At 34.0% G+C, this 53,259-nt stretch overlaps 4 protein-coding genes and 2 pseudogenes across 5 annotated transcripts; 1 reads left to right on the plus strand and 5 right to left on the minus strand.

The window, feature by feature from the left end:
* Positions 1-138: 138 nt before the first annotated feature.
* On the minus strand, positions 139-2,276 carry LOC130496630 (xyloglucan glycosyltransferase 4-like; annotated as a pseudogene).
* A 2,736-nt stretch (positions 2,277-5,012) lies between these two features.
* LOC130496056 (WAT1-related protein At3g28100-like) lies at positions 5,013-7,918 on the minus strand (annotated as a pseudogene).
* A 400-nt stretch (positions 7,919-8,318) lies between these two features.
* LOC130495949 (WAT1-related protein At3g28050) lies at positions 8,319-10,931 on the minus strand. The gene is made up of 7 exons (XM_056987622.1): positions 10,579-10,931; positions 10,398-10,463; positions 9,738-9,851; positions 9,376-9,604; positions 9,116-9,277; positions 8,870-9,021; positions 8,319-8,637 (listed from the first exon to the last, which is right to left on the minus strand). The coding sequence occupies exons 1-7, from the start codon at positions 10,767-10,769 to the stop codon at positions 8,448-8,450; spliced, it is 1,104 nt and encodes a 367-aa protein (XP_056843602.1). The 5' UTR covers positions 10,770-10,931; the 3' UTR covers positions 8,319-8,447.
* An 8,057-nt stretch (positions 10,932-18,988) lies between these two features.
* Positions 18,989-21,346, plus strand: LOC108810561 (bidirectional sugar transporter SWEET4). Of its 2 annotated transcripts, XM_018582664.2 has the most exons (6): positions 18,989-19,147; positions 19,256-19,292; positions 19,396-19,612; positions 20,479-20,640; positions 20,764-20,883; positions 20,970-21,346. In XM_018582664.2, the coding sequence occupies exons 1-6, from the start codon at positions 19,105-19,107 to the stop codon at positions 21,135-21,137; spliced, it is 747 nt and encodes a 248-aa protein (XP_018438166.1). In that variant the 5' UTR covers positions 18,989-19,104; the 3' UTR covers positions 21,138-21,346. The 2 variants fall into 2 exon arrangements, with proteins under 2 accessions (XP_018438166.1, XP_018438167.1); XM_018582665.2 differs by lacking the exon at positions 19,256-19,292 and having other exon boundaries at positions 18,990-19,147.
* Positions 21,347-36,712: 15,366 nt separating this feature from the next.
* On the minus strand, positions 36,713-40,331 carry LOC108809707 (RNA exonuclease 4-like). Its single transcript, XM_056988142.1, has 6 exons — positions 40,209-40,331; positions 39,835-39,986; positions 39,602-39,732; positions 39,059-39,486; positions 37,994-38,074; positions 36,713-37,189 (listed from the first exon to the last, which is right to left on the minus strand). Exons 1-6 carry the CDS (start codon positions 40,247-40,249, stop codon positions 36,949-36,951), a joined length of 1,074 nt encoding a protein of 357 aa, XP_056844122.1. The 5' UTR covers positions 40,250-40,331; the 3' UTR covers positions 36,713-36,948.
* A 7,283-nt stretch (positions 40,332-47,614) lies between these two features.
* On the minus strand, positions 47,615-49,666 carry LOC108807945 (GDSL esterase/lipase At3g27950). Its single transcript, XM_018580166.2, has 5 exons — positions 49,360-49,666; positions 48,739-48,939; positions 48,493-48,665; positions 48,118-48,382; positions 47,615-48,007 (listed from the first exon to the last, which is right to left on the minus strand). Exons 1-5 carry the CDS (start codon positions 49,610-49,612, stop codon positions 47,745-47,747), a joined length of 1,155 nt encoding a protein of 384 aa, XP_018435668.1. The 5' UTR covers positions 49,613-49,666; the 3' UTR covers positions 47,615-47,744.
* Between the last annotated feature and the right edge of the window lie 3,593 nt (positions 49,667-53,259).

Here is a 53,259-nt window from a genome sequence, read left to right on the forward strand (position 1 = left end):
GTTATGGAAAATTGTTATTCACAAAAATCAATGCATTTTTAATGTGATTCTTAATATATGTGAAAAGACTAGAATATTGTATCTTTGAAAAACAGAGGGAGTATTTGTCTTCAACTGAAAATTAATTGTAAATTGCATTGATTTTATAAATAATTTTATTTATCTCAAATATATAATTAATAACAACTTACGTATATTTCCGTCACTTTCTTAATCTGTGTTAAAATGTCAAAGTGACACTAATTTAGAAACGGAAAGAATATTAGTTTCATCTTGACCGTCACTATGAACTCTAGGCTTTGCTTATCGTATTCTTCCAGCTGAGAACATTTAACTTATAGATGTGTTATAGAAATTGAATTTTAGTATTAGCTACCTTTGATTTGATGATTGAAGGAAGGCATAACCGGAAAAGTTGCATAGGACCGGAATGCCAACGATGTTGCTGCTTCTTGTAAGCTTCATAAGACTCAGGCAACTCACAAGTGACTTCAACATCATTGAGGTAAATGAATTTCCATCCATTGAGATGTGCTCTGACCGCGATATCCATGTCTTCGACTGTCGTTCTCTCGAGCCACCCGCCGGATTCTTCCAATCCTTGATCCTCCAGACTCCTGCGGTTCCATTGAAACCGAAGAAGTTGAGAAACACTCCGTTCACTTGCTGTTCTACTTCGAAGTGGAAACATAGGTTTATGTTTTGTAGCCTCGTTAGGAGATTCTCGTCTTTGTTCACGAATGACCACCTTGCTTGGACTAGTCCTAGCTCTGGATTACCCTGTAGCAAACAACACAACAAACACACATAAATATTGATTGTATCATATGCAAGTGGATTACCCTGTAGCAAAACAACACAACAAACACACATAAATATTGATTGTATCATATGCAAAACGCACTTTGATAAGTCCAAGCATGATGTCATGTAAAATTTTAAATAAACGCAAACGTAACACTAACCAACGAACACACAAAACAAAATCAAGATTAGGTTTCAACTACTTTGAACATGACCCACCGATAAAGATAGAATAAAAAACGAGACAGATGTAGTGTCGGTGATGAGTATAACTGGAAGATTAGTTTCCTGTTTTTACTGAAAACATCATCGTAACTTACAAAACTTCAAGAAAGTATTTTTATCTAGATTGTGTGTGAATGATTACCTTGAAATGAGGAATAGTCTTCTTGAGGAAATCAGGGTTTGGTGTAAAATCTGCGTCGAAAATGGTAACGAACTCGTAATCTTTAACGTAATCACATGTCATTGCTGACTTTAGATTCCCAGCTTTGTAACCAGTTCTGATCAGTCTATGTCTGTAGATTATGTTTACGCCTTTCTCGGCCCAAACGGATACTTCTTCCTTGATCAAAAGCTGTAGGTTTGGATCATCTGAGTCGTCAAGAACTTGAATCAAGATCCTATCCTTTGGCCAATCAAGCTGTGAAGCTGCTCCAATCGATTGTTCATACACCTAACATAAACACAACTGTTACAGAATACAAAACAGAGCAAAACAGAGCGAAACAGAGTAAAACAGAGGAAAAACAGAGGAAAACAGAGTATGTTTATAACTTACCTCTCGTTCATTGCACATTGGGATCTGAATGAGGACCATTGGAAGTTAGATGCGTCTTCCAAATCTATCTCATCGTCTTTGAGTCTAGGTTCGATCTTTTAAACTTGATCCAGAAGCAGCCAAGACAGAGGACTAACCGATCAAGAGACTGGATCAAGAAGAGGACAGTGCAGAACTTGGAGAGTGTAATGACAATGGGAGCGATGTAATCTGATCGAAACGAGAGCCAAGACATGTAAGACCACTCCACAAGCCCACGAACTTCCCAAGACGGTCGGCTCATAAGATCAAGATTCCATTTCTTGTAGTGCGCGACGATTTCTATGGACAAGGCAACTATGGAGATAACAAGACAGGATTTGATGAATCTGTACATTTGTTTTCCTCTGCTTCTGGGATCTTCTTCTTCGTTTATGTTTTTGGATGAGAAAGCGATTCGCTTTCTGACTGAAGAGAAGAGCCATGAGAGACAAGAGACAACTCTGTGAGCTTTGAGGAGGATGAACCATGATAATTGTTTTGGGCTGATGGATTTTCGTTTGTTGTCAAGGAGTGAGGATTGATCTGAGCCATTGATCTCTAGTAAGGAGAAGTTGTCTGGCTTCTCCATTGTCACTGCTACTGAGTTTGGAGCCATAAATGAAACCTTAAGAGGAGAAAAGAGAGTAGAGAAATGAAGAAACAGAGAGATTGGATGTTGGTACAAAGAAATGTTTGTCATTATAAAGATGAAACAGAGAAGTAGAAACACTGTTTCATTACATTTCCCATGAAAAATGGATCGTTTGTTTTCACAGACGTCAGACAAGACAGTGTTGAGATCAGAATCTCAGATACGCTTGCGCAGCTGTGTAACTGTAACTAGGGCTGGGCATTTTATCCGTTAAATTGATTCGATTCGTTATCCGTTGCTATTCGATTCGAAAATTCCGAATATCCGTAAGCTTTCGAAGCAAAGCAAATACTAAAATTCAATATCCGTCAAAATCGAAGCAAATCACAAATATTAAAATTTTGGGAAGCGAATATCCGATCCGATCCGTCAATATATAAATACATGTATATTTTGATTATATTTAAAGTTTTAAATGTATATAATTATATAATTATTATTCTAATATATTATTTGATAGATTCTATTCATATTATTACTTATATAAAAGTATTACATAAAAGGAGAGAAAATATTTACGATAATTATAATTTTTTTTTAAGTTTTGTGTTATTATAATTTTAACTAAGTTTAAAAATTTACAAAATATGAAGATTCATTGCTTTTTTTAATTTTTATCTTTTATATCATGCAAAAAATATATTTTACAAAAAATTTGTATCAAATTTTTAAGATTATTTGTATTAATCAAAACAAATGAGAGATCCGTAAGTATCCGCGAATATCCGCAAATATCTATTTATTTTCCGGATATCCGTTTTTCCGAATATCCGTATTTTTCCGAAGCAAAGCAAATCGAAAAATCAGATATCCGTAATATTCGAAGCAAATCACAAATACCTTCAAAAACCCGAATATCCGATCCGTGCCCAGGCCTAACTGTAACTTGTGATTTAAGAGAGAGACGAGGAACATGTGATGAAGTGAACAACTAGTAATAAAGAAGAGAGAAGAAGAACAAGAGAGTCTTGCTTTCTTAGAATTTTCCTCTCTTTCTTTTTAAGTTTAGTTTGATTTTTTTTCGAAGGAAGGTATTTTTTTTTGGTCAAAATTAAAAAGGAAATATTTTCTTTGTTTGAAAAATTGATTTCTTATTATTAGATTCTTTTTTTAGAAGATCTTAGTTATTATTATATCCAGCTTTCATGACTAAAGATGCAATTAACAATCGAACAAGATATCATAATATACCACCATAAAATAAGTGTTGTATCTGAAAACTGAAAAGGTTAAAAAAAAGTTTCGAAAACGGTTTTGATAACTTTAAAGGAATGTTCATAAATCATTTGATTGTTTTCTTTATTCGTTTTTTTGGAAAGATACTTTTTCTATTTTTTAAAAAGATTTTGTTTCTTGTATTTTAGGAGTCATAAAACCGTGTTTGGTATTTTCGATACATTGAATTTTGGTGGCAAATTTGAAATTGTTGATCCTTATTCTACAAAAACCAAGTTGTCTATATCTTAATCGTTAGAATTATCACTTAAAACAATTTTTTTTACGTCTTTCATAATTTTAAAAAAAAATTTAGGTTACCAAATTTTTGAAACTCTTCATTTCCATTTTATTTAAATTTGAAAGCTATTTTGTATTTCAAAGACGCGTTTACTAGTATTTTCAGAAACTCTAGATTTCTTTTCTATATATTCGGAAAAAAAATTATAGTAATTCAAAAATAGATTTGGTGGCAATTGATGACTATTGAACTGAATGTAAATATAAATAAAAGAACGAAAGAATATTCAACGGAAGAAATAAAATAATCAGAAATATATGAATTTGTGTTTATTTTATTTTTCATTGACTATATTTTTCATAGAAGTCAGAAGAAGAATCTTTGCTTCATAACTTCTTTTTTTTGACAACAATCATCTAATCTACGAGCTTCATAACTTTTTTTTTTTTTTTTTTTTTTTTTAGCTTCATAACTTTTTTATTCATAAAAAATATAATAGGTCCCATAAATCTATAATATGACAAAAAACTCAACATGAATGGTATAAAATTTGAGAAATGAACAATTCATCATCATATTTTCTTAAATTGTGGTCACCATTGAAACCTTAAAAAATATGCAAGCACAAAACCGTGTGTATTATATTATGCATATGAAGAAAAAAGATGAATGAAAAGTTGGAAACGCATGAGAAAATGAGATGCTCCAAAAAATCCCAAATGATAAATTTGTATGATTGGTAGAATTGGAGGATGACAACTTGGTCCAGCGAAGATACGACATCAAAAACTTATTAAAATCTAATTAGATCAACTTTAATTACTAATTCTAATATCTAATGTATTAATTTAGAATCCTATTTGAATTTACCTTGACATATTTTAAATTTAGACCTATTAAATATGTTTTGACTTTTCCACCAGCGACCACGATTTTGAATATAGTTTTGTAGACTTGCAAGACTGTTGCTAATACTATTGAAAAGTTCTCAGTTAATTCGTATTTTTCATCTTCAACGTACTGTTAAGACGTGTTCGTAACATGTGCTCAACTCAAGAACAAATTTATGTAGAATCAGGTCAAATGCATAGCAATTTATAGACTAGCATGGTACATGTCCACATTCTCAAACGTATAGCTTAAGAACTATGTATTTTGTTTCTGTTTGTTTCCATTTACATGTAGAGTAAATTTGATGGTCGATTTAGTTCAGATGAGGTTTCTCTTTCTATTTAAGTGCCAACAAAAGTTTACTCTCTTCTTTGCATTGTATATTTTTTTTTTTACCTTCTACAAAATTTATTTATTTAAAATAGATTGGATATGGCTACTCGTTTTATGTTTTAACAGTTAGATAGCCGTTTTCGAGTTATATACAAAGTAACATACTACTAGTATGTTTGTTTTTCCTACAAAATACTAATAGTATGTTCAGACCAAAGAAAATATACTACATGGATGTACATTCTAAAGGATGGTTACAATATTTTTTCAAATAATTAAATTTGGTCGTCGTTGTGGTTCAACAGAAGAGGAGTTTTCTCTTTTTTCTAAAAGTGACATCAACCGAGTCTTGTCTCTTCGTTTGCTTTCCCCCACATCCAGCGTAAAACCCTAACGTTATCAAAACTCCTCCTATCAAACTGCAACATAAAGCACAACATGATTAGAGTTTTTTTCCTTCCAAATAAGTAGATCAAAAGCATTGATGGATATAATATATATATACCATCCGAGGTAGAGAGAATCGCCTAGAAAAATAGCACTCATAACAACCGCTATTAAAATCGACAGTGGCTTAAATATCGCTAAGTAAAGAGGTCCTTTGTAACGCACTGTCCATGAGTGAATCACGTAGTAAACTGGAGTGAATATTCCCTGAAATGGTTTACGAGTAAAATATGTTAAGACAAAAACAAAGGAAGTTTTATTTAACATTTGAAACTCAATATAGAGCGTACCATCGTTACGATGCTTGTCAAAGTAATATCGAATCTAATGATCCAAATGCTTGGATTATTCTTCTCGACTACGAGTCCAGTCAACGAGGTCAAGATTGAAACACACAAGGAATAGAAAAAGGAGACTGTAAATGCTGCTGGATATTCAGTCATTATATGTGCCTGCCCAATGTCATTGTACAGTACATATTGCAATGAATTGATGTTTGATATATGAGAAAAAATTATATAGGTTAAACGGATAACTAATTAGTTGACTTGGTATAGTTTAGAATACAATTTAATAACATTTTTTTTAATCTAACAGTCACTGAAGTAATCATAATGGTACCTGAAGTATGAAAGAAATAGAAACGAAGATGTCTTTAATGGTAAGAAGACATCCACCGATTATCCAATCAGAATTTGAAGAAGATAACGACGGAGAAAGCGGACGGAAGTTTAGGTACGGTGGAGAAGATGCAACAAAGACACGTGGACCGTGGTAGAGAACCACCACAAGTGCACCTACTAATGACAATATTGTCCCCATCACTTTGGCTACACTGCTCCTTTCTTTCAAATTTACTTTCTCCATTCTTTTTTCACAAATTAAAAAAATTAATGATTCTGTCACATTTTATTCCAATTATTTTTAAATCATATAGTATTTTTGTATAAATGGCAAAAACAAAAGGATGGCTTCCAAAAAAGCCGATATATACGCATCTTGTCTAATAATGCAAGCAGCCTAGTTAGATAAGTATATGGGGTTGACAAAAAAAAAGATATAAGTATATGGGACCAATGAACAGCAGCTTGTTGTTCACCACAAAGTAGGACTGTGACTTGTGCGATAGTGATATATAAACTTATTATTTACCGAACCTGAATAAATGTATTCATCGAAAGAAAGGAAAAATAAAACTAAATATATGCATTAACTGTTTTGAGAATTATATGTGCATTAAATATTCCTTTAATAAACCAAGTATTACGCGTTTAACAAAAAATATTTTCGTATTTTCTTCGGTTAAAAATCACAAAATACTATTTCACCCGTTTCAAAATGATCTATGTTTTAGAAAAATAAATATTTTTAAAAAATTCATGTTTTATATTATCAATGTATGTTATAATAACAAATTTAAAAATTTAAAAATATTAATTATATTTACTGAATTTTGATTGGCTAAAAATTATAGAAAATAGGTAAATACAGAAAATAATGTATTTATTGTGTTTTTTTAATAAGTGTGAAAACTCTAGAATATACTACATTATTTCAAAACGGAAAAATACTTGATTGAAAAAAAATTCAATGAAATATATAAAATCTGGTAAGTCAAATAGTTTCTAAATTATCATACCAGAATTTAATTTGTAGCTGAGACAGTGGTAGTGGTGTGATAGTTGGCACTAGAAATTAGCTAATTATTAACAACTTGGTTAACGTATATTGTGGTATCTGATAGTAAAGAAATTTACATTTAGTTGATTTGAATCAAAATTCAGTTTTAAGTTGCTTATTACAATTTACTCTAACTAAGCTTAAAACAGTTATTACCATTTTGACTCATTAACAAGATATAATGATGAAGTCTTTTTTTTAAGTATCAGAAATCAACTGCAAAAGAAAAAGAAAAACCTGAAGATAATGGCGAGGATAAAGGTAAGAGCAGGAGTGATATTGCTAATAGCGGAAGCTAAGGTTGGGTTGCTGTATTTAACGCCTATGTACCCTGTGATCACATACATTGAACTATAAAAAAAAACAAAATTATATTAGCAAAACTTCAAGTGAACACTTTAAGTGAAAGTTCCATATTCATAACTGAAAGAAGAATTGTGTTGGATTTACCCTAATAGTCCAAGAAGTCCTATCTTAGAAAGTATTGAGAAACTTAGTGGAGGAAGTGATCTTGACCTGTTAAAAATACATACACAATCCAATGAAATCAACAATAAATGGTTACGAACTCCCATAAAGTGATTAGAAACCTGTTGGAGAAGAAATGAGAAGGAAGAAGGAGAAGAGAAGCAAGAAGATAAGAATAGCCTAGGAAAGCGTAAGAGTTGAGTCCCTTTGAAGTCGCTGCTTTGAACAGAGTATTCATTCCGACAATACCAGTTTCGGACGCAAGCATGGCCGTCAAGAACACGGCCTCTCTCCGCCAGAGACTTACGGCTCCAGCCATTATTGGAAATGATAAGAATTCGTAGTATTGAACGAGAGTCTTTGATTTCTTATTCCTCTCTTTTTCTCTCTTTATGCTATTATTGGAAAAAGAACGAAAAGTCGTTTTGTGGTCCCTAAGTGTCGGTTTTGTACTTTAAAATGTTCCTTCTTGGAATATTTGAAAGGTACTAAGAAGATGGTGGTATAGCAGTTTAAGGAGTTTGGCTCTTTCATGCTTTAGGTTTAATCTCTTTTTACAATGGAGAATATTATTGTACATTAAAACATTTAAGTGATTTTTCAATATTAAAAAGATATTTGAAAGAACAATGATTACGCGACTCCAAAACATTTATAAAAAATTCATGCTAAATTGAAAAAGAAACTCATTATTCTGCCAAACATACACGATTGAATTGTACATAACTATTTTTGTTTGTCATCTAAAATTCATTGGTTTGTTATGCGTGCACTAGGTTATGTAATTTTGATTAGAAGAAACTTGATTCCTAAAATTAAAGATCACATTTGTATCGTCAAATAAATTAAAAGACTTTTACATATCAAATTTTCATACACAAATATAGAGAGATGTATTGACTGGTTGATGATACTTATACATGCTCATCGTTCTTGTAACTTTCCAAGAGAGGAGCCTTCTGTGAACCTGGTGGAGAATCAAGGTCAGCTTCGTTAGCATCCTCGTTATTAGCCTTGTTGTCATCTTCGACTAAGGCCACTTCCTTGGCTTTGCCCCACATCACCGTGTAAAACCCCATGGTTATTACCGTTGCCCCTATCAAGCTGAGGCCAATAACATTCAGCACACAGTCACAAATGAAAATAAAAGAGTTAACTAAAGCAGAAAAAGATTGATAAAAAGCGATTTGAGCGGGTGATATGACTTGAAAGTATATGTGTTGAGGTCTGAACTTACTATTCAGCTTATTAAAACTAATCTTCCATTCACTAGTTACTAGTATACTACTAGACTGGATTTGGATGTACATCGTTTTCAAGTGTAAGTTTTATTCACCTGCCGATGTAAAGAGAATCCCGGAGGAAGATCACGCCCATTGCAACGGCAATGGCAATGGACAGAGGCTTGAACATTGCAACGAATAAAGGCCCCTTGATCCGCAACGCCCACGTGTGGATTGTATTGTTTATGCAAGATCCAAACAATCCCTAAAAATATAGACATAAACAAAATCTCATTGTTAATCCCTAATTGCATTCATAGTGTCTAGGAACACACATCAACCCATAGTTATAATCTCACCGAGCAAACGATTGATACTAAAGCTATATTTGGTTTTATCTTCCATGTACTCAAGTCACTCCCTTCAGTGAACAACGTGACCAGCCCGGTCCAAAAGCTCACTCCAAAGCTATAATAGCAAACAACGGTGAACTCGGATGGATACTCTCTCATGATTTGAGTCTACAAAAAAAATATTAAGATCAATAAGATGCATAAAACAAAAAAATATATAGATAGAAGTAAACTATGTATGCAAATAATGTCTATTAAAGTCAGACCTGGACAATGTACCACAACGGAACCATGAAGTACTCAACGGCAAGGAAAGCCGCACCAATGATCCAATCATGGTTAGGCGACTGTGATCGTAGAGAAATGGATGGTGGTGACATAGCGATCACCACAGGACCATTGTAAAGAGTCACAATAAATGCTCCCCCAATGGAAACTACGGTTCCTAACATTTTAGCCACACTACTTGTTCTCTTGAATGATACACTCTCCATCCTAACACCAAACTCCGAAGAAATCAACAAATGATGCCCCATGGGCTGAATATGAAGGCCTAAATATGCCTCATGGGCCGAGGGTGTTTTAGGAAATTGATAGTGTAAAGGAATATTATAGGAGGATAATAAACCTGAAAAGGATGGCCAGCAAGAAGGTAAACGCAGGAGTGAGGTTGCTGATTGCAGAAGCTAGTGTTGGAGAGCTATAGTTAATCCCCGTGTATCCCATTATGTTTGAGCAGCATCTATATTATTTTAACACCATTTTATTAACTTATTTATAAAACAAAATAGTACTATTAGATTTCGATTATTACGAAGATGAAAGCATCCCCTTTTAAAAATATATAAAAGGAATTTATTAAAAAGGAAAAACAAAAGAAAATGGGGTAGATTTTGCAGTACAGTTTGCTATAATTAGTACATGTCCTTTGTTCATCCCCATTATGTTCAAACAGAATCTATATTAATTAGAGTTTTTTTTTAAATAAATTGATCTATATAACTATGGAATAAGTTCCGGTTATTACGTTTGAACAAAAAAAAAGTACCGGTTATTACGAAGATATGAAATCATGAAAATGAAGCTTCAACAATAAATAAATAAATAAATAAATAAATAGAGGAAAATAAAAAATAGCGTTAGATTTTTGCAGAACAGTTGCAGCTTTTGGGAGCAACTTTTAGCCAAGTATCTCTAACATAAAGAAAAATCTGAGAATTTGAGGAACTCTCATGCAAATAATTTCTAATTGCTTAAAAATACGGAAATTAAAAATAAAAAACTTTACCCAATTAACCCAAGAAGCACGACTTTGTAGAGAATTGAGAAATTCATCGGTGGAAGCGTTCTTGATCTGACAAATTAAACAAAACCCCATCAATCTATTTCAAGAAAAAGATAAAAACTTCAGCTCAAAGTGGTAAAGATCGGATCAAATTAGTAAGGGGAGAAAGAAACTCTAATCTAACCTGTAGGAGAAGAAAAGAGAAGGAAGTAGAAGAAGAGCAGCAAGACCGTAAGAGTAAACGATGAAGACATGGAAACTCATGCCTTGTAAAGTAGCTGCCTTGAACAAAGTGTTTAAACCCACGTTGGCACATTCCATTATTACCAGCGCCGTCACCGGCAACACCTCTCTCTGAAAATATTTTCGCGTCATCTCTACTCTCTCGGCTCTTCTCTCTTCCGCTCTCTGATTTTATTTGTGTAGATGTGGAGTTTCGAAGAAGTGAGAAACAGAGTCGTTCTGTTTTTTTTTCTTGGGGGAAGAAAGTGCTAATAGTGTGAGTGGGTGAATGTTAGTTTTTCAGGCAAATGTGTACTTACGCACACTTGTGAATGAAGTGAAGCGGACGTGGAACATGCTGACACGTTGTACATGGGTTTTATTCCGGCCCAAATTGAATTTGGTCAAGAAATGTCAAGAAGTTGAAGTTCATTGATCAGTCTTGATAGTCAATAAAATCATTGTTTACTCTTTAATTACCTCTCTTATATGTTTCTAAAAATTGATCGCTTTCCTAAGACTTTGTTTATCAATGGACTCTTAGGTTTTCACATTGTGAATTTTACTTGTAGTAAATGGACCCTAGTTTGCCGATGTGGACTTGTAAGATATATCATTATCACGCAAAGCTGAAAAACTAATTGTTTACTAGATTCTGGACGGGTATGTTTTTTGTTTTAATTTTAATTTTCATATTTGTGTGTTGGTTATATTTGTGAATAAGTCTTAATCAAAATACATTTTATTGAATAATTGCAATTTAAAATTGATCTGGTATACGTTCGGTTAGGACTGGGTTGCGGGTTAAACCTGATTCCCTGACCCGTCAACCTGCGGATTTCAATTTCTTTTGGTCAAAAAGTCTGACCCGCATAATCCGCAAAAAATAATTTTGTATTTGCTCCACTTAATTTTGCGGTTATGGAGAGATTATATTTTTTTGACCCGCCTTAAAAGAGCGGATATATTTTTTGTTTTATATCTTCTTAGAAGTTTAATTTTTATATTTTTGTTCTTAAGTCATATTTGTGATTTTAGTCATATTTATGATTTTCTTGGTATAATATTTCTCCTAAATGGTTAATAAGAGGTTTTAATCTATTTTATTAAAATAGTTGAACCACACTTATATCTATAAAAAATTATAATTATAAAATGACTATAAAAACTGAAATATAAAATTAAAATTTTAAGAAAAATTTTAAACAAAAAACATATCCGCCTTTGAAAGGGCATGTCATAATCTAGTAATAATATTAAATAGGAATACTAATTTACCTTTTTATTAATCACTTATAATATTTTTATATTTTTTAAGATTTAAAACTTAATTTTATAATAATTTTAAAATATTTTTGAACACGCAAAATTCTTACATTTGCACTGAACAGGCAAGCTATTATATGTTGATAAAATAATCATTTAAAATAACCGAATTTATATGTACATATTAGTCGACTATGTAGATATTTATTATCAGATACTGAATACATTTTATAACTGTCGAGTACTATATACGAAAGTGGTTGCGAGAATATTGGCACTAAAGGGGAAGTTACAAAATTCAATATTATTAATCTATTTAATATTATTTCTGTAACTAAAATAAATAAATAATTGGACATAACCTTGTATCAATTGGTCATGTTGAAGAATTAATAGAATAGATGTTGTTTATGTTATGATTCAATACCAAATCACATGGTTTATGCCGATGGTCTATAATGGACGCATGCATATTCCACACGCCACAACATAAAATCTACTTAGGCTCATTAAAAATTAGTGTAGTGTCTAGTCTAATAAAAATAATGTCCTATCTGAAAACTGGAAACTGAAAGTCATCATAAAGAGACCCATGAGACGAACGAAAAAGAATAAGAATAATCATAATAATGAGTTCTTTCAAGGTTTTAGTTGTTTTGTTTTCGGAGATTATGTGTACTATGTTTATATATAGAATGTTGTGTCTATATATTAAAAATGATACGCTCAACTCAAGCTTTATAGAGTGATTTTGAGTTTAATGTATACCAACTATATATACAAGAACATTTGGGTATGAGTTTACGTAAGCGCCTACACAAGAAAATAATAAGACTAAAAAAGAATCAATATAGTAGTCGTGATGCGGTTGTGTTTGTGTAAATCAACTTGATAGAATCATAGAAAACTACGGCGTAAGATAACACTTAGTGATAAGAGTTTTTGCCCCACAAGTAAACTAAAAGAATACGAAACTCCTTTTTATTAGATAATGGAAAAGGACGTCGAAAACATGAGGACAATAGAGAACAACCTTTCAAGGTTAAATGCCACCATTATTGTGTGTATATTACTCTTACCTGATTCTAGGCTTTCTAGCCACTAAATAATATTTCTTTAAGAAATTTCAGTAACTATTGTACTATTGCTGAATTATGCAGTTGTGCTATCTTCTAGCTAAAAACATATGTAAAATTATCAGGAAAAAGCCTATAAACGAACAGTGGTCGATGATCGTTATATGATGATGATGACATAACGGTAAAAAGAAAACGTAGCTTTTGTGAAAACTCGAACATTGTCGCGCTAAGTATCACGAAGCTGTATTCACCGTACTCCACGGGTTTGAATCCGTAAACATCGCACTTTTCTTTGACCCTTAAGTTCTGTCAGTCTAATTCAGGCGTTACGTAACCTGTGGAGGATCAAGAAATATTTTTTATCCGGGGCCAAATTATAAAAACTTATTGAAAAATCAATAAAAAAATACTGATTTTAAAAATTCATGGTGGGCAACTGCGTCTCCCACATTCAACATAGCTTCCCCACCTAAAGCGTCTTGAAACCTTTTATTTTAGGTCTGTTCTTTTGGTCAACGCAAAAACCAGCGGCAGCGTCAGAAGATAACACAACGCGGGAAGCAAATTTAACGGTTCGGAAAACTAAATTTGACGCAAGTAAACTGGCGTCAATCACCAAAGAACGATTGGAGACAAGAAATAGAGTTGCCACTTCTGCTGTTAATTCCAGCGTCAGTCGCGTTACGTTCCGATCATTCTTGCGGTGATACTTGTGAAGTTCACACCATCCGCGTGTCGTTGTATTTCTTTTTTTGTTTATTAATTGCTGGTCGCAGCCGCTGCGCTTGCGTCAGGGAAACGAACAACCCTTTTATCATGTTCCCGTCTCGTCTTTTTGGAAGATGAGAGTCCAAAATGGGTCGTATTTTCGTGGAGGAGGATGTTGGTCGGTTTCAGGTTGAAGTGGACGTTTGTTGGGCGGAATGTGTGGTGGAGATAAGCTAGTTCTTTGGCTGTACCGAGGATGATTCCGTTCCTTGCATTCCAAGAAAGAGGTGGCATTGAGGGTTTTCTTTCGTGTAACTTAGATTGAGGATATGTACTTCTGTAGACTCTTAACCGGTTCTTTTGATCAGCAAACGATACCAAAAGATTTAGCAACCGTTGTTTTGTCTTTTCTCTAACATGGGCCCTAATATAAGATATGAGGCTTTGGGCTTTGATAGCGGTAGAGATTGAAGGCCTCGTATGATAAAAGTCTTAGTACCGAACTCTAGGTGAGTTTGCTTGCTAATCAAATTAGGTCCAAAGTATATATGCATACAAAAATTAATACTGAAACCCAAAATTATATAGATGCTTGTTAATTGTCTTCATTTCTTCTTCGTTTTTGAGTCGCGCTAAGTACTTCCTTTCCTTCATTTCAATTTTTATATTAGCTTTTTCTGAGATATCATAAAAGCCCAAACGAATTCGGCATTTCAAAATGTATTTTGTGTTACTTATGTAACGTATGTGATAATGTTATATAGCAGAGCCAACTTTTCCTGTGCCCTATCTGTGATGAGACAATCTTATATGGCCTCTCAAATCTCCTATATTCCTATTGCTTTAATGAAATATGAATATCCAATTTTGCTCTTTTGTATTTTCGAACTATTTTTTAATATAAAAAAAATCAAAATTCAAATTTTTTAAAAAGTTCAAAATTCAAAATTTTCAAATTTAAAATATTATATTATACCGTATAGTTTTACTTAATTGTACTGAGTTGTACTTCGTTTTACTGGTAATACTGATGTTTAGTTATACAGTTATACTGGATAATACTGGTTATACCAAGTTCTACTGAGTATTACTGAGTGCAGTTATACCAAATTCTACTGAGTTATACTTTGGTTATACTGAGTTATCCTGATTATACCAAATTCTACTGAATTATACTGGTTCTATTGAATTGTACTGAGTTATACTGGTTATACCGAATTCTATTTAGTCATACTGGTTCTACTTAGTTATACTAATTATACTGCGTAATATAGCAGGTGGTTTCAAAAATCATATCGGGTAACCGGGTCACTGTGATCCTACCCAACACGAAGGGAAAAACAATGAAAATGGCCGACCAGAATAGAAAAGCAAGAACACGAAAAGCAGAAAGAAAAAGCCAAATTTGTATCTTACTAAAATATACAATCAATGATTAACAAAAGACTTTTTTAAATCATTTGTTAGTAATTAATTGTAATATTTCAGCATTTCGTGGAGTTCAAGGAACACAGATAAATAATCACTTTTTAATATTGAAATATCTTTTGTGAAACTAATTTAACCAACCAACAAAACTACTGCATAATATAAGTGGTTATAAAAATTAAATAAATTTAATTTCTGCCAACAAAGTTATTAAACATTTTATAAAATGGAAAATATCTTAAATAGTTAAATTATAGAACAATTAAAAGGGCTTTATCATTTTAGGTGAGAAAACTTACTTAAAAAGTTGTGTGCCAAACACGATGGAACTGAATGCTAACAAGGAGCTATTACAAACCGTCCATATATTAAGAAATAGTCTTTTTGAAACACTAAGAAAGAGTCTAAATAACGAAAAGCAGAAAGCTCTGCGGTACATCTCTTACAAATAGATACATAAAGTTTGAATTATTGCATCATGTTATATTTATACAATATATACTATGAACTAAGGGAAGTTCACCACCGAAGATCGTCAACCGATTTTGTCTTACTAAAAATGTAATATTCTGGTTTGTAGTATATGTTAAAAGTATTAAAAACTTAAATTGGCTATCTATATTACCAGAATCCATTTATCTTTTTGGTACATATCTGTTTAAAACTTTAGAGTTTCTGTTTGAGCTAAAATAAAGAAAAATGATTTATTGGAAAGTGATTTGCGAAAATCCTGCGAGGGAAGCTAAAACACAGAGAACGTTATATGGTAATTTTATAGTCAGTAAACAAGATTTTCAAGCTTCCAATAACTTAATACACTACTTGTTACACAGAGTGAGACTCACGGATCGAATGAGCAGGCGTGAAAGACCTAAACGGTATGAGTATTATATTAAAATACGTTCGGTGACACTGTGATTGTGGAAATGATGAACAGCGAGGGTGCATAATATAGTGTTTTGGCTATAACAATATGCTATTTGATGTTTTCATTTGCCTAGCAACAAAAAAAATTATCTATATATTTCAAGTTTTCGTAGCTCTTTACGGATTAGTCTTCTCTGTGAGGAAACAGTTCGTATACTACTGTCACGGTGTCGCCATTTGTTCTTCATCGGAATTTCCTTGTCAATTTAGCCAACTCAATAATATTAGGTTCGTTTTTTTCGAAAACAGAATCAATAACATTAGTTCAATGAATTAGTTTTGAAGTACCTTGAATAAAATTATTGTTATTCCTTATTCGATATAATATAGTAATTTAGGATCTGACTGGAAATCAATTTAGGAGATAGTGTATCGGCGATAATTGTATTTCTTCTGAGTTTAAATTATATTTTACCAACTGAGCGTCTGGTTATTTTCACCGTTCTCATTTATAAATATAGTTTTCACATTGTTAGCAGTTGTTGGTGCTTTGCAACATTCACAATAAACACTATAAATCGTTTTAGACTGTTCCAAACCTTTTAAAGTTAAAAGGTAATTTCAACTACTGTTTGCGATTGGATAAATAAATATAAAAGTTTTTAAATAAAAATTAAAATCGAAATACTATGAATAAAAAGATATACATTTTATATTTTAATTTAAATTCACTAATAATATCATCACTTATTTAATAAAAACTACTAACCAAAAATATTCACTATAATTTTAAACATTAATACATACATGTATAAAGATATATACATATATAAACAAAGCAAAATATTTATAATTAAGTTCTAATATAAATCTTCAAAAAAAATATTGAAATTATAATTTTCATCTAACTTTTTAAAAATAAATGTAATATTATTTTTAATTATATTATATCAATAATTATTATATTTTATCATAGTATTATGTTTTTATATTTTTATAATGTTACAATATGTTAATATATAAAATTTATTATTAAAACGCTACAGTATCTTATAATCAACTAATCATATATATATATATATATATATTCTGAATCTATCAATTTTTAACTGATATACCAGTTATACAAATCGGTTGATAATGCTATTAACCATACTTACCTAATCACCTACAACCATAAACTCTCGTAACCACAACCGGTGTTTTAATGAATCAAACTTTAAGTGCAACTGTGGAAGTAAGTTTTATCTCTTTTAAGCCCAATATTAATTAGTAAATATATAGGTCTTTTTATATCCTCACTGTTTTGTGAAGTGGAAAATAAATTACTCATGACTTTTCTTTTTTCTTATTTTTAGTACTCTACCTTTTTCCCATCTATTTACTCCAAGTCCAATTAAATTACCGGTTACTCTAAAATTCACCGATCACACCCTTAAATTAGTAAATTGCTATGTTTGCAAGTCATACTAACAATCAACCACAATGTAGGTTATATATAGGGAAATGTGTGTGTTGTTACTAAAGGGTTTTAATTATTATTTTTATTTCTTGCTTAAGGGTTTGCAATTCATTATAATTTGTTGACCACCAAAAACAGTAGTCTAATTGCAGTTGCAGGCATACCTTACCCCATCGGTAAGAATTTATGTATGCATATATTTTATATCTACATTATAATATTCAATTCAAAGCACATATGTATCGGAATGAAAAGAAGGAAAATGATAGTTAGAAGAAGGAAAATGATAGTTAGAAGACTGGTTACATCGGAATGCAAATTCGTAATCCACACAGTCGCATGCTTACTTTATTTTTGTATTGTTTTCTTCTACAAGAAAAAAACATTGCTTTGTCTACCTTCTCACAATTCACACTACACCTGTAAAAGGCATTTGCCTCTTGCTTGAAAATTGATTAATCATTTGAAACTTTTGTTTTAGTTGTAACTAATTCTCTATAACTCTTTATATCACCCAATAAAATGTATACTCGATTTAATTTATCAGGATATGATCTCGGAATTTACACAAAGACTGGTTCATATATAGTATATTTGAGAAAAAAATAAAGTAGTTTTCATTTTTTTTCAAACAGTAAGTTGTTCGCTGATACAAACAAAAATAAAAACATTAATGATTTTATCTTATTCAAATTTTGATGGATCAAATATGTAAAAAAAAAAGTTATAGGCTATGTGGAATTATATATACACTACGTTAGTTCACAGAAAAAAAATTGAATATTTTCCAAATATATGGGATATCTCTAAAACAGAAATGATGAAAAAGATACTCATTTACCTTTTCTATCATATATATGAAACATATAACTTAATATGACAACACAATATTAGAGCTATCATTAACCCTATTGCTTAAGTGGAATGTTTAAAAAACTTTTTTTATCTGAATAAATTTTTAAAAAAAACCAACTAGCAGCTTGTTCACGACCAAACAGTACAAATACCATCACTTTAGAACGCCTAATTAAGCATTTTCATCTTCTTCTTTTCTTTCTCTTTCTTTTTCTTAATTAAAAAAATGTTAAGCACTCCTTAAACAACCAAGGTTAATGGTGCTTTTTTTTAATTAAAAAAATTGTTAAGCACTCCTTAAGCAACCAAGGTTGGGTCGAGAAACTTGATTTTCTATCAGCTTGCTCGCTTACACTCACGTGGATCTCTCTGAATAGTGTTATTTTGTAAATTAACTATGGCCGTGAACAAGATTATATATTACAACTAAAATAACTTACATACGCACATGCATGTGATATATACACGTATTCTGTTTAATTACGGTAGGCACAATTATAATCATGGCTCCGAGCCTCCGAAAACAATAAGCCAGCGGAAAGGTATTGCAAGATAGTCAGATAAGTGTCATGATTGTTTCCTTGAACGGGAAAGAGAAACGCAAGGTCGCCTTCATTTCAATTCCTTAAACTTCTTGAGTTTCGCTTCGTCATCAAATACATATATACACATACTTGTATATGTATGCATGAGTACTTATACTTAGCAACGTCTCATCGTGTTTCTATAAATATAGGCAAAACCCCCCACACACACATATACATCTCTCTTTCTCTTCTGTTCTTGCTTCTTATCATTTAGAATTTGCTAATTTTAACGTAAAATGGTTAGCGCGACAGTGGCGAGAAACATTGTCGGCATTTTTGGTAGGCACAAAATACATACAAATATTGGTTTGCATTGTGTATGAACTGCATTTAAAGAATTTCTAATACTTTTTGCTATTATTATAAATTATTTGCTAATTGTCGCAGGAAATGTCATCTCCTTATTCTTGTTCCTCTCTCCCATGTAATCATTAAATCCTCGCACATAGCTAACACTAACATACATATCATAGTTTGAAATATTGAACAATTAATGTTTATAGAATGTATATGTATTATTAATGCAGACCAACATTCATAAAAATATACAAAATGAAGAAGGTGGAGGAATACAAAGCCGACCCGTACTTAGCCACCGTGCTGAACTGCGCATTATGGGTCTTTTATGGCTTACCAATAGTCCATCCAGACAGCCTTCTTGTGATCACTATTAATGTCACTGGTCTTGCCATTGAGCTCTTCTATCTCTCCGTCTTCTTCTACTTTGCTCCCACCCCGCGCAAGGTAAAATAGTATCTTACATTTCTCTTTCTTCTATTAATTATTAGCATAGTTTTGATTATTCTTAGAGCACTTCATATAAAAAGCATGAAAGAGAAACAAAATAAGTTCTAGCAGGCGAGATGATTCACCTCTTTTTAGAATCCCATCTCGCAATTTCTCAACTTTCAATTAGTTTTGCTTTAAAAATAAAATAAAAATTATCTGTTAAATGAAAATGTGTTAAAATAACAATATATTTTGGTTGAGATGTTCAATTTGAGTATTGCACCGATAAGGTTCTCCTTATACACAAAAAACCCCCCAAAAATATAAAACCATATAAAAATCAGGTTTAGTTTTGGTTTCCATCTTGATTCTAGTTAGTTTGAATCATATTTTTCGAGATACCCCCTGGAGATATATAAGTACAAGGTAACAGAATGCAGCTAAGTTTTTTATATGTGAGATATTTTACGGTTACTGTTTAACTTTATTGTTATAATATTTAACAGTTAATTACTTAATATTGGTCTGATTATAAAATTCTACGGAAGATTTAAAAGGAATTAAAACAAGAGTGATATATACTCTTTTATTTAAGTTTTGTGATGTAACAACAACTAACATAATTTATATTAAAAAAAAACATAATTTATATTTAGTGTGAACATAAGTTGAGCTCTGGTTAAATGGTAATTAAACCGAAGTAAACCAAAATTAACCAAGTCCATTCAATTATTGTCTTTTGGCTTCAAATGAACGCTAAGACACTGTAGCAACTAGCAATAGTCGACAATGACTGATTCTGGTTTTAGGATGTTGGTAGACAAAACAAAGTTTATGCAATTTATTCTGAGTTAGTCTAATTAAATTGATTTATGGTGCAGGTGAAAGTGGGGATATGGCTTATAGGAGAGATGGTGTTTGTAGGAATAGTAGCCACATTGACATTGCTATTGTTCCACACACATAACCAGAGATCTACTTTTGTTGGAATCATTTGTGTCATTTTTATTAGCATCATGTATATTGCACCTCTCACCATCATGGTATGATATTTTAATTTCCTCTAGTTTTTTTTTTGTAAATGAATTAATTTCCTATTTTCCCTAAACCTTTATATATTTTTCACCTTTTATAAGAAAAATACATCTTCGTTGTGACTTATTCAGAGTAAGGTGATCAAGACTAAAAGTGTGAAGTACATGCCGTTCTCTCTCTCACTAGCCAACTTTCTCAACGGAGTCATTTGGGTTATTTATGCCCTTATTAAATTCGATCTTTTCATTTTGGTAAACCACTTAACTATATATTTATCACTAGTGTCTTCTGTTTAGAAGTACTTACTAGTTTTGTTTATTTTATTCTTTTATTATAGATTGGAAATGGATTAGGAACAATATCAGGAGCAGTACAGCTTATATTATATGCTTGTTATTACAAGACAACACCAATAGATGACGAAGAAGAGGAGAATCTTTCTAAGGCTAACTCTCAGTTGCAACTCAGTGGTAACGAGGAACAAGCTAAACGAGTTTCAGCTTGATTATATCTTGGTTTAATCAAATATTCAGTTAGTTATCTTTTTCTAATTTAAGCTTGCGTGTGACTTATCTAAAAGTACCAAGATGCGATATTATATTTCGTGCTTAATCTGTGAAAGTCAAACTCCTTTTTCGTCTAGGAAAGATATTAACTCCCACATGTTACATATATAAATCTGTGTATGTTATCAAAGTTTGCTGACTTGATATGCTTGCACAATCAAAATTAAGTATCCAACAACCGTAAAGGGGGAAACCAGTGTCTTCTCGAGAAAAATTGTTGATTTTTACTTCTTTTCGTGTAAACATGGAAAAGGCAACAAGTAAAAAAGAGTTTTGTAAAAAAATCCTACCAGTTTACACTTTATCTTTATGAGATCAATTTTAAGTTAAAATAAATGGAAGATTTTTAAACTAAATAAGCGTAAAGAACAAATGACAGGTTGATTGGTGGTTCTCAAATGATTACGAATGCTAAGTGCATGAGTTGGAAATAAGCGGACGAAGCAAAACTATATATTCATTGCTTTACTTAGCTTGAATCCTCGTTACTAATGGAATCGAAGGGTTTTTCATGAAACAGGAAATGAAAACTATTAACTTTTTGACTTCACAAATGAATATACTGAATTATGTATTTCACCTAGGATTATTTGATCGGGTGTCAAACACTTCTGAGCCAAACAATTATTTAAGTTCAGTAAGTTTAAAAATTGAAACACTACAAGTAGATCAGTCCATTCTCGTGGAGTTAACTTTTTGTAGATCGCTCTTAATATCTAAACTATCATTTGGACTGAGATGTGGTGACAAATATTAGAGATGCGATGCTCACTTAAGTTATATTAAGCAACCTATTAGACTTTTGATGAATAAGTTAACCAAGGTACATGCACTAAGCGATCAGTTTAATAGCAACAATGAATTAAGACAATCAATTTATAACTTATTTATGTATAGCGCACGATTTAACACTCTAACACCATAGAATCAAGCCAACTACTCGGCCATGCAACAAAAACACACAGAAATCAAAACCGAATAATACATCGCTGCAATTATTAAAAAAAATAGAAATATGGTTCATGAAATTCTTCTCTAAGGCGAGAGAGAAATCCTTCTCCCTTACAAAGTAGTAAGTAGAAAATTGCAAATCAAAAAATCTATAGTATGGTTTCTCAGTGTAAAACTAGCGTAAAAATAGAGAGAGAGAGAGAGAGAGAGAGAGAGAGAGAGAGAGAGAGAGAGAGAGAGAGAGAGAGAGAGAGAGAGAGAGAGAGAGAGAGAGAGAGAGAGAGAGAGAGAGAGAGAGAGAGAGAGAGAGAGAGAGAGAGAGAGAGAGAGAGAGAGAGAGGGAAGTATATATGTGGAGGCACCATCGGCTCAAGAGGAAGGATAGGTTAATTATGGTGAATTTTGAAATATCTTGATAGTTTCCTTAAAATCACGAGCGGTTGAACGGCTACTCCGTCTAGGATTACCCACATGACTGCTCTATCCGACTGCTCTGCAAGAAAACTCTAATTTTTATTTTTTTCCTTCAAGTGTCATTCCAAAAGTTTTTCAACCTACTCTAGATCTTAAATGATTCAAAAGATACTCGAAAAACTCGATAAAACCTGAAAACATTTTTAAAGCATATATCTACAATGTTCAAAAACACAATATATCACTATGTTGCATGCTCTCTTGCATAGTTCATTGCAAGGCTTTCGCCTGATCATTGTGTTCTATACTTGAAATAGTTTTGTATGTACTTAATTAAAACCATTATATATATACGTATCTCTTCGCCAAACAATTCATTTTTCTGCACGAAATCTAGTATTATTAAGAGAAATCAATGTGTATCATATCACAGGCTTCATAGCACAGAAAAATAATAATTCACACTAGCTTCTTTTGCCTTGACTACATACGGTCCAGACTTTTCCGGCGTCTAAAGCGGACCAAAAAAATGTTGCTCCTTTATCCTAAATTGTAACTAAAATTTACAATATTTCAAATATATAATCATAAGTAGTAAATATTAGGAAAATTATCTTAAATATCATTTTCATAATACCATTTTTCATGTTTACACTAACCATTGTTACCACCATTTTCAATGAAATGTTTAGATTTGAAGGTTTAGGAAAACTTAGTTATTTTCAACAAAATAAATACAGAAACATCAAAAAATTACTTCCAGCTTATTTTATCTATTTCCCATTTTCTATTTGTAGTTTACTTGATTGATTTCTAGTACTGTTTTAGCCGTATTTTATACAAATCTAAAAAAACAAAAATTATAATTTATAAATAGAGCAAAACATAGAATAAAATACGCTAAAATCAACTTTACAATTTTTATGTTTTCACAAAGTGGCAGAAAATGTTAAATCCCTATGATAGTTTTAAGTTTTGTGAATTTTAAAAATCCCTAACAAAATTACAAAAACTTACAAAAAGGAAAAGAAGAAATAACAGAAGACTTATTTCGACAATTCATTTACTGAAAAACAGTGGAAGATGAGCATCTGATAGTTCAAAGTAATTGTTATAATATCCCTTATTCATATAGTTTATTTTTCTTTTAACACTATCCTTATTCATCTAGTTATTCTAGCAAACCAAAAATAAAAACAAAAAAAATGGAGAAAGTAAATTATTTAACAAAATAGAGGAAATCATTAAGTTGTTGTTATTGTTGGAAAAATAAAAAAGAAAGAAACTATGATTATTAAAAAAGGAGGAAAGGTGGTTTCGAACCTAGTGGCAGTATGTTTAAAGGAGGATATTACAGACACCAGACTAAATTGAAATAAAGGATACTTGGCGCCCCAAAAATATTTATTGTCTATGGCGTCTAAAGTCTTTGCTTCACGGATTTTAGTCCAAAGCCGGGCCTGACTAGATCTCTTTTTAATCCAAACTATACAATAGTAGATTACTATCACGTATTATACTTTTTAAATATATGGATCTGAGGATGATGATCAGATAATTGACTTAATGACACTTTGGTAATCAATCCTATCGAGAGATGTTAATCCATCAAAAGTCTAAAAGTAATTTCATGTGAATTTTTCTACCAGGTCTAAAGTGTAGAGAGAATAGGATACGGACTTAAGAAAAATTCAATAATTGGTATTAGAGCAGGATGATAAAAAAATCTATGAAAGACCAAAATACTTTTACATGAAAATCAGTTAGATTGTAAAAGTTCAGTTGTGAGAGAAATATCTTCAAAAAAAAACTCAAAAAGTATTTTTGGGATTAAAGGTACAAAATTATGCCAAGAAAATTCGCTGCAGGAAATAACACAAGGTGCATGTGGCCTTTGGTTTAAGAGAGAGAATGAGCGATGTCAATCCAACTCTCACATCAAAAGTTCATAAACAAAAAATCCAATATATAATAGAATGTCCAACTCTGATTAATACAAGAACTTTTTAAAAAGAACGTAAAATAAATCCCTACAAACTTGTAACTTAAGTCCAAAACTAGATTTTGACCCGCTTTTAGAAAGGGCGGATATATTTTTTGTTGAAAATTATTTTACGTAATAAAAATTATGATTTTTGATAAATTATATATTTTAACTTTTTATGAAGTTTATCTTAAATTTAATTATATGACTTATTTTTGTTATTTTTAATATGACTAAATTTTAGAAGACTCTAAATAATTTAACCCGTAATCTGATTTTATTTATTTAAACCAAAGTTAAACTTATTTTACACTGATTTTTTAATTTAAATAAAATATTATATCTTCAACATTTTTGTTTCATTTGTGCGTTTCAAAATATTTTCTGTAATTTTATTAAATTTAATTTATGTGATTTAGTTTTTATTTTAAATAAAACTATTGTGAAGGAGTTGAGATAATTTAGACCCATATTATGATTTCGTTGATTTAATCATTTGTTATTTTAACTTGATTTTATTTTGAGGTTTCATTTAATAAATGCTTTCAAATAATTAATAATGTGAAAGAGTTTTTTGAAAGATATGGTGTAAACATTTAGGAAACAAATTTTTTAAAAAGGCTAAGAATTGAATTATATTAAATACTCTTTAATGTAATTGAAAGATAATAACTTTTGATTGATTGCAAATAGTACTGGAAAAAAGTATAGACAATTTTTATAATTATTTAGAAATTTCAAGAGGGTAGACAATTTTTATAATTATTTAGAAATAGTAAGAACATGTTCCTATTAGAGGTGAAATATGAGTACGTCTAGATTAGGGTGCTTTGGATTCAAACAGTTATAGTTTTTGTTTGTTTACTCTAATAGCTGCATAATATATTACTCTAATAGATTTTTAACCACTAATAAAATATATAGTCAATAAAATAAATAAATAAAAAGAAATGATCTGAAATAAACTGCATAATTATTTTAAAGAAACAAACTGTCTTATCCCATGCTAAAACATGGGATTATAATATAAAAACCAATAAAAAAAACACCAGCAAAAACAGAAAATAAAATAATAGAACGGAAACAGCAGAAATCATAACACAACTGAATAAGTCATGTAGTCTCTAATCACTTTGTCTTCTCCAACTTCCCTGACTTCGTACACAACTTCTTACTGGTAGATGTGATGTCTTTCAGATCAGATTCTTCTTCCTTGCGCTTTACAGTAGGAGTTGAAATCCTTCAGAGTCGTTTTGAGAGTTTGAGTTCAATAACATAACCTTGTAGAAAACATACAAACACAGAAATTTCAATTAGTATACATAAGTTAACGATGCACATATGAAATATCCAGTTTCAAATATTTTTAAAATGATTACAAACCTCTCCAGAGGAAAGAGATGACGCCCAAATGTGGAGATCAATGTGAATGTGTTGTTTTGCGTGGTAGGATGGCGTTATTTATAATCAATACAGAAGATGAATTAGAAATAATATATGTGAGATATTTCAATCTTAGAATTTCGGACTGGTATAAGTTAGAATATTCCTTTTAGTACTTATTGATTGACATATTCTGTTCGATACTGTATTTAATTTTTGGTACTTCTTCCTTTTATTACTTCTTGATCGCGTATTCTGTTCGATACTTCTTGTCTTGAGCATGTATGGGATTTAAATGGTGATATAGCATTGATGGCTGCTATATATGCGTAATTACTTTGAGTAATAACTATTAACTTTAAATGCATAAGATATTCCCATTGTCAATCACGCAAAAATAGTTGACAGGAAACTATTGTTAACATATTTGCTAGATTTTCGGATATATAGCTATTACTACATTCGATTATATTTATGGGCTTTTGTTGTTCAAAATTTACGACCATATAAATAAGATAGATTAGGCTTCGATGAGTTTGGAATAGACCATTAATATTGTTAATTTTGAACTGCTATTCTTATGTCCAAACAATCTCTATTTAAATTTGTATTCATGTTTCCAAACACTTTCAATGGGTACTTCAACTTTAATAAGATAGATAGATAATATAATACTAATCGGACAATGAAAATTTTGACATAGGCTCAAAAATACCAAACATTCTATCATGTGAACATTCATATCTAACTGAAGATAACACATTTAGAAATATATTTCGCCATTTTACCTAGAAAAGTAATTACCCTCTAACTTAATATGCTCTGTTATATTTTTATTAATGTTGTAGTTAAATCATGTTTTTCTTTTTTTGCAAACCATGTTTGAGAAAGAAAAAAAAGTCTCACAACCTACTATTGTTTTGTGTATGTTTGAAAATATAAAATTTGCATAACTTTTTTATATGTATTAAAAGTCTAAAACAAATAGAGATGTATATTGGCGTGGATACACTATATTAGAGATAATGATCGAGAGATTGCGAGAGATTGTGATAAGTCTTAGAGATATGTTTGACACTCCTATTGTTAAGGAAGTGGTCGTTGATGATAAGGCTCAATAGCCGACTCTCTTGATGTATAAATACATTGTCATTGATAATCTAATGAAACAAGTACTTTCGATATCTAAATCTACATGGTATCAGAGCAGAGATCCTTAAAACTCTGACTCAAAATAAAATTCTCGTGTGTTCCGTGTGAAACACGTTATGGCAGGTTTGCAGCAAGTTGTGAAGAAGGATGAGCGTGTCTCACCTTATACGTTGTACGGCTCCGACAATCCTGGCGCCGCGATTACTTCCGTTCTGTTGAATGGAGAGAATTACAATGAATGGTCTTCAGAGATGTTGAACGCTCTCCAGGCTAAAAGAAAATTAGGTTTCATCACCGGAACCTTGAAGAAACCAGACGCAGAAAACATTGATTTGGAGAACTGGTTGACAGTTAATTCTATGATTGTGGGGTGGATCCGTACCTCCATAGAGCCAAAGGTGCGATCGACTGTTACTTATATCACCGACACACATTAGCTTTGGGAAGATCTCAAGCAGCGTTTCTCCGTTGGGAACACTGTTCGTGTTCATCAGTTGAAGGCAAAGCTTGCCTCGTGTCGGCAAGGAGGACAGTCTGTGCTAGACTATTTTGGCAAATTATCTACACTTTGGGAGGAGTTGCAGGTTTATCAACCAGTTCATGTATGCTCATGTGGAGCAGCTGCAGCGATGGCCACAGAAAGAGATCAGGAAAGGATTCATCAGTTCGTGATGGGGCTAGATGACTCACGGTTTGGTAGCATGTGCACAAACATAATAGGTCTTGATCCTCTTCCCTCTCTTGGTGAGATTTACAACAAGATTATCCGAGAAGAGCAGAGACTTGCAGCAACACGTGCTCGTGATCAGCAGCAAGAAGCGGTTGGCTTTGTGGCTCGACAAAACACCTCAACACCTTCAAGCGATGCGCCAAGCAAACCAGAGAATACCATTCTCAGATCTCGGATGTTGTGCTCTCATTGCGGTAGAACATGACATGAGAAACGAGATTGTTGGCAGTTAGTGGGATACCCGGAATGGTACACTGAGCGCAATGCTGGACGAGGACAGAGTAGTGGTTCCAGAGGCAGAGGAGGCAGAGGTTCTGGCGGTCGTGGTCGTGGACAAGTAAGCAACGCTCACGCAACCAGCTCCAACACCTCTTCGTTTGCAGAATTCACACCTGATCAGCTTCGAGCACTCAGTCAGATGCTTCAGACAAAGGCGAATGCCGCGAGTACTCCTGCTCCTTCGTCTGATAAACTCTCTGGTAAGAAACATTTTGGTGAAGTGATTCTCGACACAGGTGCGTTGCACCACATGACTGGAGATCAGTCTCTTTTGACTGAAGTCGAGATCATACCACCATGTTCTATAGTTTGCAGATGGCAACATAACACTTGCTGTTAAGATGGGTTTTTTACGGTTATCTGAGAAGCTTGTTTTACATCAAGTCTTATACGTACCTGACTTGAAATGCACTCTTATCTCAGTTGCAAAACTTTTAAAGCAAGCAAATTGCTTGGCTTTGTTTACTGACTCTATTTGTGTAATACAGGACCGTTTTTCGAGGATTTTGATTGGAGCCGGTAAGGAGCGTGACGGTGTGTATTACTTGACGGAGGTTGTTTCAGCAAAGAGTCATCGAGCTTCTCTCAGTTCAGATCAATTTCTATGGCATCGGCGATTGGGACATCCTTCTTTTACTGTGCTTTCGGATTTGTCTTTTGTTTCTTCTAAATCAGCTGGCTCCAGTCATTGTGACACTTGTTTTAGAGCCAAGCAAACTCGTGAGATTTTTTATGATAGTATGAATAAAACAACAGATTGTTTTTCTCTCATTCATGTAGACGTCTGGGGTCCGTACAGAATCCCTTCATCATGTGGTGCTGTTTATTTCTTGACAATTGTGGACGATTTCTCACGAGCACTCTGGACGTTTCTTCTGTTAGAAAAATCAGAAGTCAAAACCACTCTTAAAATATTCATACAATACGCAGACAATCAGTTCAAAAAGCCAGTTCGTATGGTCCGTAGTGACAACGGGACTGAGTTCATGGTTCTATCTTCTTACTTCAAAGATAATGGCATAGTTCATCAGACTTCTTGCGTTGGAACACCGCAGCAAAATGGACGCGTCGAAAGAAAACATAGACACATCCTAAATGTTGCTCGGTCTCTTATGTTCCAAGCAAGCATTCCCATTAAGTTCTGGGGAGAGGCGGTGCTAACAGCGGCTCATGTAATCAATCGAACACCCACTGCTATTCATCATGGGTTTTCTCCGTATGAAGTACTTCATGGTGTGAAACCTGACTATAACACTTTGCGCGTATTTGGCTCTGCTTGTTACACTCATAGGAGGGCTCGAGACAAAGATAAATTTGGTCACCGTAGTCGCCTCTGTGTGTTCGTGGGGCATCATTTTGGAAAGAAAGGTTGGAAGGTTTATGATATCGATCGTGATGAGTTTGTTGTCTCTCGAGACGTCATCTTTAGAGAGGATATTTTTCCTTACGCTGAGCCTAAGATGACTCCATCTCTACGACCAAATCCAGTTCCCACTGATGATGATTGGGTGCTGGTGCCGTCTGACGACAGGGGGAGTAGCAGTGTTATCTCTCCAGTCACTCCGCCAGATGCTACTAAGTCTCTTACTCCTACTGTTCCTGCAACAGAAACAACTGAGTCTGCACAAGTAACAACTTCTGAAACAGAACAGTCTACTTATACAAGTGAACCTCCTACGACTACCATTCCCCCATCAGTACTAGCTCAGTCAGAACCACCTCCTGCTACGACTACTTTACCAGTAGAACAAGCCGCACCAGAACCTCTTGGTAGAGGCTTGCGTGAAAAGACTAAGACTGTTGCTTTACAAGATTATCACCTCTACAAAGTCACCGTCGCACCAGATGGTAATACACACTTCACGCCTCTGCCGACTACAACTTCCTCTGACGGTTCAGGTACTTCTCTTTACCCCTTGTCCGATTACATCAATGATGATCAATTTTCTTCTGGGCATCGTGCTTTCTTGGTTTCTATTACTAGCGAAACAGAGCCGAAGAACTTTAAAGAAGCAATGCAGTTGAAAGTATGGAGAGACTCAGTGGGCAAAGAGATTGTTGCATTGGAAGATAGTCATACTTGGGATATTACTGACTTGCCACCTGGAAAAGAAGCCATAGGATGTCTTCGGGTGTTTAAAATTAAGTTTAATGCAGACAGGACAATCGAACGATACAAGTCACGTCTTGTGGTCAATGGCAAGAGTCAAGTGGAAGGAGAAGATTACAAGGAGACCTTTGCTCCAGTAGTTAAAATGACTACGGTTCGATCCTTGTTGCGTTTGGTAGCTGCTAACCAGTGGGAGGTGTATCAAATGGACGTTAGTAATGCTTTTCTACATGGTGATCTTGAAGAGGAAGTGTACATGAAGTTACCACCCGGTTTCCGTCACACTCATCCCAACAAATTTTGTAAGCTCCGCAAGTCACTATATGGATTGAAACAGGCTCCAAGATGTTGGTTCAAGAAGCTTTCAGATGCCTTACTTAAGTTCGGTTTCGTTCAGTCCCGGGAGGATCATTCCTTGTTCTCGCTTTCCCGCAAAGGCATTGGCTTCGCGTTCTTGTGTACGTGGATGATCTGGTGATTTGTGGAAACGATGCTCACATGCTTCGGCGTTTTAAGGAGTATTTGTGCAGATGTTTTGCGATGAAAGACTTGGGGAAGCTTAAATATTTCCTTGGCATTGAAATCAGTCGAAGGCAAGAAGGGATTTTTATTTCACAAAGAAAGTACAGTCTTGACATCGTTACTGATACGGGCAATCTTGGCTCCAAACCTGCCTTGACACCTCTTGAGCAGAATCATAAGTTGGCTGAGTCAAAAGGACCACTGCTGGCCGATCCAAAGAAGTATCGTAGGCTCATGGGACGGCTCATTTATCTTCTCAACACACGTCCTGATCTCTGTTATTCCATTCACATTCTCTCTCAGTTTATGAAAGCTCCACGGGAAGATCACTGGCAGGCAGCTCTTCGTGTAGTTCGTTACTTGAAAGGGACACCTGGTCAAGGGATTATTCTTAAAGCTGACCCGACATACCTTTGACAATTTATTGTGATGCAGATTGGGGAGCTTGTCCTTTGTCCCGACGTTCACTCAGTGCCTTTGTTGTCATGCTTGGTGGCTCTCCTATTTCCTGGAAAACAAAGAAGCAGAAGACGGTTTCCCATTCGTCTGCAGAAGCGGAATATAGATCAATGGCTGCAGCACTCCTTGAGATCAAATGGGTCTGACGTCTCCTTAAAGATCTTGGAGCAGAACAGACAGAACCAACACATTTTTCTGTGATAGTAAGGCAACCTTACATATAGCATCAAATCCTGTTTTCCATGAACGAACAAAGCACATAGAGTCTGATTGTCATTCAGTATGTGATGCAGTTAAGAATGGCACTATCGTTACTCAGCACATCAGAACAGAGTTTCAGATTGCTGACATTCTTACTAAGGCGCTAGGACGAGCTACATTTCGGAATTTAGTGTCCAAGTTGGGCATCGTGAATCCTCACTCTCCAACTTGAGGGGGAGTATTGGCGTGGATACACTATATTAGAGATAATGATCGAGAGATTGCGAGAGATTGTGATAAGTCTTAGAGATATGTTTGACACTCCTATTATTAAGGAAGTGGTCGTTGGTGATAAGGCTCAATAGCCGACTATAGCCGACTCTCTTGATGTATAAATACATTGTCATTGATAATCTAATGAAACAAGTACTTTCGATATCTAAATCTACAATGTACAAGTACTAATTAGTAATTATTTTAAACTAAAAGTAATTAATAATTGTTGGAATATTCTACTCACTCCGAGTATATAGGAAAGATAGACTCGTATATATTTTGGTTGTTGTGATATCTAGTTCAGATTTGATCCTCATAGAGATGTATATATATGATGTACGTTGCTTCAAGTCAATACACAGAAACATTCCATCGATTCTCTTTCTCTCTGTTCCATTATATGGTATCAGAGCCTGAATTTTTTTCTTGATCATTAAAGTTTGACGTGAAACATCTTCTGAGATGGCGACTGAAACTAACAAACACGACCGGTGAAATTACCACCACGAACTCGATAACGACGGTAGTAAGGAGGAAGATCTCCCCATACGACCTGAATGCTGCGGACAACCCCGGAGCTGTGATCTCGCAACCATTACTGCGAGGACCGAACTATGATGAATGGGCTTGCGGGATTAAGACAGCGCTCTCCTCTCGCAAGAAGTTTGGGTTTCTTGATGGATCTATCAAGAAACCAGATGAAGGATCTTCTGACTTAGAAGATTGGTGGACGATTCAGGCACTCCTTGTGTCTTGGATTAAGATGACGATCGAACCAGCCCTTCGCTCGAACATCTCTCACAAAGATGTTGCTCAGGATCTATGGGAACACTTGAAGCGAAGATTTTCGATTTTGAATGGACCACGAATTCAGCAGATCAAAGCTGAATTGGCGACGTGCAAACAGAAGGGTATGGCGATTGAAGCATACTTTGGTAAGCTTAATCGTATTTGGGATAGCATGGCAACCTATCGACCTCTTCGAGTCTGCAAATGTGGAAACTGCACCTGTGATCTTGGAGGCCTCCAAGAGCGAGATCGTGAGGAGGATAAGGTGCATCAGTTCTTGTATGGCCTCGACGATGAATACTTCCGCACTGTTCGCTCGACGCTGGTCTCACGTACTCCACTCCCATCTTTGGAGGAGGTTTACAATATGGTGAGTCAAGAAGAAGATATGAGGAATACGACCAAGCTGGAAGAGACTTCCAATGCTCCTGTGACGGCCTTTGCTATTCAAGCTCGAGGGAGAGGTCGTGGTGATGATCCAAACAAATCAGTGTTGTGTAAGAACTGCAACCGTACGGGTCACTCATCAGAGAGTTGCTTTGCTGTGATTGGATATCCTGAGTGGTGGGGAGACAGACCACGGGGAAGGACGACTGCAGGAAGAAACCGTGGAGGTTACTCTAATGGAAATGGAAAGGGGCGAGGTTCTACATCGCATGTGAATGCTGCGCATGTCTCCACACCGCAAGTTGCACAGGCCAACTATGTGGTCACTGACAAGGATCGTGATGGCGTCACTGGACTGAGTGATGCACAGTGGAAGAGTCTACTCAACATTCTCAATGCTGGTACTGGGAAGAGTCAAACCAATGGCACTGACAACTTAACCGGTATGTCTTCTAATCCTTCTTGGATTCTTGATACAGGAGCGAGTCATCACTTGACTGGTAAGCTTGACATTTTGAGTGACTTGCGAGACATGGAACCGGTCTTGATTATTCTGGCAGATGGTAGAGAGAGTGTATCAGTTAAAGAAGGAAAAGTCAGACTTGGGCAGAGTCTTGTGTTGAACTCTGTTTTCTTTGTTGAAGGAATGCCTTCGGATTTGATATCTGTAGGGCAACTTATGGATGAGAATAGTTGTGTTGTTCAGATGGCTGATCAGTTCTTGATTGTTCAGGACCGCACTACGAGGATGGTGATTGGAGCGGCTAAGAGAGAACAAGGAGCATTCCGCTTGCGCAGTGTGGAGTGTGCGGCTGCAGCCATAACCAAGAATGAAGAATCTTATGAGCTGTGGCATAGACGGATGGGACATCCTGCTGCGAAAGTTGTTTGCTCACTTCCTGTTGTTTCTAGTTCTGCTGATTCTGTTTTTCTGAATAAAGCGTGTGAAGTTTGTCTCCGCGCTAAACAAACAAGATCTTGTTTTCCAGTTAGTATCAATAAAACAATGAAGGTTTTTGATATGATTCACACTGATCTTTGGGGTCCATATAGAACTAAATCATGTTCTGGTGCGCGATACTTCCTCACTATAGTGGATGATTACTCCCGTGGAGTTTGGATATATCTTCTCAAAGATAAAACAGAGGCACCTACGCACCTAAAGAATTTCTTGGCTATGGTTATGACACAATTTCAAACTACTGTGCGAACCATTAGAAGTGACAATGGGTCGGAATTTATATGTTTGAAAAATCACTTTCTTCAGCTTGGCATTGTTCACGAGACGTCTTGCGTAGGAACTCCGCAACAAAACGGCAGGGTCGAACGGAAGCATCGCCACATTCTCAATGTAGCACGAGCACTTCGGTTTGAAGCTCACTTGCCTATCGATTTTTGGGGAGAATGTATCCTTGCTGCTGGGTATCTGATCAATCGCACACCTAGCTCTGTTCTCGGTGGTCTTACGCCGTATGAAAAGATCTATAATAAACCTCCTGTGTACGATCATCTTAGAGTGTTCGGCAGTTTGTGCTACGTTCACAATCAAGCTACGAAAGGAGATAAGTTTCAGCCACGAGGAAACAAATGCGTGTTCATGGGATATCCGTACGGCAAGAAGGGGTGGCGCGTGTTTGATATGGAAAAGAAAAAGTTCTATGTCTCTAGAGATGTGGTTTTCTGTGAAAAGGAGTTTCCTTATGCGAACTTGACTCAGAAAGATGCAGTTAACACTGGGGATCCATTGCTATGGGAACCTATCTCTGGTTCTGCTATTTACGAAGAAGATGATCGACAACTTTTACAGGGAGCCGTTGGAGTGAGTTTGGGCTCGGAAATGGGCTTATCAAATCAATCTGCCAAAGATGCTAGGCCCATTAGTACTTCTGTTTCAGATTTGGCCCAAAAGACAACAGACGCTCCTGCATCTTCTTCGATGACGGAGACGCCTTCTTCTCGCTGTGAACCTGATTCTGTTCCTGTGCCGGCACCGGAACTTGGCAGAGGCCATCGGAAACGCATTCCTCCTGTCACACTGAAGAATTTTGTCACCAACTCGGCGCAGACACGTCTTCTTGCACATACGACGAATGGAAACAAAGAGCTTCTCTATCCGATCTCCAACTATATGAGCTATGGACGGTTTTCTACCACACATACAGCGTATCAAGTCTCCATTCATAAGATTACTCCGCCACGAACTTACAAGCAGGCTGTCTTGGATGAGAGGTTCCGGAACGCGATGGGAACAGAGGTTGATGCGTTGGTAGCAAACCAAACGTGGGATGTCGTTGATTTGCCTCCCGGGAAAACACCAATCGGATGCAAATGGGTATACACTGTGAAATATCGAGCTGATGGAACCATAGAGAGATTCAAAGCTCGGTTGGTGGCGTTAGGCAACAAACAAGTCGAGGGTGTCGACTATAAGGAAACGTTTGCTCCGGTGGCTAAGATGGGAACAGTCAGACTGCTATTGGACGTTGCTACTAAACGGGGATGGGATGTACATCAAATGGATGTACATAACGCTTTTCTCCATGGGGATTTAGCCGAAGAAGTATATATGAAGCTTCCACCGGGATTTCAGACGACTGATTCCAACAAAGTGTGCCGTTTGCGAAAGTCGTTGTATGGGCTTCGTCAAGCTCCTCGATGCTGGTTTGCGAAGTTGTCCTCTGCTTTGAAGGACTATGGATTTGAACAATGTCTCTCCGACTACTCTCTGTTTACTTATACAAGAGGTAAAACTCATATCCAGATTCTTATCTATGTTGATGATTTGATTATTACTGGTAATCAACCTGCTGCGGTGGAGTTCTTCAAGAAATATCTTGCATCGTGTTTCAAGATGAAGGACTTGGGACTCTTGAAATTTTTCTTGGGCATTGAGGTAGCGAGAAACAAGACGGGGATGTATTTGAGTCAGAGGAAGTATGCCTTGGAGATTATAGAAGATACTGGATTGATGAACTCAAAACCTGCAACTTTTCCGATGGAACAGAATCATAAGTTGGCAGTTTCGAATTCACCTTTACTTGAGCATCCTGAGATATATCGGCGTCTTGTTGGTCGGTTGATCTATTTGGGAGTCACGAGGCCGGATTTAGCTTACTCAGTGCATACTCTTGCACAGTTTATGCAAAGCCCGCGTGTGGATCATTGGCAAGCAGCGCTGCGTGTGGTCAGATATCTGAAAGGGAGTCCAGGACAGGGTTTGCTGCTCAGGGCAGATGAGGATTTTCAGATTACGGGCTGGTCAGACTCGGATTGGGCAAGCTGTCCTATTACTCGACGATCGATCACTGGCTATTTTGTTCAACTCGGCAGCTCACCAATCTCATGGAAAACCAAGAAGCAACACACAGTGAGTCTATCCTCTGCAGAGGCAGAGTACCGGGCAATGGCTTATCTTACAAAGGAACTCATTTGGCTTAAGCGATAACTTATGGCATTGGGCGTTCATCATCCACAACCTATGCGTCTATATTGTGATAGTAAAGCAGCACTTCACATAGGTAACAATCCAGTCTTTCATGAAAGGACGAAACATATAGAGTTGGATTGTCACTTTATCAGAGATGCTATCTTGGCTGGTCTTATTACGACATCTTATGTTAATACGAAAGCTCAGCTCGCTGACGTGTTTACCAAGGCGTTGGGAAGATTTGAATTTGAGGGGTTTCAACACAAGTTGGGCATTCGAGACTTGTATGCTCCAACTTGAGGGGGGGTGTTGGAATATTCTACTCACTCCGAGTATATAGGAAAGATAGACTCGTATATATTTTGGTTGTTGTGATATCTAGTTCAGATTTGATCCTCATAGAGATGTATATATATGATGTACGTTGCTTCAAGTCAATACACAGAAACATTCCATCGATTCTCTTTCTCTCTGTTCCATTATAATAATTGAAAAGCAATGAATTCTTACAAGTGCAGTAACAATTTATGCGTCTCACACGAGACATACTGTAAAATGTAGATACTATATATATTAGAAATAACAACTGATTCTTATTCGACATTATGCTACTAAATTAAAAATCTTGAAAAGGTTTACGAAGTAATTATGTGAAATTACTCAACTTAACCCCATAGTTTTAAAAATCAAGCGAGGGAGTCCAAGCACCAACAATAGTAGTCGGAGCGAGAGATGGAAAGCATTTCATCAGGAGACATCCTCTCGACCGCGTTCTGCCTCCAAGCCACTTGGTTGCTACGGTTGTGCGCGTTGGCTGCTAAAGGATAAGTTTCAATCTTGTTTTTCTGATATCTCATTCTCGTGTAAAGCCTCATCGTCGCTACACAATCTTCGTATGGGTCTTGTATCCCAACATGAACATCATACCTATAAGCAAATCAATAATCGTCATTAATATATGGTCTTGATTCTTGAACATTAGACTATTAATGTGTATATTTAATTGATTTCAAGTGTTTTAGATTACTTCTGAGGTTGGTAGACACGAATATATATAGATTATATATGGAACATATGGTATGAGGCATTACACACTACTCATTCCTAAAATTTTACATACAGAAAACAAGGGTATACTATTTGAACTATATATTTACGATAAAAGAAAACAAAATCAAATAAACAGGTTGACGTAAGAAAAATCAACGCTAATAAGTATTAAGTATCTAGGGTAAAGTAAAATGTCTAACCATGTAAGTTCGTTTTTTATAATGATTTCATTTTGTTTACTTCGATGATAGTTTTAGTCGTACAACCTATATGTTTATGTGTAAATTTAGAAAACAATATATTAGAAAACATGTGAATCTTTTACGCTTTTAACATATAAAGTATCAATATATATTATATAGGTAATGTATGCATGCATCTATAATCACTTTCCAAATTAATACTCCTTCCGTTTATCACTCTAGGTTTATGCACACAAATTAAGAAAACATATGATTTTGTATATTTTCAAGATAAAAACAAAATTACCTATACATCTAACCATATTTTCAACCAATAGAAAAATAAAATGAAAATTTTTTTGTAATAAACTTTGCATTAAAACTCTAAAACGATACTTATTTTGAAACGAAAAATTTTTTTACAACGACTATTAAATCGAAACGGAGGGAGTATGTTAGGTTCGAAATATTATTACAAAATCAAGATTAGATATAGTACCCGAGATAGGCTTGGGTCAAGTACTTGAGGGAATTGCTCAGCTTGCTTGTTTTCATCAACGGAGGGTATTTCGCAGTATCCCTACATATAGCAATAAAATTATACAGATTTCCCCGTCATATAAAAACTCACATAAAATCAAGGGTTATATATATATATATATATATATATATATATAATCAAGGGTTATATTGAAAGATTTTAAGTAACACTAAAGTCAATGTTTTGAAAACCGACCCGGAAACTGAACTGGACTACTTACCGGGTCACTGGGTCATTGGGTCGACCGCGGGTGAACCGCGGGTGAACCGCGGGTGAACCACATATTAAAAAATAAATAATTTTATTATATAATAATATATTAGTTATGAAAATAAAAATATAGAAACCAAAGTTAATATTTTCTAAATGTTTTTAAAACATAAAATAGTAGTTTGGATATATAAATATTTTATGTTTTAAAAAATATTAAATACTCAACTTTACTTTTTTTATATTTTCATTTTCATTTGATATACAAATTATCAAAAATTAGCATAGACTATTTAAGTTAGAAACATGTAAAACAAAAAAATCATTTGTTAATCGGCAAAAAATAGAGTTGTAAAACTTAGAATTTAGAATAGATTTTACTACATATTTATAATAAAAAAAATAGTCAAAAAGGAAAAAAAGAAGAAGAAACAGAAGATACAGAGTCAGTAGAAACTAGCAGAAGAAGAAGAACAATGGAAAAAAAAGTCCGAAAGAAACCTAATTTTAGTTGAAATTTTAGAATATAAAAGATAAATTAAAAAATAACTAAAAGTTTTAGAAAATTTAAAAGTTATCTATTGGTCCAACCAGTGATTCAACCGGTACCGGGTTTCGGGTTTTAATGGGTTTTTGCGGGTTTTTGCGGATTTTAAATTTTGGGTTTTTCATAAAACCCAAACCGGATTTATCTCGGGTCACCGTGTTTACCGGTTCAACCGCGGGTCCGGGTCGGATTTCAAAACACTGACTAAAGGAATCTACTTATGTATGTATATATCCTCTTTATATTTTTCTTTATAGAAATGCCACCTTATCATGGAAGAAGGATATTCAAGTTGAAGGCGGTCAAGATCGTGATCGAGGCCATGTCCCACGAGAATCTTCCCTTTCTCACCTCTTGGACGAAGCTTCCACATGGGTTCTCCATTACAAAGAAACTCTTGAATCTTTCTTTGTGCATGTTTCAAGGGCATAGCGTCCCTTAGATTCTCTGGACGTATGCCGGTCTTCTCATACCTATAGTTCCTCACAGCCATGGACGGTTTCACGTAAGTATGGAACATAACGTTGTCGCTCTCATCCGTTATGCAAACCCTTGCGCATAGATCCAGCGACCCATCGCTTCCGCCTCCTACCATCTTGCAAGAGAGTGCAACCACTTTTGGGGACCTAGACGACGTATAGTCGATCATGGCCTTATCTCTTATGCCTAAGGCTGCCATACGAGTCGTCAATCCCTGAAACAGAGAAAATCATATCATATATATATATATATATATATATATATATATATTGTTGTGCAGTAGATTATTAAAAAAAAATAATTATGATAATATGAGAAGATAATATTACCGCATTGACGCTTGAAAATTGGCATCTCTCTTGATGGATCCTAGAAGCGTTCGGGCTTTCCAGGATCATCAAGCAGAATCTGCATCCGCGAACGCTGAAAATGTTCTTGCATTCTTGTTTTGGCAATGGCCCTATTAATATATATAACACAATTAAAAGTAAATACACATATCCGTCGTGAATATATAAAACGATATATTTCTCTTTATATATATATATAGCTTATCATTAACCTATGAGATGTTCCCGGAGGGACTCAAAAGATCGGCAATGTTTCTTGCAAACGCCACATGTAGGCTCATGACCGGAGTGATACGAGATCTTCATGTGCTCCACTAAATGTTCCATTTTGTTGAATTGCTTATAACAAGCTGCGCACTTGTTCCTGCACGTACGTGTACATATGTATAAAACTATAACTTAAGAAAAACCTTTAAGAAAAACCTTTTTTTTTTGTAACTTTTTAAGGAAAACCTTTATTTCTAGTTTTTTCATCAATTGATTATAGAATTTGGCTGTGATACTGGATGCACGTACCCTCCATGATTTCTTTTCGATATTTTGATATGAATATAATATAACACCCGTACGATGGAAAATATGTTACCTTAGGGTTTCCGATGACTCCATAGATGATCTGCAATCCATGGTACGTATCGGAAAATACAAACAAAAACTTAACAACTTAAGAGATGATAGAGTTTAAACAACTGTTCTGGTGATTTTTTTGGTATTATAGATGTGTGTGAAGAATGGAGAAGGTGTTAGAAGGTATTTATAGATGAATACACAGAAGAATGAGAAGAAAAGCAAAGACCATTCTCTAAACAGACAAACACAAATGCCTAATGCGGTGGGGTCGCTTCTTATGGTAAAAGTAATCACAATTTACTTCTCATGTGTTTTGAACAATATATATTACTAGTACTAGAATATGTGGGCACATGTGTGTGAATACTTGATTTCCATTTTTATAAACAAAAACGGGTACCTAAGCTAATTCCAAGTAATTATGTGATTAAAAAATGTCTCGAACATTAAGTTACAAATTGTTTATGGATGATTAAATAAGAGAGTATAAGACTATGATAACATGTCTTTTAACTCTGATTTTTTTTTTAAATTTAACTATTTCTCAAGAGGGTGACATTCTAGTGATTTGAAGTTCTTGGAACATACACTTAGAAGACTATCTTTTTGACCGATCAATGGGCCAAGTATAAGATTCTAATGTATAGTGTTTGATCCAAAAAGATTCCGATTTCTTAAAAAAGGTATTATTCATGAGAAAAATTGTGTTCAAGAACAGAAAAAGATAATGGTCCTTTGGTATCTGATCAGACAGTGTATATACACCTATCTAACATTTCTTGCCTCAAAAATCAAAGTAAGAATGAGTTTTGGTTAAAAATATTTCCTCAATACGTTTCATCCATAATAATTCACAGTAACACAACTACAATTCCACAGTCTGTCAACTAGCAATTTAATTAAATCAAATATTGGTCCGAAGAATAATGATCTTGTCTGTTTTATATAGGAAAATAATAAACTTTATGTTGTAGACGATTTTGCAAAAGAATTGGCAGAAACGTTAAAATTCCTATAGATATAAGATATGCTAGAATCGTCAAAACCAAACATGTGAAAACTGAAATGAAACAATCCTAAGAGAATGCCAGAACTGTGAGCCTTTAACATGAATTCATCATAGACTTATTCACATTCATATCAATTTTCCCTCAATTAACAGTACAATCTACATTTTTTAAGTATACATTTTCCGCACTTGTGTTTGTGTACACATTCTGTTCATGAAATTCTTGTTCCACATATATTTAAGTTTATATTTAGAGGCGGCATGCATGGTTGGTCCATGCACATGTATTTAGGTTGATAAAGTTAGCATATTCTCCATATTCCAGATGCTCTTTTGATGTGATTCATGACTACATCTATATAGACTAACAAAATAAAACTACATATAAAAACTATTAAAAAAAAACACAATCTATATAGCTCTTGCTAGAAATATACACTTTTAATCAAATTTCCTTACATAAAACCTCATATCATAAACATTTTAAACTTTTTACTTCCTCCGAAACTGTTATAAGCGTTATATTTTGCTGCATACACTATAGTTATATTGCCACGGGCTGATTCGTATAATATCCGGAGTATGACAAAAATTTCTCATATTTGACCTAACGCAAGCAATAATAAAAGTTGGAACTAATGTAAGAAACGAAGTGTGACGATTGGCAAGTCTTTTAAAAGTGATGGATAATATTTTGAAGATGCAAGAAGAGCTTGCAGATGTCAATAGTCTTTCGTGACTAATTAGGCGACGAAGTCACTGATATTGGATGCATTAGTTGTTACTACATAAGGCATGCGGAGTGGTGGGTTACCATGTGAATGCAAGGATATGCTGAGATGGAGAAGAATAAACTGAGGATTTATGTCTTGACGTAGTCGTTGAAGTAGTTGCTGATGCAGTGTGTGTCAGAGAGTGAATCAGGAGGTATGCGGAGTGGTAGAGACTATGTGGATGCGAGATGCTGAGCTGGTGTGTGATAAACTTGAGGAGCAAGTTTATACCGTGGAGAAAAGGCAAGAGATAAACTTGGGGAGCAAGTTTATGCCTTGAAGAATAAGTACATTTTAAGAAAAGGAAAGTGTACTTATTAATATGGAAGTTGTCCATATATCCATGTTGCCTTAGAGACTATGGTTTCAGGAACGTGGAAATCACTATAAAAGAGCTATGGAGTCGTGGGTATTCCAATAAGACACTTGGGGCTAATCTTATAGAGGAAGGGTGAAAATCTCTTAGGGTGTTTTTGGGTCGTGCCGAAGCAGTTGCTGAGGTACTTGACGGTGGAGAGACATGAGCGGGTAGCTTAGGATTTGTTCAGTAGCAGTTGTTAGGGTGTTAACAGGCTAGCGAGGCTGATTAAGCAGAACTTGTAATTGATTTGTACAAGGCGATTTCTAATAAAGCTATTGGTGTGTGCTTGTGTATTATCTCTCTGGTTTACCTTCTGCATTACTTAATTGTGGTGTCATCTTTGCACTAACAATTGGTATCAGAGCGGGTCACCTAAGTTACTGGTGTGATCCTGAAGGTGAAGATGTACACGATTGTTTGATGCAGAAGACAATCATGTTGGATGATGGCTGGTGGTATGGTCATTGGAGGGCGCACATGAAGCTGTTGGTTTGAGGAATCAAAGAGCGTGCGTGGATAGCTGTGAAGACTGGATGGGAGGAGCCTACCATATTTACAGCAGAGGGGAAGAAGCCGAAGCCTAAGGAGCCAAGACAAGGAGTGGTTCAAGAGGTAGTTCGAGAAGTAGTACGGCGGATGCGTCAGAGCCTGATGTAGTACTCATGAAGAAGCAGACGGGTGTGTCTGTGATGTTTGTATTGACATCTAAGCATCTATATTTTAGCTTAGTATGCAATCAAGCAGGGGGAGAAGTGGTGACGTTCTGGTCCAAGGAGTGCATATCTCGTGGGGGAGAAGAGCATGGTGATGGACGTCCTGATGTAGATGGTGCATATCTCATGGGGGAGAATATCATATCTATGAATGAAGATGAAGATAGTGCAAGTCTCGTAGGGGAGAAAGGCATATCTAATATGGAGGTTTCCAGGTGAGGAAACGTGGTTGTTAAACCAGAAAGGTTGTGCTTGATTTGCACATAAAGCTAAAAGGGAGCGATTGAAGATGCAAGAAGAGCTTGCAGATGTCAATAGTCTTCCGTGACTAACTAGGCGACGAAGTCACTGATGCTGGAGGCATTAGTCGTTACCACATAAGGCATGCGGAGTGGTGGGTCCATGTTGATGCAAGGATATGCTGAGATGGAGAAGAATAAACTGAGGGTTTATGTCTTGACGTAGTCGTTGAAGTAGTTGTTGATGCAGTGTGTGTCAGAGAGTGAATCAGGAGGCATGCGGAGTGGTAGAGACCATGTGGATGCGAGATGCTGAGCTGGCGTGAGATAAACTTGAGGAGCAAGTTTATATCGTGGAGAAAAGGCAAGAGATAAACTTGGGGAGCTAAGTTTATGCCTTGAAGAATAAGTACATTCTAAGAAAAGGAAAGTGTACTTATTAATATGGAAGTTGTCCATATATCCATGTTGCCTTGGAGACTAGGGTTTCAGAAACGTGGAGATCATTATAAAAGAGCTATGGAGTCGTGGGTATTCCAATAAGACACTTGGGGCTAATCTTATAGAGGAAGGGTGAAAATCCCTTAAAGTGTTCTTGGGTCGTGCCGAAACAGTTGATGAGGTACTTGATGGTGGAGAGACATGAACGGGTAGCTTAGGAATTGTTCAGTAGCAGCTGTTAGGGTGTTAACAGGCTACCGAGGCTGATTAAGCAGAACTTGTAATTGAGTTGTACAAGGCGATTTCTAATAAAGCTATCGGTGTATACTTGTGTAATTTCTCTCTAGTTTACCTTCTGCATTACTTAATTGTGGTGTCATCTTTGCACTAACATATTTTTGCAGCCAGATTGTTTTCTAAATCGCAAATCTCTTTAATGAGGCTTTAGAAAGATTTATTTTTGGCTTTAGAAAGCAAAATACCTAGAACTTTATGTTTTGGTTTTAGAAAATTTACAAGTAAATAAATAAATCTCCTTAAGTTTACAACCAAGTTCAACAGGAAAGAATATACAGTCAGAGCAAAAATCTACAACATTAATTGTACATCAAAATATATATTAGTAGTATAATACCGTTAGTTAATTGACCATGAATTTTGGGGTCACGGATACTTTATATAAATAATAAAAGAAGCTGAATTTTGATCGGTATTTTTTATAGGTAGATGATTAACCTTATGGTATATTTATATCTTGACAAAAAAAAGGATATCTAAAATGCGTAAATCATCTATCCTTAGACGTATGGCCGGTCCAGAGGGCAAACCACCCAACAACGGATTAGGACATCCAAATTAGTGGAACATATTTTTCTAAAAAAAATTAGTTGTATCTATAATTAAATAAATATTGTAGATTTTCTTATTAAAATATAATTTGCTATGCATTTTTAGTTAGAATAAAATTTGTTAAAGCTTTAGTTCTAATTTCTCTTGAATTCAGATTTGAAAAATTCCAAAATTATGAATTTGATTTTGTATTTTTGTTTAATTTTTAAAAAATTAATAGATGCAAGCGAATATATTTTGAGGGCATCATGTTTGAATCTGAAAGTTTCTTTAAGAAATATTATGTTTTTAAATATAATTGGTGATGATTTGTTTAAGAAACTAAAAATTATTTGAAAATCAATGCCCAAAAAAGTTCGGCACACATAAATTGTTTATCGCATATTGTTGACCATTTCGGTGTAGTCGCTACAGCTAAGGAAATTTTTCCGAAATTGATGCTAATAAAGATTGGGTTAATTATATTATCAATTGAAATGATTATGGTTTAAAGACTTGACTATATGATTTTAATGGATGATTTTGTAGAAAAAGTAAAAATATATTTCTAATAATAAGTGTATATAATATAACTGTTTTTATAAACAAATTGTAGGTTTTGACGTTTTAAATTAATATTTACACTATTTTCCACTGTTTTTGATATTGATAGAAGGGTATAGTTTTAAATTTTAATTGGGATGGTATTAAAGGTTAGTCCGGCACTGCTTAGATGTGATGTTTTAGAATTGAATTCAAATTCGACATAACTAAAATAGCATCATATATTATAGCTGGCACATTTAGTTAACTACATCTAGCTAGTTTAAATATTATTTTTCTATATGAATCGAGTTATAATGTATTTCTCCTTGTTCTTTTAAGAGATACATGCATACAAGAATGAATTGGTCATGTACTCATTGGAAAACCATGGCCACTATGGGACAGTCAACCTTCCTCTACAACCATTCGTACACCTTAAAGCAAACAGAATGTTCTTCTCTTTTGTTTTGTTGCATGTAAAAGGTGGGAAAGAAAAGTAGTTTTGAAAAAAAATGTAATTTTCAGAGAACCTTTAAAAAGATTGAAAGATGCTTTTTTGACCAAGAAAACCAATAAGCTTTTCGGATTTTAGTTTACCATGGACTCTATTTTTACTTATATATGTGGGTTCAGTTTGGTGGATTTTCCCTATATTATATATCTCTTAATTCAAAAAAAAAACTATTTTTTTGGGACATATGTTCATGGTATTGCAATTTATTTTACACGAAAGCTGGTTTGCATTATTGTTCAACAAATACATGTATTCTTAACTGAAAATTAAGAAATATCGAAAAATTATCTTGGCTGATGTTTATAAGATATATGTAGATTGTATATGAACTAGACATTTCTATTAGTCGTCATATATGGTAGTTTTTTTCTTTTTGAAAGCGTCATATATGGTAGACGTTGTTTCATCATTATGAATGCTTCAGAAAGAAACATTTCAGGATACTTTTTCAAAAAAAAAAAACATTTCAGGATGTAACAAGCAAATCAATGAATCAAAACTTTTATTTCTATTAATTAATAGTTTTCGTTTTGGCTTATCAAACTAGTGAACTCCACCAGCATCCTTAGTATAGTGCAAGTTCTAATTTAATAGAGAATGTAGATTGTGGGATTCTACAAATGCCACCATTAATTTTAAAAACAACTCTATAATCAGTATCATCTTCCTCCTCCCTCACAATACGTTCAGGTTCAACCCCTAATTCTCCCAATTCTGTTGAAACAATCTATTATTTTAGAGATAGTTTCTTTTTGGAAGTTTCAAATTGGTATTCTTTCTATTTCAAATTGATTTTTGTTTTTGAATTTTCACATATATTAAAAATTATTAAATATTGAGTACAAATATTTTATTTTTGTGAGTACAAATTTTAACCAATCAAATTTGATAAATACAATTTTTTTAGATTTACAATTTAGCATTACTTAATGAAAGTGTATTAAAATATATATTTGAAAGGATTTTTTATGAATATGTATTATTTTAAAACAGATAAAATACTACTTAAAATCTGAAAAATAAGCAAAAGAAAAAAAGTACATATCCAAAAAATGGCAGTTAGAAAATAAATGAAAGTGCAAGTATTTAAACGCGTATATAGAATTTAAATAGTTGTTGAATAATATTTTCTCTGTTTATTAATAAATGATATTTTAGTATTTTTGTAATACAAAAATCTTATTCTAAAATTTTAACATAATTTATACTTACTTTTAATTAATACTAATTATAAAATACATCGATTTTATAAATAAATTTGTTTATCTAAAATTTTATTGCTTAGAATAGATAGATTATTAGGGCATCTCCAACCCTACTCTATTTTTGACTCAAAACTTCATTTTGGAGTAAAATCTTCTCCAACCCCACTCCATATCCAATTCCAAAATGGAGTAAAATAATATTTAAAATAATACAATAACAGAAAAAATATTTTCACAAATTATTATTTAATAGTTTTACATAGAACATGCATAAACTAAAAAGCAAAAAAAACATAAACTATATAAAATAATATAATATTATAAAAATAAATGATTTAATAATTCAGTAAATTATTTTTCGGAATTGGTGAAATATTGTTCAAATGGAATAGATGAATTTGTTTATCTTGTGGGTCAAAATTTTGATTGATAACATATGTACTTCTTTTCTTGAGATCATGCGAGTAATTCAAATTACAAAACCATTTTTTTCCTTTTTAATGTTTTAGTGCATAATTTTGTTATTAGGAAATTTCATATGATGAAAATTTCACCAATTAAAATTGTAAGAAAACTCTAATTGGATTTTTAATGGTAAATATTTAATTTAAATAAAATATATTTTTATGAAATTTTTGTAAACATAAAATAATTGGATTAGTTGTGAAATTCTTATAAATTTAAGGTATTATTAACAGTTATTCACTAAATAAAAAAGAATCATTTGTGAATATTTTTATAGAGTAATACATTATAGTAAAACTCTACTCCATTTTAGAGTTACATTGGAGATGTTCTTGGATAATATATGATAGGGATTCGAGCGGCCAACGAGTTAAAAAGGAAAAAAAAGCACGGTCCAACGGTCGACAATGATTAGATAACGGCAAAACCAAACCATTTGGCTATTCTTAAAACATTAATTAATTCATATCTAAATTATTCGTCAGCTTGCAAGCTTTTTGGGTGGGGAGAGGCGTATTGGATATTGATCCATCGAGGATCCGATTTGCTACTAGCATATTTGCGGTTTCCGAGTAATGTATACCATCCCAGCTTATGAAAGTTTTTGGGTTTTGACACGAAGAACTGTAAAGTTCTGTTCCATTTGGAAATATTGTCTTTCCGCATCCCATTCCACGTCCGACCGCCCCAACGCAACAATAATCAAAAGGATCAACAAAACCTGAAATTAGATTTGATTAAACCGGAGGATCATGAGATGTGTTAAAAAAGCTAAGGAGAACCGGGTAATTGGGAAGGTTTGGTCTAATGAAATTTGAGTTTAGTATTTACCGAGATTCTTTGCTTTGATGATCAAATGGTTTTTAGCTGAATAAACATCAACATAAGTTAAGAGAGAAGAAGGTAACTCTTTGTTCAGTTCAGAGATTTTCTGCTTGAGTTGTTTGTTGAACTCAATTGCCACATTGTTTAGAGGCTTCAAGCAACCATACTGATCTCGAGGTGTAGCTGGAAATGATTTCAGAAGATAGGGTAAACAGCCCGTTGGTCCAGTGTTGTGAATTGAGAAGAATCTTGCTCCTTCTTTGTACATCAACTAAAGAAATATGTACTTAGTATAAACTATAAAGTACGATGTCATTAAACTTTTTAGATGAGTATTATTGAAATTTATGATAACCATACCGTTCATTTAGATATACTTACTTTTATAGCAGTAGTGAAGCTTTCAATGATTGCCGGTATAGTTGCTTTGAGTTGTTCCTCTGTCATGTTTTGAAACCCGATAGCGAGATCGTTCTGACCAATATCGAAAGTATAAAGAGCCTTTGAAAAATCTTTAGGCCGTGCAAGGACTCCTTTGCAGAATGGCGTTTTTCCTGTTTCAAAATATATATGATATCAGTTTCAATACCGGTTTGGTAATTGGAATGCTTAATCGGTTAAACTTACCGTTGGTTTGGTTGTAGAGAGACAGTGTACGAGTCTTGAAGTGAATGAACTGGGACACTTGAGTTCCAAGATGGAATTGACTAAAACAAGCAATGGTCGGGCGAATGCAAGAGCCGCCAGTCGCAAAATTAGCCCCATGCCGATAATTAGCTCCAACCGAATCCAAGTACGGTGTTAGATACGGCAACGTCAGATTCTCGGCTGCAAAATTTCATTACAAGTACTGCTTATATATTATACTAAACTGACCAAAATAAATATTATACTAAGCTAAATGTTTCTATCTTGAGCATGTTTAATTAATGTATTATTCAATTTCTTTTGCAATGGACTACCTCAATAATGTAACAAACTAATATATTTTGGAGTAAAAAATAAAGTATTGAATAAAATAATTCACTACTCCAGTTTTAGATACTTATGTTTTTTTTACTCTATTATAGAATAATGAAAATATAGTGAAACTGGAGAAGATTTACTACAAAGTATAAACTCAATTTTGTAGCGAAAATAGAATGAGTTTAGATATATTCATAATGTTGTCTGATTTATTGATAGACATAAAATATTGAATTGAGAAAGAAAAGAAAAAGCAAATTCGAAAAGCAAAGATACACTTACTAATGAAGTCTATAATGAGACGGCCATCAGAATGTCTTCCCGCTGATCTTCCAAAGAACGCAACTCCGTTTGGTGGGGGAACTTCTCCTATAGCGGCAGAGATAGCTCCAGTATCTGAATTTGAATCTCCAAAGTTATAAACAGCCGGAAAATTGCAACTCTTGCGAGAGTTTATGCGTGATGCGGTCGATAAGTTTTCAATAAGCCCTAAAAGAAAAAGGATAATGAAAAAGTTAAATCTGTAAGTCTTCATCGTGTTTGTAGATGCAAAGAGCTTGAATACGAAGTTTTTCTCCTATATACTAATCATGAAGTCGTCGCTTCATGTTCGTTGTCATGTTTAGTAGTATACTTTTAAGGATTAATATAGCGGAAAAAGTTCCATCATCCTATAAGATATTACTAAGTTCAACAACTATAAATATAAATATCTATTAATTTAATTGGACGAGCAAGTTGATGATGGATTCATGTGCATGAATTTTAACGACTGTTTAAATTCATTTTTAATTTGGTTAAGTCGTCTTTAAATCCCGGTTGATCACGTGGGTAGCCATAATTATAGTCCAACCTCTACTTGCAGTATAACCTCTTTAAATTAATAATGGATAGATTAATATCTCTATAAATTAATATAATTTCATAGTTCCAAATTGAATTTTTGGTTCAATTAGTATCTCAATAAATTAATAATCTCTATAAATTAATAAAAAAAATATAGTTTTAGTGTAGTCCCAACATTATTAATTTATAGAGGTTTCACTGTATTATTTTATAGATGAAAGACTATGGGCCGAAAAAGCTTTCTACAGAAGACAATGCTTAATCGCAGTTGATGTGATTCTTAGGAATAGGGATGGCAATCAAGGACCTAGACCGCGGGTCTGGCCCGTAAAGATTTGCTGCAGGGCGGGATTGGGCCTACATTTGATAAACCCGCAAAATTGCGGGCCTCGCGGGACGGGCTTAAAGCGGGACGGGTTCAAAGCGGGATGGACTCAAAGCGGGACGGGCCGAAAGCGGGATGGGTTAAACCGCGGGATTTTGAATCTTTCTGAGAGAGAGAGAGAGAGAGAGAGAGAGAGAGAGAGAGAGAGAGGATTAGACATTATGGAGCTCCGTTGATGGTGGTTTCAGGGTCGATGATGCTTCCGGTCTCCCAAACATCTCTGATCTGAACTGGTGGAGCTTCATCAAGCCATCATAAATGATAATAAAAACATTTGTTTTGTATAAGCTTAATGTATTGATCTTGTAAGATTATGCTCGATCATGTGTAAGCTCAAACTCAATTATTGTCTATGTTTGTTTGTGCATGTAGAAACAAGTAATGTAATATTCAATATCCCGCGGGACGGCCCGCGAAGGCCTACATATTTCGCGGTACGGGCTTGGGCAGCTAGTTTGAGAACGGCATTCCGCGCGGGACAGGCCCGCCGTGTACCGCCAGAAACCGAACCCGCAGCGGTTCGGGACGGGATGGTACGGGAGAGCCCAATTGCCATCTCTACTTAGGAAGACTGAAGACAAAAAGAGAAGAGGCGTGATGAGGACAAACCAGGTTTGTTAGAAGTAAATGGAGAAAAGTGATGGGTTCAAGCAGTACCGTCCTAGAACTTTTGGTGGCCTAAAGCAGAAAAAAAATGGTCTCTTGTATAATACCAAAAATAAAAATAGTAACTCCCATGTTACCAAAAAAAAAAATAGTAACTCCCAACCAATACAAAACTGTCTAAATTTATCAAATGGTTAAAGTAAAAAACTAAGTTTTTTTTTGAAACCTAAAATAAAAACTAAGTTGGACAGCAAGAGAATTGAACTATGGCAGGCTAACTCAACTCAAACTAGGTAACCATTTGACCCTAAATTTTTTTATATATGTTGTGGCCCAAAGAAGATGCTTTACTTGATTTACTAGATTTTGATCCGCGCTTTAAAAGCGCGGGATTATTCGAAACAAATAAATTTATATGATATAAATTTGTATTTTCGATTATGTATCTACATTTAAATGTTACACATGAAACATTATATTTAGTGTTTTAAAACTTAAAATTGACATGCAGTTAACCGGCAAAACCAGTGACTCTATATATATTCTGGTTTGATTTTTTAAAAATTTGTTATTTATAACGTTCTATAAGACCCGCTAAAAAATACTACAACACGGGACTCGGCAAATAGTTGAACCGATGGATGACCCACTTAAATTTTCATATTTAAAGTATTCTAATTCATGAATGTTTAGATGAATGGTGAATATATTATGAATGTCATGCTCCAATTTTACAAACTTAGCTAAACAATTTTTTATTTAAAATAATTAAAAATTAAAATTTACATTAATATAATTTTATGAAAATAAGATAATTCATTTATATAACCCGCCTGATATCAATTTTACTTATATTTCAAAAATATTAATTATAGTACAAATTTATTTTAATTTTCATATTGTTCAAAATTTATTTTAATTTTCATGATACTGTTTTAATAGAATGCTAGATTTTGACATGCGTTTTCAAAACGCGGAACTATTTTCTTTGATAAAATTATTGATATTTGTTAGTTCATAATAGAAATAAAAAATATTTGTTCAATCTGTTTCTATAGGGTCACAAAAGTTTATATTCAATTCATAAATATAACTACATTATTCAATCTCACAAATAATTTTGGAATCTCATAGTTTTTATTCATGTTTTTATTCATTAACCTAAATATACCTAAATAAAGAGAAATAATTTAGTATAAGTAAAGATGATATGATACGTGTAGTAAAAGGAAAACAATTAAGTTGTATCAAATGTGTATCATGACTCATTCATGAATGGTTCAAGTACGGTAAATTTTTGGAATATTCCTTAAATATATTTTTACGATTTTATTTTTTTCAATTATTAATAGTTCACTAAAATTAAGGAGTGGCATAGCTTGTAAATAATTCAAAAATCAATAGCAGAATTCTATAAGGAATTCTGTTTTAATAGTATAGATAGCAATTACTGGCAGAGGTTCAAGTGATAAGGTTAAGTTCGAGTTCTCTGGATAGAATTCTAATCACGCTTTGATGTACTATTTTATTTTATCAAGGAACTATAAAATAGAAATAAGATTTTCCTGTCAGAGAATATGTGTTATATAACTATTTTTATGTACTATTCTAGTTATTAAAAGATGTAGAATACAAATATAATTTCAACTAGACCTTGATTCGTCCGATCAAATGGGTATTTATTTTCTGTTTTTTATCTTTTTATTTACATTAAATGATAAATTTGTAAATTTACGCATAAATCCAGATTTTTTTTGTCATCAACAAACAGACTCATATAGACTTTGCGGATCAAACTGGGAACTCTGCATCCATGTGAACGACGAAAGACGATTGTTGTCTGGTACTGCGTGCTAAACGATCCGCCTTTGAATTCTCCGTCTGTGGTACATGAATAATTTGTGAGCTCGAAAAGTTATCTTGTAATCTTTTGATGTCTTCGAGATAGCTTGCGAAGGTTGGCCACTCTTCTGGTTCTGAAACCATCTTCACCAATTGAGAACAACGCATTGCAAACGTCACCTGGTACTGCCTTAGGTTCCTCATACACTCCATTGCCCAGATTAAAGCCTCAACCTCCGAGTGGAGTGGAGATAAACTGGCCCTAACATTTCGGGCTTCCATTAAACCCGTAAATCCTTCTACCGTACTAAACCACCCTTGACCCAAGAAAAGATCTTTATCCTTCCAGGAGGCATCTGTAAAACACCATATCCCTGGGATTATGGGAGGTTGATGTACTTGTGGTATTATATTTCTTCGTGTATCCGTCTCCTGTGCCGCATACGCATAAATTCAGATTGAAAATTAATTTTTGCAGTTATAATAAAACTTAAAAGCTTAAC

This window comes from Raphanus sativus, chromosome 6, assembly GCF_000801105.2.
Source record: "Raphanus sativus cultivar WK10039 chromosome 6, ASM80110v3, whole genome shotgun sequence".
Classification (NCBI taxonomy): Eukaryota; Viridiplantae; Streptophyta; class Magnoliopsida; order Brassicales; family Brassicaceae; genus Raphanus; species Raphanus sativus.

Coding starts and splice junctions, on each gene's coding strand:
- LOC130495949 (XM_056987622.1), bottom strand. CDS start 10,769: ATGACGCGAAAATATTTTCAGAGAGAGGTGTTGCCGGTGACGGCGCTG. Junction 9,022..9,115: donor TAGTATCAATCGTTTGCTCG/GTGAGATTATAA, acceptor CTATATTTTTAG/GGATTGTTTGGATCTTGCAT. Junction 8,638..8,869: donor GATTCTCTTTACATCGGCAG/GTGAATAAAACT, acceptor TATTGGCCTCAG/CTTGATAGGGGCAACGGTAA.
- LOC108810561 (XM_018582664.2), top strand. CDS start 19,105: ATGGTTAGCGCGACAGTGGCGAGAAACATTGTCGGCATTTTTG. Junction 19,293..19,395: donor TTCTTGTTCCTCTCTCCCAT/GTAATCATTAAA, acceptor TTATTAATGCAG/ACCAACATTCATAAAAATAT. Junction 20,641..20,763: donor TTGCACCTCTCACCATCATG/GTATGATATTTT, acceptor TGACTTATTCAG/AGTAAGGTGATCAAGACTAA.
- LOC108809707 (XM_056988142.1), bottom strand. CDS start 40,249: ATGGATTGCAGATCATCTATGGAGTCATCGGAAACCCTAAG. Junction 39,987..40,208: donor GAGTCATCGGAAACCCTAAG/GTAACATATTTT, acceptor ACGTACGTGCAG/GAACAAGTGCGCAGCTTGTT. Junction 38,075..39,058: donor TATCCTTCTTCCATGATAAG/GTGGCATTTCTA, acceptor TGCTATATGTAG/GGATACTGCGAAATACCCTC.
- LOC108807945 (XM_018580166.2), bottom strand. CDS start 49,612: ATGAAGACTTACAGATTTAACTTTTTCATTATCCTTTTTCTTTTAGGG. Junction 48,940..49,359: donor TCTCATTATAGACTTCATTA/GTAAGTGTATCT, acceptor GAAATTTTGCAG/CCGAGAATCTGACGTTGCCG. Junction 48,383..48,492: donor GCTTCACTACTGCTATAAAA/GTAAGTATATCT, acceptor ATATTTCTTTAG/TTGATGTACAAAGAAGGAGC.